This window comes from Gossypium hirsutum, chromosome A13 (assembly GCF_007990345.1).
Source record: "Gossypium hirsutum isolate 1008001.06 chromosome A13, Gossypium_hirsutum_v2.1, whole genome shotgun sequence".
Taxonomy (NCBI): Eukaryota; Viridiplantae; Streptophyta; class Magnoliopsida; order Malvales; family Malvaceae; genus Gossypium; species Gossypium hirsutum.
In genome coordinates this window covers 17,402,160-17,474,248 of record NC_053436.1, presented here as the reverse complement: position 1 = coordinate 17,474,248, position 72,089 = coordinate 17,402,160, and the positions used below count along the sequence as shown (strand labels likewise).

At 36.5% G+C, this 72,089-nt stretch overlaps 3 protein-coding genes and 1 non-coding gene across 10 annotated transcripts; 2 read left to right on the top strand and 2 right to left on the bottom strand.

Moving 5' to 3' along the window:
• The first annotated feature begins 10,199 nt into the window (after positions 1–10,199).
• Positions 10,200–15,342, top strand: LOC107894077 (uncharacterized). 2 transcript variants are annotated; one of them, XM_041084996.1, is made up of 14 exons: positions 10,221–10,576; positions 10,649–10,767; positions 10,861–10,922; positions 11,086–11,151; positions 11,224–11,299; positions 11,445–11,515; positions 11,874–11,975; positions 12,505–12,594; positions 12,981–13,055; positions 13,617–13,649; positions 13,780–13,857; positions 14,146–14,208; positions 14,450–14,562; positions 15,015–15,342. In XM_041084996.1, exons 2-14 carry the CDS (start codon positions 10,713–10,715, stop codon positions 15,034–15,036), a joined length of 906 nt encoding a protein of 301 aa, XP_040940930.1. In that variant the 5' UTR covers positions 10,221–10,576; positions 10,649–10,712; the 3' UTR covers positions 15,037–15,342. The 2 variants fall into 2 exon arrangements, with proteins under 2 accessions (XP_016674773.2, XP_040940930.1); XM_016819284.2 differs by lacking the exons at positions 14,450–14,562; positions 15,015–15,342 and adding an exon at positions 14,324–14,383 and having other exon boundaries at positions 10,200–10,767.
• A 42-nt stretch (positions 15,343–15,384) lies between these two features.
• Positions 15,385–19,874, bottom strand: LOC107894079 (single-stranded DNA-binding protein WHY1, chloroplastic). 4 transcript variants are annotated; one of them, XM_016819286.2, is made up of 7 exons: positions 19,479–19,874; positions 19,303–19,397; positions 19,100–19,192; positions 18,692–18,786; positions 16,689–16,762; positions 16,123–16,211; positions 15,385–15,797 (listed from the first exon to the last, which is right to left on the bottom strand). In XM_016819286.2, the coding sequence occupies exons 1-7, from the start codon at positions 19,720–19,722 to the stop codon at positions 15,678–15,680; spliced, it is 810 nt and encodes a 269-aa protein (XP_016674775.2). In that variant the 5' UTR covers positions 19,723–19,874; the 3' UTR covers positions 15,385–15,677. The 4 variants fall into 4 exon arrangements, with proteins under 4 accessions (XP_016674775.2, XP_016674774.2, XP_016674776.2 ...); XM_016819285.2 differs by having other exon boundaries at positions 19,303–19,400; positions 19,479–19,850; XM_016819287.2 differs by lacking the exon at positions 16,123–16,211 and having other exon boundaries at positions 19,303–19,400; positions 19,479–19,865.
• An 857-nt stretch (positions 19,875–20,731) lies between these two features.
• LOC107894080 (zinc finger CCHC domain-containing protein 9) lies at positions 20,732–23,392 on the top strand. Of its 3 annotated transcripts, none has more exons than XM_016819290.2 (8): positions 20,732–21,046; positions 21,141–21,202; positions 21,524–21,674; positions 21,807–21,895; positions 22,128–22,260; positions 22,509–22,601; positions 22,709–22,811; positions 22,922–23,392. In XM_016819290.2, the coding sequence occupies exons 1-8, from the start codon at positions 20,876–20,878 to the stop codon at positions 23,260–23,262; spliced, it is 1,143 nt and encodes a 380-aa protein (XP_016674779.2). In that variant the 5' UTR covers positions 20,732–20,875; the 3' UTR covers positions 23,263–23,392. The 3 variants fall into 3 exon arrangements, with proteins under 3 accessions (XP_016674779.2, XP_016674778.2, XP_040940929.1); XM_016819289.2 differs by having other exon boundaries at positions 21,521–21,674; XM_041084995.1 differs by having other exon boundaries at positions 20,739–21,046; positions 21,521–21,674; positions 21,828–21,895.
• Positions 23,393–51,624: 28,232 nt separating this feature from the next.
• Positions 51,625–51,731, bottom strand: LOC121213180 (small nucleolar RNA R71). Its single transcript, XR_005908550.1, has one exon. It is a non-coding gene; the product is annotated as a small nucleolar RNA R71 (small nucleolar RNA).
• Positions 51,732–72,089: the final 20,358 nt, after the last annotated feature.

Here is a 72,089-nt window from a genome sequence, read left to right as displayed (position 1 = left end):
CGTCAGTTGAATAAAGTGACAATAAAGAATAAATATCCGTTACCGCATATTGATGATTTGTTCGATCAACTGAAAGAAGCCTCTGTATTTTCGAAGATAGATTTGAGATCGGGTTATTATCAGTTGCGAGTTAGAGACTCAGATATACCCAAAACTGCTTTCAGAACGAGATACGGTCACTATGAGTTCTTAGTGATGCCGTTTGGGCTCACTAATGCCCCTGCGGTATTCATGGATTTGATGAATCGGATCTTCATACCATATTTGGATCGGTTTGTAGCTGTGTTTATCGATGACATTCTGGTCTATTCGAGAGATGAAACCGAACATGCTGAGCACCTGACATTAGTGTTACAGATTTTACGGGATAAGCAGTTGTATGCTAAATTCAGTAAATGTGAGTTCTGGTTGAAAGAAGTTAGCTTTTTGGGACACGTGGTATCTGCATCGGGTATTAGAGTTGATCCGGGAAAAATATCAGCCATACTTGATTGGAAGCCCCCAAGGAATATTACTGAAGTGCGGAGCTTTTTGGGACTTGCCGGTTACTACAGACGCTTTGTAAAGGGTTTCTCGATGATAGCCACCCCAATGACGAAACTACTCCAGAAAGATGTTAAGTTTGAATGGTCAGAAGAATGTCAGAAAAGTTTTGATCTATTAAAAACTTATTTGACTGAAGCTCCGGTACTGGTACAGCCCGAATCCGGTAAAGAGTTTGTCATTTACAGTGATGCATCCTTACTTGGGTTGGGTTGTGTGTTAATGCAAGAAGGTCGAGTTGTAGCTTACGCGTCGAAGCAACTGAAGCCACATGAAAAAAATTATCCAACCCATGATCTTGAATTAGCTGCCATCGTATTCGCTTTGAAAATATGGCGACACTACTTATTTGGTGAGAAGTGCCATGTATTTTCGGATCACAAAAGTCTCAAATATTTGATGACTCAAAGAGATTTGAATTTGCGACAAAGACGTTGGCTTGAGTTGTTAAAAGATTATGAGCTTGTCATTGAATATCACCCGGGAAATGCTAATGTGGTTGCGGATGCTTTAAGTCGTAAATCACTGTTTGCTTTACGAGCGATGAATGTACACTTGTCTATTCTATCCGATAATGTGTTAGTAGCAGAATTAAGGGCTAAACCATTGTTGATTCATCAAATTCGTGAAGCTCAGAAAGTCGATGATGAATTGGTTGCAAAACGGGCTGAATGTGTTTCGAATATGGAGTCAGAGTTTCAAATAGATGATGACGATTGTTTGAGGTTCAGAAGTCGATTGTGTGTTCCAAGAAATTCAGAACTTATTTCGATAATTCTGAACGAAGCACATTGTAGTCGTATGTCAATTCACCCGGGGAATACGAAAATGTACAACGACCTGAGACGTCAGTTTTGGTGGCATGGTATGAAACGAGACATTTCTGACTTTGTTTCGAAGTGTTTGATATGTCAACAAGTGAAAGCGGAACATCAAGTGCCTTCAAGATTACTTCAGTCGATCAAGATACCCGAATGGAAGTAGGATCGAGTCACAATGGACTTTGTGTCTGGATTGCCATTGTCATCAAGTAAGAAAGATGCGATCTGGTTTGTTGTTGATAGACTGACAAAGTCGGCTCATTTTATTCCTGTACGTACGGATTATTCCCTTGACAGGCTAGCTGAAATGTATGTATCTCAGATTTTAAGGTTACATGGAGTACCCATTTCTATTTTGTCCGATAGAGATCCGAGGTTCACATCGCGGTTTTGGAAGAAATTGCAAGAAGCTTTGGGTACCAAATTACATTTTAGCACTGCTTTTCATCCTCAGACTGATGGTCAATCCGAACGAATAATTCAGATACTCGAGGATATGTTGAGATGTTGCATTCTTGAGTTTGGTGGTTCGTGGGAACGGTATTTACCTTTGAATTCGCTTACAACAATAGTTTTCAATCAAGCATTAAGATGGCACCTTATGAGGCTTTGTACGGTCGTAAATGCCGTACACCATTGTTTTGGACCGAACTTAGTGAAAGTAAAATCTTCGGGGTTGATTTGATTAAAGATGCTGAACAGAAAGTAAAAGTAATCCGTGAAAGTCTGAAAGCAGCTTCAGATCGTCAGAAGTCGTATGTGGATTCAAAACGAAAAGACATTGAATATCAGGTCGGAGACAAAGTGTTTCTTAAAGTTTCACCTTGGAAAAAAGTGCTTAGATTTGGCCGTAAAGGTAAATTGAGTTCGAGGTTCATCGGGCCATATGAAATATCCGAACGAATTGGGCCAGTCGCATACAGATTGATTCTACCCCCTGAACTTGAAAAGATTCACAACGTTTTTCATGTCTCGATGCTTCGACGTTATAGATCTGATCCAATGTACATAATTAATCCATCGGAGGTTGAAATTCAATCTGATTTGAGTTATGAAGAAGAACCGATTCGTATCCTAGCTTGCGAGGTGAAAGAGTTGCGAAACAAAAGGGTTCCGTTAGTAAAGGTGTTATGGCTCAAACACGTGATCGAAGAAGCTACCTGGGAAACCGAGAACTCTATGAAAGATCAATACCCGAATTTATTCACTGGTAAGATTTTCGGGGACGAAAATTCTTTAAGTGGGCGAGAATTGTGACAGCCCTAATTTGACCTTAGTCGGAAAGTGGTTTCGAGACCACAAAACCGAGTCGTAAAAATAATTAACCATTAAATTTTGTGTTTATTGTATGTGAAAAAGGCATGTGTGAAAGTTTCATACTTCAATTTTTGTCATTTGTATGTGAAATTATTAAATAGGACTTATGTGAGAAAATTTAGAAATGTGTTAGGCAAATGTTGAAGTGACTTATTAATGCATGTTATAAAAATGATGGGTTTGCATGTCAAATTTCCATTTATGATAAGTAGTGGCCGGCCATGATGGGATTATATACATATAATATGTATTAATTATTAGTTAGTAGATTTATATTTTATAGCATAAATAAATAAAAAGGAAAAGTAATTAAAATAAGGAAATGAAGGGTGAAGAAAACAAAGTATCACCTTGTTCTTCTTAGCCGTACAAGAAGAAGAAAAAGAGGGGGGGACATTCGGCCTTTGGAATCAAGAGAAGGTTAGTAAATTATGTTAATTTTTTTTTTGAAATCTTAGTTTGTTTTAGGTTAATCATCATGCTTTTTACCTAGCCCATACTAAAATTTTGAATTTAGATGGTTGAATGGAACTTTCGGTTATGATATATAAGAGAAGAACTTGATTTTTTTTTACCCTTAAATTTTGATGGGAAAAGAAACAAAAAGATTGTTGATGAAAGAAATTAATCTTGTTAAAACTTTAAACTAATAATACCCATATGTGTGATAGTCGAACATAGACTTTGTTTAAAGTCTTGATCAAAGGCCGGTTAAGTGTTTTGAAATGGATAAGCTAGGTGTTTGATTTTTTTTTGGTTCGGCATAGTACATGATATTTTGCTAGTGAGGTTTTGAATAATTTAATTAATGTTAGATATATGAAAAATTCTTATGTTCGGTTTTGGATGATATATATATGTACAACTAACATATTTAGCTATTGATATCTAAGGTGTTAAATAATAAAACTCTTGATGACTTGGGTTAAATAGCATTCGACCAAAGACTGTATGGGCTTGCTAATTCGGTTTAAGTGAAGAAATTATGATAGATAAATATGACTAAATTGGACTTATTATCGAACTTTCTTTGTGGTTGTAAGGTTATTTTATAATGTGTCATAACATTTAATTAGTTAGTCGAATTGATGAGAAAAGAATTTGGAGTATTTTATGGTGTCTTAAGCATATTATCCAATTGGTAAAGTTGAGTAATGATTCATGTACGAATGCTTGCTTAGTCGTATGTTATGTTTTGTTAAACTTAGTAATAAATATATATATCTTATAAGGCTATAATAGTAGATTTAGTGGACTTTGACAATTTAAATGATGCATTTGACTTGTGTACCGACTTAGGATGATATGTGTTTCTATATGAAGTTAGATGGTGTTGATGAAATTCGATAATGCATGATGTTTAAATAGTATTGAACAAGGTCATTGTACTTAAATTATGATATACATGTATTGAATGGAATTGCCCAAGTGAAAAATAATTAAATAAATTTATTTGTTTAAATTTAAGCTCAAGAGCTAAGGGGATCAAAATCAGATAAAGGAAAGGAGAAAGCAGTCGAGTAGTCTATTCGTAACTGCCCAAATTATACTCGAGGTAAGTCTTTGAGTAATGAAATTTAGCTTATGATTTAATAAGGCAATTATTTATCTATGAGCATAATAATTAACTTGTGACCTAACGATTCTACTTGAATTACATGACAAAATAAATAAGTAAGGTATTTACTTGTAGCCGAATGGTTATGAAAATCTTGTGGATTAATGAAACGGGATCATGTTATTTGTTTAGGATTAATGAATCGAACGATGTATGGTTAGTAAACATGCTGTAATTGTATTCGAGTATCAGGAATGATATCCAGATGTGATATGATATATATATGCATATATGTGTGAATGCTAATCAGGGTTTAAATCCGAGCTTGGTTTCGAAGGGCCTTTGAGCCAGTGCTAATAACCGAACTTAGCTTCGAAGGGCTTTAGAGCCAGTGTCATAACCGGACTTAGTTCCGAAGGGCCTTCGAGCCAGTGGTCTAATCCGAGCTTGGTCTCGAAGGGCTTTTGAGCCAGTGCTAAGAATCGGGCTTGATTTCGAAGGATGTTTGTGCCAGCATAATATTTGAGGGTGAAAACCCATAAGTGTTCGTACGAGAAATCATATAATACATGTTGGAATAATTTTAATCACATGTGCTACTTACTGTAAGATAACCAGGTAAGTAACTCACTCTCGTTGAGAATACGATTGATTTTAAATTACGACTACGCAACTCGGTGGGTATGCTTAGGCCATTGTTAAAATCATTCAAATATTTACGATCTGATCATGATGTATGAGTTCCAAATTAGAGAATTCAATTTCACAAACATGAGATGTATGTGTATATGCATGAGATTGACATAGAAATTTGAGATGAATGGATTCGGCTATAGATTGAATTTTATTGGATATATTGATTTTACCTTGGTGCTATGAATAAAAAAAATGGTACCTTAATTATGTTACTATTCGGCCAAATGATGGTACAAGTAAACTTTGATATTATTATGCCACTCTTTTAAATGATTTCATTACTTAAACTTACTAAGCATCAAAGTGCTTAATCTTTTGCTTTAATTCTCTGTTTTATAGATTTTGTTCGTCAGCTATCGGACTCGGGAGTGTCAAAGTCGAAGTCGTCCACACTATCTAAGCCCTTTTGGTATATTTTTAGTTGAACTTTGATAATGGCATGTATAGGGTTGACTTTTGTTGTTAATTAAATACCTTGTGGTAATGTATGTGTATATAGCCATGCGAAAATGGCTCGTATAATTTTAGTATGACATTAAAATCATTTTTGTGTATATATGCATGGTCTTATGATTTGGTTATTGAGTGGTATGGAAATGTTAGGTAAATGATCAGCCATTGGAATGGCTAGTTATGATCATATTTGGTCCTATGTATGTCAAATTACTAGCTAATCCATGGAAACCATGAAATAGGTAAAATTTACCACAAAACATTTTTCAGACAGCAGTAGTGAAGTGAGTCTAAAAAGTCACTAAAAATGGCAGAAATGGAATTAAATAATGAATAAAATATGGAATCGAAGCTTGATGAGTCTATTTTCATATGGAAGAAGCAAAACAGGTATATGAGCTATATTTTGTGAGATGTTTTAATTTTTGTGAAACAGGGCCAGAACGATTTCTGGATCCCCTGTTATAACTTTGGAAATTCACCATAAATTTTACAAAGATAATTAAAAGTCATAAATTATATGTACAGATTCTTTATTGAGTCTAGTTTTATTAGAGACAAACAACATAGTCATTGAAGCTCTGTACAGGGAGATATCTGATTCGTAATACACAGAGGTCAGAGTAGTCAAACCCCGAAACAGGGGAGACTTTAACTAATAAACTGTACTAATTGGCCCGACCAAAAATTCTAGAAAAAAATTTGTAGATGGATATATGAGTCTAGTTTCAGGAAAATTTTACGGAATCGGTTTTTGAGTTTTGGAACTCGAGATATGATTTTTAAAGTGACTGTGATACAGTTAGCCAGCTTGTCTGGAAATTTTAAAATAAACTGTGTAAGTAAATGAATTAAGTCCGTTAACACCTCGTGTTCGACTCCGGCAACGGTCTCGGGTACGGGGCATTACACTTCTCGTTATATGGTTCTTGCGAGCATCCTGATCGGAAGTGATCCTGCATGTGTTGCGAACTACTGCAGCTCTTTGTGAGTGCCCTGCTATATGATCGATTGTAATCTTGCATATATTGTAGACACAAACGCTGCTCTTTATGAGCATCTTGTTATAGGCTCTTCTTAAGCTTCCTAATATGGCTCACCTAAACATTCTTTTATATGGCTATCTGCAGCTCTCTGATAATAGCTCTTCAGAGTTTCTTGTTAAGCTCAATGAGCTTCCTGTTCTAAACTCTTATGAGTTTCTTGTTATAGCCCGGATAAGCTTCCTGTTACATGACTCACATGAGCATCTTGTTATATGACTCGAGAGAGTGCTTCCTGATTATGTGCCCTAATTGGGTACCCCTGAATATGAGTTGACAGTTTACAGTGTTGTACACTTCACATGTACTACATGTGTATCCATTAATATTTCAAATAAATTCAACGGGAAAAGTTCTGTCATGGCTAATCTAAAATTGAGATGATTTATCACAGAAATGTATATGTTATATGGAAATATGATAAGAAAAGTATATGTGTATGGAAGTTATTACATGATGAGCTCATCTTTATTACTTGAAAAGTATTTAGAAATTCATGACTAACTTGCTTGATTGAGTGTATGTGATTAGGCAATTGGTCAATTTGCTGGGATGCATGTTATTTACATGGTTACTTAAATTGAATATAAACGGTAAGTTAAATTCCTATTAAGCATTAAATGCTTACCTTGTTTTATTTTCCTCTAATTTATAGTGCTCAGAAGATCGTGAAGGTTGGAATCGGTCAGAGCATCATCACACTATCCTTCAGCTCGTTTTGGTATAAATAGCAAACTTATTTTGATATAATGGCATGTATAGGCTAACTTGGCCAGTGTTGCCATTTAAATGGTTGATTGTAAACTAGACATTGGAATGGCTAGTGATGATATGTTTAGTGAATAAATATATATGAGGTTATAATATGGTTAATATATGTGTGCTTGATATGGTTAAATTGAATTATGGCAAACATATGTGTCTTACAAAAAGTGAGTTTGAATACATGTGATGATATATCATGTATAATGTTAATGTTGGCTTGGTTTTAATGTCTTGAATTGGTTTTTATATGTATGCAAGTATTAATATAGGTACAAGGAAAAATTTGGGTGAGAAATAAGGCTTAAAAATGGCCTTATTTTATCCACACAGGTAGACACACGGTCGTGTGTCTCAACTGTGTGTGACATACGGCCATATGCACGGACGTGTGTCTCAACTGTCTGTGACACACGACCATACGTGCAAGCGTGTGGTATGGCCATGTGTCCCCTGCATCTTAAAAATTGAGAAACAGAATGCTCAGAATTGGTCACACACGGGCAGAGACACAGGCGTGTGTTTCAATCGTGTAAAACACACGGCTCAACACACGGGCGTGTGTCTTGGCAGTGTGAATCCTACACCTATTTTTGAAAATTAAATTGTTTAAACAACCTAGCACATGGGCGTGTAGCTAGCCGTGTGACCCAAGTCAGTAGCTACCCTAATTTGAACACGGCTGAGTGCCTCACATTGAATACCCACATGGCCTAAGACACGGGCGTGTCACTTGGCCGTGTAGCTCACACAGCCTGACCACATGGGTGTGTGTCTCTTACACCTAAGAAAAATTTTGAAATTTTGCAAAAAAAAAATTTGAGTTTTCAGTTTAGTCCCGATTTGATTCTAACATGTATTTTGGGCCTTGAGGACCCAATTAAGGGACAATATGATTAATTTCGAATATGCATAGTAAATGATATGAAATTTTCTGTAATTGATATGTAAACTCCGGTAATACTCTGTGATCCTGTTCTGGCAACAGATAGGGGTTAAGGGTGTTATAGTCCAAACTAACTTGTCAATGTGCAACGGGGCAAAATCAAATCACTCGAGTAAGTATACTCTCCTATTTCTTTAGCTTCTTTGTTCTTCATGTCATTGCATTTTGTCAATAAGGTCTGGTTAATAAACTCTTTTTCGTACCTCCGACAATTGCATATCGTTTTTCATAGCTCCAACAATTCATCTAAGATGACTTCATGCCATCAAAGAAATTTGGCGTTGAAGATACTAATTTCCCAATCCAAAAGAGGATGTCCCAACTGTATGAATAAGGGGAAAAAGAAAAAGAAATGTTGGACATTGGCATAAAAGTTGAGAAACAATTTTTAAGTAATGAGAGATTAACTGCAAAAGCTTTGAGCCTAATTGGACTGCCATTAGAATTAACTGCAAGAGCTTTGAGCCTAATTGGACTGCCATTGGAATGTTTATTGTAGTCCAGCACAAAAGCTGCAAGTTGTGGTGCATAATGACCTGCAAATTAAAAGTTAATAAGCAAAACATAGATTTAAAAAAGATTGCAAGTAATGAATTTTTTTTCCTACATAGCTTTCCTTGATGAGAAACAAATTAGAGTTTCTGTATTATGGGATTTGTTTGAACCAGTTAACAAGGAAGTTTAGATTCTTCTCAGCTGAAGAAAAGGCTCTAAATCAGTGCTTTAAGTTCAACACTTAACCAATGTGGGGCTCATTTCATGGTAAATTATTTTTTACTTGTAAAACTGTCATTGACACTTGTATAATTCGAACTAGTATTTGAGTACGAAAATCCAACTCCAATTGGACTGACAACATACAAGATGTTTGATTTTGTTCGTTATGAAAATGAAAACAAGTGCATTGATGGTAACTTAATTTAAGTATGGGTTAACTCCTCTGAACATCCCTAAATTATGGTCCGTATTCTAAATTGATTCCTAAACTTAAAACATTTTAATTAAGCTAATTTAACCGTTAGCTTAAGCGTTAAATGACTGCTCAAAATTGGCATGAAGCATATTTAAAACATGTGTGTACCTATTGTTTGAACAATTTGGATCCATAAAATAGTTATACTCATGTTTATAATTTGATCCACGTGTTAAATTTGAGTTAGCATTTAATCTCTAAGCTAGCAGAAGGATTAGGGGCGAAGGCAAAAATAATAATAATAATAAATAGAGGAAATTAATAGAATTTTAAATTTTAGAGGAGTCAAAATATAATTTTTACCATTATATTAACTTATAATGGATAATTTTTAAAGGGACTTAAACACAATTTCACCTTTCTTTGGGGTAGGGGCAAGGCCCTACTTGGTCCCTTGTATTTGCTCCTAAGAGAGACCTAATTGATTAGACACTAATACTTTTGTGGAAGTGGATGCTACAGCACATCCACTGTTGCATCCCTTAACTTTATGGTTTCATGGAGGTACATGCTGGAGGGAAGTCAAAAAAAATTATTAGTAGAGCGAAATTAAATTGTAATTTTTATAATAGTAAAAATATAATTTTATCAATTCATTCAATTATAGAAAATAAATTAGTAAAAGTAAATTGTTCAAGTTTACAAATTACTAATTTTTTTTTCAAAAACTAACAACGAGATTAACTTAGTAAAATCAATAGTAATATAAAATTCTCATTTCTTATAAAGTATAAACTTATAATTAAACCTAATATAAAAGTATGTTTGAATATTTCAATAAAACAGAATTTTCGAATCAAACGGATCAAATCAAGTCAGGCATAAATAATTTTTTCTTTTTTACTATATGAACTTGGCCGGACCCATTTTACTCCTTGAACCACTCTAATAAATAGTATGCAACTTATAATATCCACAAAATTGATGTTCATAAGGAATGTATTTAGGCTTCAATTTTTGTGGACGGTCTGATGACTTGGTCTTCCTTCAAGTATATATATACACATACATATGCATATAAGAAGAAAGTAACTCTGAAACTTCTACTGAACAGATTTTGCCCATTTTTGGGTCTAAAGAAATTTCGAATAAACAATTATTTTGTGTCAAGTGAATTGATTTTTTCATTTATTTCTTTTTAATTCATTATCTAATTCGAAATACTTGAAATATATTACTAACACTAATAAAAAAAATCTACAAAAAAGTTAACCCGTAATGTTTAAATTTTTATATCTTGGATTTAAACTTTGGACAACGGATTGAAAGAACTCTTAATATGAATATTTATTAAAGGAGTCTCGTGGATTTGATTTAGACTAAAAGCTCAGCCCAAAACAAGACCCAACACTGTATTATTTAATCTAGACGACGCAGTTTTACTTCCTCCTCAATCCTCATATAAAGGCAGTAGCGACCGGAAACAACGGCATTTCAAATATTCGGAACAAGACGAAACTTTATGTATGTATGAATGTATGTTTTATATCCGCTGTCAGCTAAGCAATCGTGAACTTTAAACTCAATCCCCCAAAGCTTTTCTCAGTTTCAGCCATAACCACAGCCAAATTCTCTTTGGCAAGCTATCGAAAACACTGTCATGGCTATGCAAACCGGAGTAGGTTTGTCGAAGATCTTGATCTTAGCCGGCGCCGGTACCTTTCCAACTGAATTTCTTACTTCAATTCTTCTTTTTTATTTTTCTTACTGTTTTAATTTTGACTTCAACTTGCTAATTTCGCTTTCAGGTTATACGGGTACTGTCCTCCTGAAAAACGGTAAATTATCGGACATATTAGGCGAATTGCAGGTTAGTTTTGATTGTTTTGTTTGTTTTGATTTGCTAGTTTCTCCCTGCCCTATGATTCAAATATTTTTCCTTTGGATTTTGTGTTGATTGACTAGGTTTCAACTTTTCATTCTTTTTCGTCTACTAATTTTAGCTTTGAACTCCTTTTTTCCTGATTTGGCAGTCGCTGGTGAAGGGACTCGAAAAATCGGGGGAGCAAGCTGATGATTCAGATGCACTTCTAGCTCAGGTAAATGAGGAAATAGAGCTCAAAGTTTAAATCTTTTGGTTGTAATATTGATCTTTTTTGATTAATTTGTAGGTGCGTCGTTTGTCAACGGAGATCAGGCAACTGGCATCAGCACGGCAGATAACTGTTCTGAATGGGGATTCTGGCGGTATTTTCTTGATTATATTTGCTTAAATAGTAGTTCTTTTAGGCGCATATATGTGAAACCAGTTTATAATTGCATTAACGGGATTAGATGAAGCATTTTCTAAGTGGATTTGCTTTGGTTGTTTGCTTTTTTCTTGATTTGACAGGTAAGTTAACCTCTCTTGTAGTACCAGCCGCAACATTGGGGGCATTGGGTTATGGTTACATGTGGTGGAAGGTATGCCATGATTTAATTGATTACTGATATGGTTTCTTTTTTACATAGTAGAATTAACTATCATTTTTATCCAAGATATATCCGCTGATGACTGCCCTGTTTGTCAATGTTTCTTTATTTATTAATATGGTTTCTATTCTGTGGCTACGTAGAATTAGTTATCTTGTCTTATACAAAATAAAATCCCCCAATGCTTGCCCTGTCACTTTTGATTATTTGCATCTGCATTATTCAACAAAATCGATACTTTTATATATTGATATTAACTTCTACAATTAGCTCTATTACTCTTCATTCATTCTGTCTGCTTTGTAATTTGACTAACATATTTTTTTTTCTTTCCTTTTCTAATTACTAGGGTATTTCGTTCTCTGATCTTTTCTGGGTCACAAAACACAATATGGCGATGGCTGTGGAGAACTTAACAAAACATCTGGATTCTGTCTCAGATGCTCTCTCTGTAAGTTTATGCTCTCTACGTTGCATTTTCTATCATGTTTTAGGGTTAAATGCTTCACTGAAGCATTTTTCTGTAAAAATGTATCATTTGCCATGGAATTTATTTATTTTACTAAAAGAGGATTTGGCCAGTCAAAGTAATGGTGATTCATGTTAATGGAAAATTGCCTTTTAATTAATTCCATATACAGTGAGATCGAGTAGAAACCAAAGAACTTTGGTTATAGTCTTTCCAAAAGCAGAAGATTCCTTTTGTACTTACTCCTCCAGTGTGTATTCTTCCTTTTTTGTTCAACTTCACTGAAGTTATTATTTGATGAAATATTTTGTTGGAAATCTTACCGCAGATTAATATAGTGAGGGTTTTTGTGCTTGTTTACACTTGTTTTAGTGTTCAAGTTTTCTTAATGAATATACATCTTCCGACATGTGTTTTCCTAATCAGTTTTGAAATCAGCTTTTATATTAAAATGGCATGCTATGAGATGTTCATAGAGCCTCTGATTAGTTCATAAATCCTACATTGGCAGGCTGCGAAGAAGCATTTGACTCAACGCATTCAGAACCTGGATGATAAAATGGAAACACAGAAGGAAATCTCGAAGAGCATTCAAACAAGTGTATGTGCGCATGTTTATCCATCTTTGAAGTCAGAATAAGGCCCACTTCCCCATCATCTATCTTCATTTCCTCTTCTTGCATTTTTATGTTTTTAGCTTTAAGTGTGGAGTTAAAAGAGTGCAACTGGTTACAACTTACACATTATTGTTTCAAATGCTTCTAACTTCGGAGATAATCTGGCTATGATGTCAAAGATAATATGTAGGTCCAAAATTTTTTGAAACATTTGAACTTTGATGTTAGAATATCAAGGTTATGATGCTTTTTGTTGCGCTTTGATTCTAAGCTTTGCACTAATGAACTTGGTTTTGGGGTTGTAATGCACCAATATATCAAGTGAATTATTGTTTTACCATCACTAATGGTGCTCATATTTGTGGAGCAGGTAGAAGAGGCTCATATGAATCTGTCTAACATTGAATATGATTTGGATGCACTGCAGAGAATGATATCTGGTTTGGTGAGAATTCTTTCCTTTTTTCCCTCTAATAATTGTTGCACTTGTTGAGAAGTGGTTGTTAATTGGTGGTGTAGTGGTGGTTCTCTTCTTTCCCTCTTTCAGTTTCTCCCCCACTTCTGTAGATGTTAAACTTGTTAATGAAGTCAACTGGTTCCTCTAGTAAGACAGAAGAGGAGAATCTCTGGTTCTTTCTTTTCATGTCTCTATTCTCCTCTTCTTTGGAAGTTCAAATTAAAATCTCATACAGGAATTGCATATTGATAAGACTTGATGAAATTAGATATAAATACTCTCATGTATTGAGGAAAAACTCTCTCAAAAGTCTGTATTTCTTAGAAATATGTACAACTATATATACATGAAGCATTGAATCAATTAAGGAAGGAAAATCTCTAATTAGTATATCTAAAAATCAGCTGTCATATCTTAAGATATGCTATTCAATGCAATCAAATCAAAAATTCTCAACAAGACTTGAAAGTCTATATGTTCATATACTTTTAGTTGAATTGTTTTGCTTCTGTACTAATTTTTTTTTTTTTCAAATTTTCACCCTTGCAGGATGGCAAAATTGGTTCATTGGAATACAAGCAGGTAGTTAGTTTTTACCTTTTTTTGTACTTTGCAACACTGAAGTTAAATGTGTAATTCCGGTAGGAAAATACACCAAGTGTAGTTGTAATTCTTAATACTATTTTTTAATATTGGATCTTTTTTGTGGCAGGATCTTGCTAATGCTGGTGTGTGGTACCTTTGTAATATGGTTGGTGGAAAGAAAGCAAACATGCCTGAAGCTCTGCAGGTTTGTATCAGTGGAAAGAAAGAAAATATGATATTATTCGTTCTGTCGTACTTGACCATATTTAACAGGGAAAAATGAAAAATAATGAGTGGGTTGGAATTTGTCATTATAATTTCCATTAGTCTATGTATTTTGGATCTTTTCTTCTTTTTAACCTGTGGTAATCCCTACTAGTTTCTGAAAGATAATATGATACGTGTTTCTGCACTCGAGTATGACTTCAATAATTCCATCTGTAAATCATTTTACGACTATAATCTAATTGTCTGATTTGCCATTTGCTTGCAGGAGCAACTTAAACTTTCTGGGAAATCTCGTGCTTTACTTGCATCAGGAACTCCAGCTCTGAAGGTATCTTTCTGAATGTGTAGAAAAAGTTCAAAAATCGCTCTCTGTAGGAAAATACTCATGCACATTTGCCATTACATAAATTTGTTGTGCTCAAATGAAGTGTGCTTTGACACAGGTATCGATATTAGTTGAATGTGGTAGCCCAAAGTTTTATGGATGATACACAAGTTAATTGAATGAGCTGTAAATTTTCATTTGTTGATTTAATGTCTAAATAGTAATGTTGACATGTTTATTTCAGGGTCTGAAAGATGTTGCAGATATTTCATCTGGAAATATGAATGATTCAGGAAGAGATGGTTTTGTGAAAGATGGCTTTGATAATTTGGATGAAGAGCCAAGAAGCCTGCAAAGGTTTGATTCTTTTTAAAACCCTAATGCTCAGTTCACGTAAGTTAAACTTTAGTGTGCCCAGTAGAAAAATTTTTTGGAGGACAATGTTTTTATCATATTGGGTTATGTCATTGTGGCACTTCAAGGCTTCTTTGATATTATCTTTGGTAGAAAAGATAGAAAAATTGAAAGAAATAATAATTTGTTTCATCGTTCAGTAGAGTTGATAAATGAAAAGAAAATAAAATTATTGAAAAATGCATAATTTTGAACAAACTTAGTATCTCATTCTCTCTTATCATTTTAAGTTGTTTTATCTATCAAGATAGAAAATGACGATGTCTCGTCTTTTTTTCTCACATTTCTTTTCTACCATGTACTGAATTTATGTTCGTTTTTGGGGTATTAAGTACGAAAAGTAAAGTAATATTTTGCGGCTGTCAAGCAATGATGGAGATTATGATATTTTGCAGGAGCGTTTCAGCTAGGTGTTGATAGCATTGTGTTAAATTCATTGCTATCATTTCGCAGTGTGGCAGTTGATAGAAGTTACCTATGCCTATAAATAACAGAATCCACCTCATAAATTACGAGAGTGAAAACTTGGCGTTATGCTGTGGACAAAAAGTGGTGGAGGCCTTCAATGAGAACATAAATCTTCGGAGGCAAATATATTTACACATTTCAGTTTGCAGATACCCTTTTGTATTTTGATACCTATAGGTAGTTGATCACGTTACCCTTATCGTGTATTCATGGTTTTAAAACATGTAGTTTGCAGCATATATTTCCCTTTTTTTATTTGCCGTCTATTAAAAAAGAAAGAATAAGGGGCGTGCAATATATGACCATTACATCGGCTTAAACCATTCACTAGAGAGCCTCGTACATGATCAATGAATGGTGTGTCTAAATTGTAAAACCTAATTGATACAGCTGACATCACAATATCCGATATTTACTCTCTGAGTCCGGACAGATTATAATACCATATGATGCGATAGCCAAGAGAGCAATCTACATCGCTTCAAAACACGAGGCAGAGATAATTTTATCTAATCTAAGCTAAAATTCAGAATATTTTGGAAAGCATAACGAAAATTAGAAACCTCCTCATACTATGACAAAATTTTGAACTACCTACTCCATTCGTAGTCTCCTCCATATCTCGGATTGGCATTATTCGCACGACTTGTATCATCCGGTTTGGTTGAATTGGCAAAGGCGTGCCAACCTAAAAGATATGGCAAAATGAACTGCAGAGATGGGCAAACCAAAAATTCCAAGTGAATTAGGATATGGTTAATGTTATGCTAACATCTATAGACCATACACAAAAAATATTCTCAAAGCATATAAGAAATTAACATTTTCAATCGTCACCCTATGTATGCTGTTGTGCAAATAGTATTTGTTGAACAATTTGCAGAAGATAAAAGAAAAGACAATTCAATCCCCCACCCCTCAACTATACGTCTTAGTACTTGTTACGACAGCAATTTTTGGATACATCCTAAAACCATAGTCCATAGACAGGAAGTCCAAAATGAAAATCAGAACAAAAGGAGAGGATTATCATACGCTGAATGCAGATTTGAGGACAGTGAACTCTCCCCGTGTAATGGGGATATAAACATTTTCGTCCACATTTAGAAGTTTGTTTTGAACACCTTCAACAAAAAGTCATTAGAAATGTTAGGTCTCAATCTGTCACACGTCGATTATGATCACACATAGCTTGACAAGAAATGAGAGAAAAAATGGGGGTCGGAGGTGCATAAATATGTGCCCATCATTCCCATTCGAACTTTGATTAAAGGAGTTTTGGTTAGAAGATATCACATCAACGTGAGTTTGATCCACCGACAACGGCATCCTCTAACACATAATTAGCATTATAGGACAATGAATCATCTCTATACCAAAAAAAAAAAATTAAATATGCACATTTTACGAGGGCTACAGTGATAAATGCATCAAATCGAAAATGATTTACAAGTGATGTGTAAATGAACTTGAAAAATTATCATTAGACATGGAACTAGGAAAATTATTAATGGTGCTGCATTAAAATTAGATGTTATGGCATCACCAAAGCAAATAATATTCTTAGTTCCTGGAAAGGATTCAACAGAGTTGAGCATTACCAAGATTAAAAAAGTGACCAGACCCATCCGGGAGTGGCTCTACCTTCAACACCTTCCTAACCTTTCCTTCATCACTGGAAAATACTACAATGTCATTAGAATTCATCTCAATTAAAAACAATAGTCACAACTTTGCCTTCTTTTTTTTTTTTTTTTTCCTTTTTTCAACATTTACATATGACAGTCAACTGCAAAATATACTTCATTATAAAAATTTAAACTAATTGTACTGTCGAGAAGTACATGAAGTAAAAAGCTTTATAAGCATGTCACTAGCAGTTACGAATAAATGTGTGGTTCTTGCTTGCTCCATCCAAATGTTAAGCATTTTCATGATTAACAGAAATAACAAGTTATAAGCATTTCTAGGCTTCTAGTCCATTCAGAAAGAAAATCTGATTTTACTCAAGGCGTTGCTTCATAAAACCAACATAACATCCTGCACATGGAAAGATTCCTCCTCTATTGAAGAAAAATCTTCTTATCATAAATATTTATATTTCTTGCCTTAGACCCTCAATAAACATCTACTTTCGTATCGCATATGAACATATGAGAAACCACAAAACTGAAATGGGAGGGGAGATATGTGTTTATATATACGGGTGAGTATTTGATCGAGTCGAGTCGAATCGAGTCAAAAAATTTCGACTTAATCGAGTTGACGAATCCTATTTTAGCAAACAAACTCAATTATAATTTTTTTTTTAATCGAGTCGAATTGAGCCAAAAAATTTCGAGTCGAGTCAAGTTGAGTTAATGAATCTTATTATTTATACTTAATGTTGTATTTACATGGACCAATTATTTAACTAGTAGACAAAGTACAAGCTTTTAAATTAATTTTGAGTAAAGGAAAAAGGGAAAGTCGGGCGATTCGGGAAGGAAAATAAGACTACTAGGTAAACATTTATCAAAACAACGTAATTTTACCTTTTAACTTGATAATTTTGACTTTTTAACTTTAGATAAGGTAAACATCTATCAAAACAATGTAGTTTTGTCTTTTCTTATTTGGATTTTCGAATAACTTGAATAAAGTGTGAGCATTTGGTCAAATCGAGTGAAATTGTTCTAGTTAAAATAGAAAAATTAATAATGTAAAATTAAAATCTTGTTACAATATAACTATTTCCATATTAGAACACATAAATTTGAAACCATATATATTTGAAAACTTTTTAAAAGCATAATAATAATAATAATAATAATAATAATAAGATATTTTAGTATGATAAACTTGAATCATTAATCACTTATTTAGATTCTAAAATTATTATTTTATAAAATTTTCAAAATTTTCAACTTTTTTATATATTTTTTAGATTTTTTTTAAAAATTATAATTTTTTTAAAAATACAAATTTTAGAATTTTTATAAATATTTTGAATTTTAAAAATTATTTTCAATTTTTGAAAATTATTTTGATTTTTTTTGTAATTTTTGTTAAAAGAGACTAATTTGCTCATTTTCAAAATTGATAGGGACACAAAAAAGTATTTATACTAATCTGTTATTTGAATTATTCGAGTTATTCAAATTGTAAAAATTCAACTCGACTCGAACTCGAAATCCGAAATTTCTTATTCAAGTTGACTCGAATAACTCGATTCGATTAACTCGAAATTTGAATTTTTTTCGATTTTTTTGAATCGAATTTTGCTCACCCCTATTTATATATACACATGAAATTACAACTATATCAACAGATCCAATCATAATCAAACATTATAAGCACTGAACTGACTAACTAGGTAACCAATTAACCGAAATAAATCAGGAAGAGAACCCACCCATTTACGCAAGTTGGGACTCGAACCTATAATCTCAAAGTTTCTAAAGCCTCAATCTTGCCATTAAGCCAAGGCCTCATTGCAGGGATAAAATATTTAAGCAATTGCCAGCACAAACATAATGCAAGAGGGAGAGTTCAATTAGCAACTCTAGTATTCAATACACAAAGGGGTGTTTGAGGGTGAGTGGAAGAAAGGGAAGGATAGTACCTTTTTCCTTTAAAAGGATCATGGAAAAATTCACACGATTCCCTCATGCCAAGGCTAATCAGAGTTCCAATTTCAGTAACTGATAATGAGAACACCTGGAGAGAAGCAAGCCAGCAATGGATGTATATCATGTCTCTAGAACGTATTCATCCTTCACAACAAAGATTTTACATTTGATCTACAGTAAACACAGAATGCGGAGACCAAAATTATGAATGTCCACATACATGCAAATCAATGAAGTCTTTTTAACAAGATTTCGGAACAAAGATTTCTTTGTTCTATCTTAATATTCGAACCATGCATTTCTCCAAATATTAGAAACACCATTATCTAAAATGTTAAATGCTTAGTTAGTTTCTTTTTTAAAAAAGCATTAAACCAAAAGCTTAGTTAGCATAAGATCACCTGCTTCCTACTCCAATCATATTGTCTAACACCAGCTGCAGGTGCAAACTGTAGCAGCACAAAACCTTCCCTGGATATTTTAAATGCCCCAGACTGTAGATAAAACACATCCAAAGAAAATGAGCGTACAAAACAAAGAAAGACCATCAAATTTGCAAAATGAACTTAAAAAAAAAGAAGAGGAAACTATGAATGAAACGTACATCTAAAGGCACAAACTCAGGTGCCCTTGGCTCCACAGTCAGAGCAGCCTTCCCTTTGTAAATGGAATGACCTACATAAAACCTAGCCGGCAACCCTGCTGTCAAATAAAACACTTTCAACACTTGAAAAGAAAACACTGATAAAAAAAGCTACAAACACAAGGCTTTAGCTTTACCTAAGGATGATGGCGAAGAAGAAGAAGAAGAGTCATTAAACCTCTGTTTCTGATCGAAGTATTCAGATTGGCGGCATTTGAGAGAAAACTTGGAGGGTTTAGAGAGGGGATTAAATTTAAAGGAACGGGTTTGGGAGGAGTTGAGTGAAGAGAAAGATGGGAAAAGCTTGGGGTTAGAGATGGAGTTGAGGTTTACGGTTTGGGGAGTGAGTGGGGGAGAAGATAAGAGTTGAAGTTGCAGCATTCTTTTCTTTTGGGTATTTTCTTTCTTTGGTTCTCTCTCTTCCCACCTATATTTGATTTAATATTTTCTGTTAAGGTTTGGGGGTGAGTGGGGGAGAAGATAAGAGTTGAAGTTTTATTTTGCGTATTTTATCAAAAGAATTCTTTTCAAATGATAAAAAATTTGATTTGTTTTGAGATTTTAAATTTAAGTTTTGTGAGAATTTAGGTTTAAATCTTAAAAGATAAATATATGGAATTAATTTTAATCAATTCTAAAACTTAGTTTTCTTTTGCGGATTTTATCAAAAGAATTTTTTTAAATGATAAAAAATTTGATTTGTTTTGAGATTTTAAATTTAAGTTTTGTGAGAATTTAAGTTTAAATCTTAAAAGATAAACATATGGGATTAATTTTAATCAATTCTAAAACTTACTTGAAAATAACTTAATTGAAATGTCCTAGGATGTGAGGTTCTTACAAGTTCTTGCTTTAGAAAAAAAATTTTCTCCTTATTTTTTTTCGAAAAAGTAAATTACTCTATTAATCACTAAATTATATTTAAATTTTTATTTTGGTTACTTAATTAAAAATAGTTATAATTTAATCATTAAATTATTGAAAATTTTCATTTAAGTAACTGGAATGTTAAAATCGATCTTACATGACTTTTTTTATTTCATGAAACAGTTTTGGAAATTATGAATTAGCAAATTAAAATTTATTGAACTTTTTTTTTTATTTTCTATACTGACCATTAAATTAACTTAAACTTAATATATATTTTTTATTCGTTGATGAAGTACTAATAGTTGAATCATCTCTTAAAATTTACTGATATAATTTTTTTCAAAAAAAAATTAACAATTCAATAACCTATTTAAAATTTATTAAATAATTCAGTTATTTAAATATTTTTAAATAATTATAATATTTTTATAAAACCAAAATAAAAACTTAACCTGACTAAGTGTCTAAATTTGTTTTAAAACATACATATAAAGTGTTGTCGGGTCGGGAGTAGAGGCTTATCCTGCGCCACACATCGTCTCATTTAGCCAACCACATGGTCTCCATCAACATCACTTCTAAGTTGGGAAGCCCATTTTAACTTGATAACTTTATTTCATCATCTTTTTGGTATTCATACTCTCTCTCGAATCAACTTTTACATATGGAAATGTCTTCACTTTCTCCCTTCTTTCGACCTCTCCTTCCTCAATGGAGTTTCTTGGTTATTCTCAACTCCAACCCAAAGATTAGCCTCAAACCTTGTGTCTTTTCATCATCTTCATCTTCATCTTCCTACAATAATGATTCAGTTCCTCTGCCTAAACAAAGCCAAGTACTCTCTTCTTCTTTTTTCTACGGGGTTGCTCTTTTTGGTTTTTTTTCCTTCTTCTTTTTTTAATGTTATGTTTTTCCTCTGTGGGTGGCAGACACAGTTGGGTTATGATCCTTCAGAGGAGCTATTTGGACTCTCGCCTGTTCCAAAACCAAGGTTTTTAGCACTCCTGCCTGCTCTAATGCTTTCAGTCTACATGCATTGCTTCTTTTGATTTTCTTTGAGAATCTTGATTTAGTATGTTGTCAATTGTAGCTTTTACATGCTCATTATTCTGCTTTACAATGGTGAGTAGGTTGAGTATGTTTTTTTGGAACTATTGCTCAAATGGCAGCTCCCTCCTGAATTCCCAATATATGTTGTTAAAAAAAAAAAACTTTTAACATTTTGCTGCTTTCACATTTCAGCTGACCTGTGCATGTTAGATTGAACTGACATCTCTAGTAATTTACTACTGAATTGATTTCACTTCAGCAGTGCCCTTCCAAAACCAAGATCCTGGTTCGGTCCCAATGGACAATACATCAGAGAGCTTCCTTGTCCAAGTTGCAGGGGGAGAGGTTATACTCCATGTTCCGAGTGCGGTATCGAAAGATCAAGATCAGATTGTTCCCAATGTAATGGAAAGGTACATGTTTGCATTCTTCAATGGACATAGGAACATGACATGTTATCATTATCATTATTATTATTAATATTATTATTATTATTAAGTACTTGATGGCACCCATCCTAGCCATTCACTAACTCATAATGGCAGGGTATAATGACTTGCCGTCAGTGCTTGGGAGATCGTGTGATATGGGAAGAGTCAATAGATGAGCAGCCATGGGAGAAAGCTCGTTCAATGTAATCTCCTTATTCTACTTTCTCTTTTATTCAACATTTAAGTCATTTTTCTCTACTTGATCCACATTTCTGCATTTTCTCATGTGTATTCTCTTTGGTTTCCTTTTAGGGTGAATCTTATATAATGTCAAGTTGTTAAGTTAATTGCAGTATAGATGAAACCTGTATGAGGCTTTTTGTATTAAAGATCATGAGAGTGCTTATCTAAAAATGTTCCTCTAATCTTGTCCAGTTCTCCACTCCGAGTAAAAGAGGATGATGAGGTAGACAATCTAGATTTGAAACTGGATGTGAAGAAAAAATCAAAGCGCGTTTACCAATCACCATCTCCTGAAGTTGGATTGAAGATCAGCCGATCACTAAAAGTTAGTTGGAGGCTTGCATCTTGGCTTCATCTTATTGTGACAATTTTAGGCCTTCGTTTTAGTCATTCATTTGTTTTAAAGAGATTTCCTCTTCAAGCTGCCATTAGTGGGGCTTGATGGCAATATAGGTGCCTTGGTGAACTTATCTGAAAGCAGCTTATTGCTTTCTTCTGAATATATATTTGAAGTTGGAGAAAGATGTACATTTTCATGAATTTAATCTTCTTTGTTTAGTTGGATGATTGCAGAGTCTAAATGCCAAAACAGGACTATTTAGTAAAAGAATGAAGATCATTCATCGTGATCCTATGCTTCAAGCTCAAAGGGTGGCTGCCATCAAGGTATATTTGAAATTGTAGAAGAAGCATATACCAGTTTTTGAACTTGTGCTTTTCTTTTCTTAGAAGCAAAGTGATGTTTTTTGGTAGTAATATTATATGAAATGCAGAAAGCAAAAGGAACAGCTGCAGCAAGGAAGCGCGTTTCTGAAGCTTTGAAAGACTTTTTTAGTGATCCAGAGAACCGACATAAGCGGAGCATTTCTATGAAAGGTTGCTTACATTTTCCATTAAAAGTTTTCTGTTTATATATATCATACTTACAATCAACTGGGGCAGTATAGGCAGTCCCTTTTAAGGTTGGCTTTCTTCTTGTGATGCAGGAGTCAAATTTTACTGCAGAAATTGTGGCCGTGAAGGGCATAGAAGACACTACTGCCCCGAAATTAGAGATAGTTCAATAGACAAGCGGTTCAAGTGTCGAGTATGCGGAGAAAAAGGCCATAACAGAAGAACTTGTCCAAGGTCAATGTTGAGCAATGAAGGAAGGTCAAGTAGAAGGCGTCACCGTTGCAAAGTTTGTCGCAAAAGTGGTCATAATCGTCGCACATGCCCTCAAGTGATAGGGGTGAGAGACATTTTGACCGCTGGAAGTAGAATATACACCTGCAAGTTATGCCGAAAGGAGGGGCACAATGCAAGGACATGCCCTAGTAGCAGTTAATAACAAAACAGTTTGATTTTGGGAGGTTATGTGAAGTCACAAACTTAGTGTTTATGTTGTATGATGGACGGATGGTAAATATTGAGAATGTAGAACAAGTTATATATATATATTTCGCTATAACAATTTAGCCCTTCTCTATAACAGCCATATGCCATAACAATATTTCACTATAATAATAAAGTTTTTAGTAGAATCTATTTTTTAGGTTTTATTTTAATCTTCTATAAAATCTTTTCACTTAAGTAGTGTTTGGTGTTTTCTCATTTGGAATCCGATTGCCAGGAATGTAATTTAGAGGTGCTAATGGCAGGGTTCAATCAAAATTTTAGGCCCGATTTAAAAAATGGGTTAAACATTTTGTCCAAGCCGAGTTCAGCCTATATCAATTTTTTTTATTTTTTATATAAAATTTTTATAAAAAAATATAATACATAAAAAATACAATTAAAATAAATGTTTCGCAACAAATTAAAAATAAATTTTAAAAAAGTATGTGTACTTAAATAATACTAAGATAGGTGCAACTTAACAAGCAAATGTCTCTAAAATAGTAACAAAACAACAAAACAATAGTTATATAATAACAATATAATAGTAGCAACATAATAGTGAAATGACAGCAAAATAGTGAAAAAATAAGAAAATAGCAAAAAAAAGTAGAAAAAAAGCAAAAAAAAACTCATTCGAGTCGAGCTGGGCCAGGCCCGGACCAAAAAGGCCTTACCTGAGGTGTGACCTGTTTTTTAAATAGGCCTTATTTTTTTTTTGCCTAAGCCTATTTTTTGGGCCTATATTTTTACCCATATACTCCCACTTTTCAAGTAGGCCTGGCCCATGAACAGGTCTAATGTAATTGTCAATAAAGTTATTTTACAATGTTTAATATAGATGAGAATATATTGATTAAAATACATTAAAGTTAAATTATCACCTTTGAATCACTAAATACTTTCCTAGAAATCTAAAGATAATTTATGAATCTGCCCTTATTAAATAAAATATAATATTCATGTATTTATTTTTTATAATAAATTTTATTCTTAACAAATACTTAGATTAAATGTTTAATATTACATTTCAATTAATAATTTGTACTTTTTTTTCAAAGTCTCAATGTAACATAATTTACACGTAATTTACTTGAATGTAATATATAGCTGCTCTGAAATTTGACACATTTGTTTTATCTATTCTACTTCTAAATGGACTTACAATCATTTGCTCATTTTTACTTCAATGTAATACATAGCTGCTTTGAAATTTGACACACTTGTCTTATCTATTCTACTTCTAAATGAGCTTCCAACCATTTTCTCATTCTAGAAAATCATTCCTATAAAATTTTGAATCACATACAACAAACCGTAATTCAAAAGTAAATCAAGCAAAAAGGTTATGATGAAATCAATCTTAGAGCTAAACCTAAACCTTAATTTTTTTTTCCTTTTGCTCATAAAGAGTCATAAATACTATAATTGAATTTTCAATTAATATACTGAAAAGAAAAGAAAAGAAAAACTATTGCTATTTTAAGTTTCTTGATTGCTTGCAATAGAAGTGTTGGCCACGATAGCTTGGCACTACCAAAACTGTGCAAATAAATACTTAAAGAACACCAAGGTTTGTTTTTGCAGTTCAGTTTCCCTATGTATACGAATCATAGATCAGTAAGTAATTTCACTACCTTTGATCCACAATATAACAAGTGATTCACACTCTATCACTCTTTGAGTATAGAGATCTCACCTTTGAACCTAAAGACTAGAACACTCACCTCTAGATCCTTCCCCTTAGAACTTGGGCAATAACACTTAAACAATGTTTACAATAACAGTTTGCACTCTCTCACAAAACAATTTCTCAAATGGACATATTAGAATGCATTCAGTAATCTCTCATTACATAACCTAGACAAGCCTAAATTCATATATCAATTTCAGCTTGCTAACATATAATCTAAGTGAATACAAAGTAACTCATTAAAACTAGTTACTATAATATCAATAATCGAAATACAGTAAATCGAAGATATGCTCTTCAAAATCAACAATAGTATCTCGATGAAATCTCTACATTCCAAGGACTTAATTGATTCAAGAGAATCTAATCCAATATTCAAATGTCAAGGATTGGTTTATATAGACAGACCAAAGTATCTTCAATAACACAACACATTAACAGGTCCAAAGATTTTCTTCATTAAATTGCCAAACCAAATTAGGCAAGTATTTAACCACCTAAGTGGTAGCCTATAGTTGGCACTACCTAGGCCTTTGAAACCTATAACATATCGGAAGGCAACATGGGGAAAAATTCGGGCTTGTTCGATTGCCCTTGGGCTTCTCAGAACATTTTCCTTAACAAAAGGGGCATACGCCCTTGTAGGTGGGCCGTGTGGACTTACATGCCCGTGGACTCACCCCGTGTTCAAAACTTGAGCATTCTGTTAAATTAACACGGCCAAGACACACGTCCGTGTGTCCTACCCGTGTGCTAATTTAGCTTAAAGTTTTAGGTGCAGGGGACACACGGTCATACCACACGCCCATGAGGATGGACCGTGTGTCTCACACGGCCTAGACACACGCCCGTGTGTCTAACCATGTGGACCTTAATAGGCTATTTTCCAAGCCTTTAGTCACCCCTTTTCTACTGCTTCTTCTTAATAGATACCAAATTCAAAGTAAAACATGATTATACACTTGTAAATGATATTGATAAAGTTAGTTGCATGGAAACTTCATATCATTGGTTTCATGTAAAAGGTTATTTTCCATCTAGCATTTATGGATTCCCATGCTGCATTAATCCATCCAAAATTGGCTCGTTCAAGAGACTCATTGCCAATTGATAGCAACCCATCGTTTGTAAATAAAACCATGCATAAAAATCGTAGGTCATAGCCTACTTAAATTAAGCCAACTTTCATGGCTATATACAAAGAGATAAATATATTTCTACATGCCTCCATTTGGCAAATCAAATGACACATATAACAAAATACTCAAAATCCTATACATGCCATTAACAAAGTAGAAGTGTCCTTATACCAAAGCTTGGCTAGTTGATAGTGTGTTGCTTCTCCAACTGTCTTCCAATCCTTTCGAGTCCTCGAGCTCTATGAAACAGGAAAAAATAGAGGGGTAAGCATTTACATGCTTAGTAAGCTCAAATAACTAGAAAGTCAACTTACCGAGTAATTAGCATACATCCATACTTAAATCATGGAATCATCTATTATAAAATGATTTCCTATCACATGCACTCAATCAATGAGTTAGTCACTTAACAAAACATCATGTAATTTATATAGATGAGTTCATCATTCATCATCTTGTTAGCATACATCATATTAACCCTGTTGAGTTTCTAGGAAATCTTGATGGAATACCCAGTATCCGTCAATTCTCACAAATGATCATTTTACATATATGCAGTCCCGTGAACCTCACATTTCATGACGGAATTACCAGTCCAGGCTAAATTCCCCATATCATGAACTCGTAAGGTGAGATCGGGATTACCAGTCCAGGCTAAATCCCTTATAGTGACAAACACCCTTAATGAGCTCAGATCTGAATTACCAGTCCAGGCTAAATTCAAACCTTAATCGGATTACCCGTACAGGCTAAATCCATAGTGCACACATATTCTTCGAGAGGCTTGATCATTCAAGGAACACCCGTCCGAGCTAGATTCCTTTTCATACTTGAGATCACGGATTACCCGTCTGGGCTAAATCCTTACTACAACACATGCAGGATCTCATTCCATATGTAAAAAATGGTTTATCCATTGAATTCCCTTTTTAACCTCAACCGAGACGGTTATCAACAATTCATTACCAAAGATGCATTTCATACATTTTCATGCCATATATAAATGAAAATATCATGCATACATAAATCATGCAATTATACATATTAGGGGTTTACTTTAAGTTATCCGAACTTACCTAGTATTTCTTTTCGGGATTATATTTCGGTTATTCCGAAATCTTGTGTTTACCTCGATCGACCTCCAGAATTCGTTCCTCGGGGTCTAGAGCAACAAAATTAACTCATTATACACTACATTATGCATTTTGAGTTTAATATCTACCCCCGATCCAAATGACCATTTTGCCCCTAACCTATCACATTTTTACGATTTAGTCCCTAGGCTCGGATAATGAAACACATACACTTTCTATCTTACCCAAGCCTAGCCAAACACTTTTCCTTCTTATGGTAGCCCATATTATCCATTAATTTCTCATTTCTACCACACATTTACATCTTTTGAAAAATGGTCCCTATAAGGGTTTCTTATGAAAATCAACTAGAAAAAGATGTTTAACACACATTAATCTTTCATATTCCTCCATAATCTATCAAAATACAAGCAACTAATGCATGGGTAAATTTTTAAACATGAACTCTTGCATGAAATTTGGGTAGAAATGGAGAGATCAAGCTACCGGGATTTCAAAAATACAAAGAACGTTAAAAACGGGGTTAGGGGCACATACTATTAAGCTTGAAAATGTTGAAAACCCTAGCTATGGTGTCTCTTCAATTTTCGACAGCCATGGAGAAGAAAATGGCTAATTTTGGCTTGATTTTTCCCATTTTAATTCTTTAAAATGACAAATGACCAAAATGCCCTTATGCCATTTCTTTAAAATTTCATCCATACAAGCCTATTTCTGTCCAAAAATTTAGAATTTGGCAAAATTGCTCTCCAAGACCTTCTAATTCATAATCTATAGCAATTTCATACGAATTGCTTCTAGAAACCTAGTTTTTCAATTTATTCAATTTAGTCCCTAATTTCCAATTGGACATCTTATGCTCAGAATTTCTTCATGAAACTTTAACACATGCATATACTCACATTCTAGGCCTCATAATAATAAAATAAATATCTTGATGTCGGATTTGTGGTCTCAAAACCATTATTCCGACTAGGCCTTATTTCGGGATGTTACATTTCTCCCCCCTTAGGGACTTTCGTCCTCGAAAGTCTTACCAGAAAATAGATTCGAATATTGGTTTCTCATGGTTTCTTCTGGCTCCCATGTAGCTTCTTCAACACCATGTCGATGCCATAAAAATTTTACAAGAGCCACATCTTTATTTCTCAACCGTTTAACTTCGCTAGCCAATATCTTAACCGGTTACTCTCCATAGGTCATGCCCGGTCGAATTTCAATCTTAGTCGGTGAAATTACATGAGAGGGATCTGATTGGTATCTCCTTAACATGGAAACATGGAACACGTCATGAATCTTTTCCAGTTCGGGAGGCAACGCCAAAAGATAGGCTAATGGTCCGATTCTTTCAGTAATCTCGTACGGTCCGATAAATCGTGGACTCAGCTTACCTTTCCGACCAAATCTCAATACCTTTTTCCATGGAGATACTTTTAAGAATACTCTATCCCCAACTTGAAACTCAATCTCCTTTTTTTTCAGATAGCATAAGACTTTTGCCTATCTGATGCCGCTTTCAAATAATCCCGTATCACTTTAACTTTTTCTTCGGTTTCTTTGATCAGATCAACTCCATGAATTTGATGTTCCTTGAATTCTGTCCAGTACAATAGAGTCCGACATTTCCTACCATACAAGGCCTCATAAGGTGCCATCTTCAAACTTGTTTGGAAACTGTTATTATAGGCAAATTCTACCAATGGCAGGTATTTTTCCCAATTACCCTAAAAATCATGTAACAACGCAACATATCCTCAAGAATCTGAATCATCCGTTTAGACTGGCCATCGGTCTGAGGGTGAAAAGCTGTGCTAAAGCTCAACTTTGTACCCAAGGCTTCTTGTAACTTCTTCCAGAATCTCGAAGTGAACCTCGGATCTCTGTCTGAAATAATTGACAGGGGTACTCCATGTAATTTTACTATCTCAGAAATGTACAAATCGGCCAATCTATCAAGAGAATAATCCGTCCTTATCGAAATAAAATGAGTCGACTTTGTCAATTTGTCCACTATAACCCAAATGACATCTTTCTTTTTTGGAGTCATAGGTAGTCTTGTCACAAAATCCATAGTAACTCTGTCCCACTTCCATTCGGAGACCATTACAGGCTGTAACAAACCTGAAGGCACTTCATGTTCAGCTTTAACTTGCTGACACACCAGGCATTTCGATACAAATTCGAATACATCTCTTTTCATACCGTTCCACCAGTACATCTTCTTTAAATCGTTGTACATCTTGGTACTTCCCGGGTGAACAGACCAACGACTATTATGTGCTTCTTGCAAAATCTTCCGAATAAGTTCATTGTCTTTGGGTACACAAACCCTATCTCTAAACATTAAACATCCAATAGGACTAATTCAGAAATCTGACTTAACACCAGACTCACATTAAGCTCTTTTTGCTTGCATGTCATCATTATTAAGCTGAGCATCAAGAATTTCCTGCAGAAATGTTGGCCTAGCTTCCAATTCGGCTAGAACTGAACCATCATTAAGCAATGTCAAACGAGTATCCATGGTTTTCAATGCATACAGAGATTTTCTACTCAAAGCATCGGCGACCACATTCGCCTTTCTCGGGTGATAGTCGATAACCAGATCATAATCCTTAATTAATTCTAACCATCTCCGCTGTCTCAAATTTAATTCTTTCTGAGTCATCAAGTATTTCAAACTCTTGTGGTCTATGAATATACGGCAAGTCTCGCCATACAAATAATGCCTCTAAATTTTCAAGGCAAAAACAATAGCAGTAAGCTCTAGGTCATGGGTTGGATAATTCTTCTCGTGAGGCTTCAATTGTCATGAAGCATAGGCTATCACCTTGCCATCTTGCATAAGTACACAACCCAATCCATTTAAGGATGCATCACTGTAGACCACAAACTCTTTTCCCGGTTCAAATAGCACTAAAACAGGAGCTTCGGTTAGCAATGTCTTTAACTTCTCAAAACTTTGCTGACACTTCTCTGTCCATTCAAACTTAACGTCCTTCTATAGCAGCTTTGTCATCCGAGTCGCTATTATGGAAAATCCTATTACAAACCTTTGATAGTAACCAATTAAGCCCAAAAAGCTTCTAACCTTGGTTACATTCTTAGGCGATTTCCATTCAACAATTGCAGAAATCTTACTTAGATCACTTGGATGCCTTTACCCAAAACTATATGACCTAAAAATCCAACTTCTTGAAGCCAAAACTCACTCTTGCTAAATATAGCATACAGTTGTTTTTCCCACAAGGTTTGCAACACAATTCTCAGGTGTTTTGCATGCTCTGTCTCATCTTTATAGTAGATCAAAATATCGTCAATAAACACAACGATAAACTTATCCAAATATGGCCGAAAGATCCTATTCATTAGATCCATAAACACAGCCGGTGCATTCGTCAGCCCAAACGGCATAATAAGAAATTCAAAATGGCCATACCTCATTCTGAAATCTATTTTGAGTACATCCGAGTCTTTAACTCGCAGTTGATAATAGCCAAACCTTAAGTCTATTTTAGATAATATGGTGGCTCCTCTCAACTGGTCAAACAAATCATCGATCCTTGGCAAAGGATACTTATTCTTAATAGTCACCTTGTTCAGTTGCCTATAATCAATACATAACCTTATTGAACCATCTTTTTTCTTTACAAACAACATGGGGGCACCCCAGGGTAAAAAACTTAGCCTAGCAAATCCTTTATCCGTCAGCTCTTGCAACTATGCTTTTAACTCCTTCAGCTCAGTAGGTGTCATTCTGTACGGGGCAATGGAAATGGGAGTCGTCTCTGGCACCAACTCAATACCAAAATATATCTCTCTTTCAGGAGGTAATCCAGGTAAGTCCTTCGGAAACACATCTGGGTACTCACATACTATCGGCACAGACTCAATCTTCAATTCAATTTCCTTGGTGTTCATCACAAACGCAAGGTAAGCTTCGTATCCTTTCCTCATATATCTCTGGGCAACCATTGCAATAATTACAGCCGGTGGCGAACCCAATTCTCTTGATTCGACCCGTAGAATCTTACCATTCGGACATTTCAGCTTAATATACTTACTACCAAAATTCACAATTACATCATGAAGGGCTAACCAATCCATACCAAGTATTACTTCAAATTCATCAAATGGTAACAACATAAGGTTAGCCGAAAAACAATGACCTTGAATCATCAAAGGACAATTTTTACAGACTTTATCAACCAGGACTGATCTGCCTAGTGGGTTTGACACTCTAATGATGAATTCTGTAGGTTCAATAGATATGTTCATACTAGACGCCAATCTCATGCAGATATATGAATGTGTCGACCCCGGGTCAATTAAAGCAACAACACTGGTATCAAAAAGGGAGAAAGTACACGTAATAACATCAGAAGCAGAGGCTTCCTCTCGAGCACGTATCGCATACGTTCTTTTCGGGGCTCGAACCTCTGGTTTTGCAGCGCCTTTTGTCTCGACTCGACTGCCACTAGCACTCTCAGGATATCTCAGAGGCCTACCTCGTGAAATGGGAGCATTCGTCTTCTGAGCTAATTCCTCATCCTTTTTAGCTCGTTCCTGGCAGTCTCTAAGAAAATGATCAAGAGAACCACGTCTGAAACATGCACCGCTTTTCATTTGGCATTCTCCGAAGTGAAATTTGTTGCAGCTCTTACACTTCGGTTTTTGATCGTCTACACTCCCCACACTAGTTACCATCGGGAAGGAGGACTTTTGACCTCGTCGTTTAGAGCTTCTTGATCTACTCAAATATCCCACTGACGAAGTGGAGCGTTCATGCAGGCTCTTGGCTTTCTTCGTGGAGAACGAGAGTGTCTTACCACTAGACCTCTTACCCATAACTCGAGCCTCTCGCTTAGCTTGTTTTCTTTTATTATTGAGTTCCTCGGCCTTTTTGGCTCGATCGGCCAATGCGGAAAACTCCCGTATTTCCAAGATCCCAATCAACAACTTGATATCCTCATTCAAACCTTCCTCGAAGCGTTTACACATTTCCGATTCCGTTTGGACCCATTCAGTTGCGTACTGACTTAGTGTACGAACTCTCTCTCGTATTCCGCTACAGTCCTGTTCCTTTGTTTGAGTTCCAGAAACTCCTTTCGCTTCGAGTCCAAAAACCGTTGGCTAATGTATTTTTTCCTAAACTCTGCTTTTAAGAAATCCTAAGTAATATTTTCTTTTGGCACTACCGAGGATATGGTTTTCCACCAATTGTATGCAGTATCCTTCAAAAAGGACACAACACACTTCAAACACTCTTCGGGTGTGCATGACAAAGGCACCCGCGTAGTGTTCTCAAGCCAAAACTCAGCTCTTTCAGTGTTATCATCAACTTTCGCTCTGAATTCCTCAGCCCTATACTTTCTAAGCTTATCTACCGGGGCTTTACCGATTCTCACTGGTGCCATACCTCGTGGTACACCCTCATCAGTTTGGTTAGGGGGTGGGGGAGGTCTTGGTATATTGGGGTGATTTCTTAGATAATCCCCAAACCATACTTCCATCATATCAAAGAAGGCAGATCGGGCCTCTTCTCGGCCTTCTGACATCAGCCTTCTACTACTACTAGTTATAGCTCGTTGTACGGAAGCTGGAGCATGGCTCTTGGCTCCCTCAAACTCATCTTGTGCTTGATTAGAAGGCATTTACTATATTCAAAACAATTTAAACAATTAGGAGACATCACACTGTCAACACTCAAACAATGGCATGTATTGCAAACTTTAACAATCCTCTACTGTGTAACACCTCGTACTCGAGACCGTTGCCGGAGTCGAACACGAGGGGTTCACAGACTAAATTCGCTTACTATCGCAGTCCATTTTAAAATTTTCCAGGCAGTTGGCTAACTGCGACACTGTCACCTTAAAAAATCATATCTTGAGTTTCACAACTCGAAAATCAGTTTCGTAATTTTTCCCTGAAACTAGACTCATATGCCCATCTACATATTTTTTTCTAGAATTTTTTGTTGGGCCAATTAGTACAGTTTATTAGTCAAAGTCTCCCATGTTACAGGGATCGACTACACTGACCTTTGCGCATTACGACTTCGATATCTCCCTGCACAGAGCTTCAATACTGATGCCGTTTGTTTCTATAGAAACTAGACTCAGAGAGGAATCTATACATATATTGCATGACTCCTAATTATCTCTGCTTAATTTATAATTAATTTCCAAAGTCGGAACAGGGAATCCAGAAACCGTTCTGGCCCTGTCTCACGAGAACCTGAATATCTCTTAACATACTGTCCATATGATCATTTCATTACTTTCCTATGAAAATAGATTCATCAAGGTTCATTTACATAATTTATTCATTATTTAATTCCAATCCTACTATTTTTAGTGATTTTCCAAATCTACATCACTGCTGCTGCCAGCATCTGCCTTTAAGGTAGACTTTACCTATTTCATAGTTTCCATGATTCAACTAGCCCTTTTAGCATAAATAGCACAAATTATGATAGTGATTAACCATTCCATACCAAATGATTATAACAGTATGCTCAAACATATATAAGCCATTTTCGCATGGCTATATACATTAACCAAAATATTCTTCCGCCACTAGTCTATTTTATACATGCCATAAGATAATCCAAAACATAGCAGTACCAAACAGTGGATAGTGATAGTGTGACTAGTTGCTGACGATCCCCGAGCCTGTAGCTTCGCAATGAGATCTATAAAACAGAGGAAACAGAGTAAACGGAGTAAGCATTACAATGCTTAGTAAGTTTTAAGCAGTGTCAACAGATAACAATCAAATTATAACATAGTTGTTCGTATTTTTATTTCACTCTTCCTTCGGGCATACCATCCCTTTACCGAATATGCACATCTCATCACATACAATAGGCAGATAAACTTTCACATAAAAGTGAGCTCATGTGACATAGATATATTGTATGATTTCACATCGCCTCTCACACTGATCCGATGTCACATAATCGTAGGAATAGTCTCATAGATTGCTCTCATATGCATCACATAACTACCTTATGATTTAGTGCAAATCAAGCTCACATATAAACTTGGAGTACATACCTGTTTAACATTTCGCATTGAATATATTTATAAGCAATTCTTATTACGAAGTCTTACCCGGACATAATCTCCACACGAAGTTATCGGGTCTTACCCGGACAAAATTCCCACACGTAGTCATCGGGTCTTTAGAGCTCGGATATAGTACGAGCACAAAGCTTACGGACATTAATCAGTGATAATATTCTCGCATAAAGCCTGCGGGGTTTTAACCCGGATATAGTACTGACACAAATGCCCTTCGGGACTTATCACATTTATGCACTTTCACATCCATCACGTTGGCCACTCGGCCCTGTCACATATATACACTTTCACATTCATCACATCGGCTATTAGGCCTTATCACATATATACACTTTCACATTCATCACATCGGCCATTAGGCCTTATCACATATATACACTTTCACATTCATCACATCGGCCATTAGGCCTTATCACATATATACACTGTCTTGGCTGAATCTACATCTATCATTTTCCAATATCACAATTTAGAATTCACGTATGGGTTTAATCAATAGCTTATGAGCAACTAGAACAAGTTTATCAAGGTTTACAACACAATCTCAAATTCAGCACAAGCTGTTTTTCCTGAGCAATAGTCACTAAATCATTTATAACTGGAGCTACAAAACTCCAAATCACTTTCCGTTAATTTTTCCTGAATATAGACTCGTATATCTTCCATCCATAAAATTTCCAGAATTTTAGGTTTGGCCAATCAATACCAGATTTTTCTTAAAGTTTTCCCTGTTTCACTGTTTGACTAATCTGACCACTCTTCACTACGAATCAGATTTCTCATTTTACAGAATTCAAAATGTGTTGTATTTGATTTCATTTGAAACTAGACTCATTAAGCTTTAATTTCATAATTTATTCAGCCTCCCATTCAACTCCAACAATTTATGGTGATTTTCTAAATTCATGTTACTGCTGCTGTCCTGAGCAGGTTTATCACAATTTTACTCTTCTGACATATCCTTTTAGCACTTCATAATATCATATCCATTTGGCAACATATCATATCAATAACTTACCTATACTTCATAATAGCCATTAGGCTATATGCATAAAAATTTACAATAGAGTTATGATTCTTTTAATATGTGCTTAACATATCATACTCAATCACATTATAGGCTTCAATACTTAAAACTTACCTCGATCGCTAATGTACGTCAATTTCGACTATTCGACCAATTTCCCTTTTTCCACGATCCGACTTTGTTTCCATAAGCTCTTGATGCTCAATCAACAAATTTTAACTTCAAATTTGCAAACAGCAATGTCATCACTTTACATAACAGAAATTAAATTTCATTACTTAAACTATCCACGACAATCACCTTCCGAGCACCTTAATTTTCTTTAAGCTAAACCACCTCATAGTATACATATACACATTCGGCTAATTATAAAACAAATCAGCACTCATAACCGAATCATTGACTAAAATCACATTCGGTAATATGCTTTTAAATAATTTCAATATTTATTAACATCTAAAACTAATTTGCTTGGGGTGCCATGAATTATTCAAATCGGTCGAATATCATTGAATCTCTAAAATCATGCTTATAACCACTTGGCCGAGTTTCACTTTTCAAAGCCACATATATATATTATTCAAAGTATTTAACAACACTTAAAAATCCAAAACCATAAAACTCAATTCATATAACACCAAACTCAATGCTAAATCACCCTAGGCACATTCGGCACTAGCACAAGCACACACACATTTAACTTTTCTAAAATTCAACTTTAACAAGCTTCCTATGCTTCCATGATAAAAACCGAATGCTCATCTTACCACCAACATGCATATTTAATTATCTCAAGCCTCTCTTAATCAATTTTATTCATAATATCATGAACTCAACAATCCATTACTCATACAAAACAACATAACCGAAAGCCTTACTCATTCCAAAAATTCAAATCTCAACTTGGTCACAAAAATAACTTGATATCTCACCAACACAACATCAACACCAAGCAAGAATGATGCATCCATGGCCGAGTGTCATTTCCATCACATAGCAAGATTTAGACCATGGGCTAGGTAGAACTCAAGCTAACAACTAAAACATGCATGCATCTCATGGAACATCATCAAACATACCTTAGCCTAGTTACATGCATGGCCGAACCTCTTCAATCTTTCTTCTTCTTTCCTCCTTAAAATTTTTAGCCAAGGATGAACCAAAGGATGAACACTTTTTTTTTGTTTTTCTTTCCTTCAACTCACGGCAAGGGGGGGACAATCACACATATCCTTTCTTTTTTTTTTGTTTCTCATCCTACTAACACTAATATTTTATTGCCCATGCTCTTTATTTTATTGTTTCCTCCCATGATGCACCAACACAACATGTCTATGACATGTTTTGCCCATCACCCTTTGTCCATCCTAATGTCATGGCCGGCCACTACTAGATGGGGGGGGGAATTGACATGCAAGTCCCCCTTTTTCAACATGCACTAATAGGTCCTTATGTTTTGATCTATCACATTTCAAAAATGTCACACATAAGTCCTATTGACTAAATTCACATGAAATTTACTAAATCGAAGCTTAAAATTTTCACACATTTATTTTAGACAATAAATACCATGTTCAAATAATTTGGTTACTCGGTTTAGCGGTCCTGAAACCGCTTTCCGACTAGGGTCAAATTAGGGGTGTCACACTACTGTAGTCCTAGAATCAACTAAATCATAGCCTGATACCAATAAATGTAACACCCCTAACCCGTATCCAACTCAGGACAAGGCTCGAGGCATTACCGGGACTTTACACTTTTGGTACATGAACTCAGGTCACAAAATTTCATTTAAATTTAAAACCTTTCAATCACAAACATCTCGTCCCTTATATAGGCCTTCGAAACCTATAACATATTGGAAGGCAACGTGAGACAAATTCGGGCTTGTTCGATGTCCCTTGGGCTCCTCAGAATATTTTTCTTAACAAAAAGGGGCACACGCCCGTGCAGGTGGGCCGTGTGGACTCACACGCCCGTGGACTCACTCCGTGTTTAAAACTTGAGCATTCTGTTAAATTAACACGGCCAAGACACACGCCCGTATGTCCTACGCTTGTGCTAATTTAGCTTAAATTTTTAGGTGCAAGGGACACACGGTCATATCACACACCCATGGGGATGGACCGTGTGTCTCACACTGCCTAGACACACACCCGTGTGTGTAACCATGTGGACCTTAATAGGCTACTTTCCAAGCCTTTAGTCACCCCTTTTCTACTGTTTCTTCTTAATAGATACCAAATTCAAAGTAAAACATGATTATACACTTGTAAATGATCTTGATGAAGTTAGTTACATGGAAATCTCATATCATTGGTTTCATACAAAAGGTTATTTCCCATCTAGCATTTATGGGTTCCCATGCTGTATTAATCCATTCGAAATTGGCTCGTTCAAGAGACTCATTGCCAATTGATGGCAACCCATCGTTTGTAAATAAAACCATGCATAAAAATCGTAGGTCATAGCCTACTTAAATTAAGCCAACTTTCATGGCTATATACAAAGAGATAAATATATTTCTACATGCCTCCATTTAGAAAATCAAATGACACATATAACAAAATACTCGAAATCCTATACATGCCATTAACAAAGTAGAAATGTCCTTATACCAAAGCTTGGCTAGTTGATAGTGTGTTGCTTCTCCAATTGTCTTCAAATTCTTTTGAGTCCTCGAGCTTTATGAAATAGGGAAAAAGAGAGGGGTTAGCATTTACATGCTTAGTAAGCTCGAATAACTATAAAGTAAACTTACGAGTTAGCATACATCCATACTTAAATCATGGAATCATCTATTATAAAATGATTTCCTATCACATGCACTCAATCAATGAGTTAGTCACTTAACAAAACATCATGTAATTTATATAGATGAGTTCATCATTCATCATCTTGTTAGCATATATCATATTAACCCCTTTGAGTTTCTAGGAAATCTCGGTGGAATACCCAGTATCCGTCAATTCTCACGAATGATCATTTTACATATATACACTCCCGTGAACCTCACATTTCATTGCGGAATTACCAATCCAGGCTAAATTCCCCATATCATGAACTCGTAAGGTGATGTCGGGATTACCAGTCCAGGCTAAATCCCTTATAGTGACAAACACCCTTAATGAGCTCGGATCTGAATTACCAATCCAGGCTAAATTCAGACCCTAATCGGATTACCCGTCCGGGCTAAATCCATAGTGCACACATATTCTTCGGGAGGCTTGATCATTCAAGGAACACCCATCCGGGCTAGATTCTTTTTCATACTTGAGATCATGGATTACCCGTCCAGGCTAAATCCTTACTACAACACATGCAGGATCTCATTCCACATGTAAAACATGGTTTATCCATCGAATTCCCTTTTTAACCTCAACCGAGACAGTTATCAACAATTCATTATCAAAGATGCATTTCAAACATTTTCATGCCATATATAAATGCAAATATCATGCATACAAAAATCAGGCAATTATACATATTAGGGATTTACTTTAAGTTATCCGAACTTACCTGGTATTCTTTTCGGGATTATGTTTCGATTATTTCGAAACCTTGCATTTACCTCGATCGACCTCCGGAATTTGTTCCTCGGGGTCTATAACAACAAAATTAACTCATTATACACTACATTATGCATTTTGAGTTTAATATCTACCCCCGATCCAAATGACCATTTTGCCCTTAACTTATCACATTTTTACGATTTAGTCCCTAGGCTCGAATAATGAAACACATACACTTTCTATCTTACCCAAGCCTAGCCAAACACTTTTCCTTCTTATGGTAGCCCACATTATCCATTAATTTCTCATTTCTACCATACATTTACATCTTTTGCAAAATGGTCCCTATAAAGGTTTTTTATGAAAATCAACTACGAAAAAGATGTTTAACACACATTAATCTTTCATATTCCTCCATAATCTATCAAAATACAAGCAACTCATGCTTGGGTAAATTTTTAAACATGAACCCTGGCATGAAATTTGGGTAGAAATGGAGAGATCAAGCTACCGAGATTTCAAAAATACAAAGAATGTTAAAAATGGGGTTGGGGGAACTTACTATTAAGCTTGAAAATGTTGAAAACCCTCGCTATTGTGTCTCTTCAATTTTCGGCAGCCATGGAGAAGAAAATGGCTGATTTTGCCTTGATTTTTCCCATTTTAATTCTTTAAAATGACAAATGACCAAAATGCCCTCATGCCATTTCTTTAAAATTTCATCTATGCAAGCCCATTTTTGTCCAAAAATTTAGAATTTGGGCAAATTACTCTCCAAGACCTTCTAATTCATAATATATAGCAATTTCTTACGAATTTCTTCTAGAAACCAAGTTTTGCAATTTATTCAATTTAGTCCCTAATTTCCAATTAGACATCTTATGCTCAGAATTTCTTCATGAAACTTTAACACATGCATATACTCATATTCTAGGCCTCATAATAATAATAAAATAAATATTTTGATGTCAGATTTGTGGTCCCAAAACCACTATTCTGACTAGGCCCTATTTCAGGATGTTACACTAGTGCCATTCAACAAATCTCTACTCATTTTGCCTCAACAATCTCCCCCTTTGGAAATTTATTGAACACAACCAAGCAATGTAGGAAACTGAACATCACAATCATTAATAGCTGCCCTTCAACACAAATCTCACTCTACTTAGCTCAACATAGTACATAATATAGTAGCTTTAAGTACCATTGCTATGTTTAGAATTCACACCAATAATGAAAATACTAAATTATAACTAAGTAGATAGTAGATAACGTAAAATGTAACATAGTAAACATACACTATAACATAATATCATAGTTCCATATTAGTACCACAATGCCATGACATCATCAATATAAGAATAAGTATCATCATCTCAATTATGCAGACCAAATCGAATAAAAATTCAAAAGAAAAAGAAATCATCACCACATCAAGGTTATTCATCTTCAATATCAACATCTTTTGAAAATGTAAGCAGCTTTATCAAACAACAACAAGACATATACTTCCCATAGAGCAACTAAAACATACTCAACACCAGTAACTTCCTTAACTATCTACACTCTACTCGCCTTTTTTGTTCAACAAACTTGCAAATTAGAATGCTAAAGATCCTTGCTCCCTTGATTGGACCAAGGTAGAATGAATGTTGAAGAATATCAATATTAGAACAATATAATCTAATCAAGAGTACAAGATCACTGGATAAGCAAATAATTGTGCAATGATCACCTGCTGTAACAGCCCGATTTAGGGCTTAGTCAAAATAGTGGTCTCGAGACAACAATACAAAGTTATAAAATTTATTTTATTACAATTATGAGGTTGTAACATGATTATAATAGTGCATGAAAAATTTGTTGTGAGCCCGATTGTGAAAAAGGACTAAATCGCATAAAAGGTAAAAGTTGTTTTTTAGTACCCAAATGTGTTAAATAGCTAGAGAACTAAATTATGGGATTTTAAAGAGTAATTTGACCCATATAAGTAAGGTGGCCGACCGTAGGAAGCAAAATTGGTCAAATAGTCAAAGTTTAGGTGAATGATGTCATGAGTTGGTGATAAAATGATGCCTAAAAGCCTAGCTATTATTTTCTTCTTCTCCATGTCTTCTCCCCACCAAAAATATCAGAAAAAGAGGGGTTTTTGAAGCTTTGAAATTTCAGCAACTTATTACCTCAACAAGTAAGTGATTTCCATGTCCCTAGTTAATAATTTTTGCACTTTTGAGACCCTTGAAGCATAAGCTTTCAAATGAGGGGTCTATTTTGCAAAACGATTGAGAGTTTAGGGTTTTTCCATGAAAGGATTTGTGATGTTTTCTAAGTTTTTATGGAAGAATATGAGTCCTAGTTGTGACATAAACAACTTTTGTGAAAGGTATTAGCATGAAAACACCTAAAGGGACTTTTGTGTAAGTTGCAAAATAGGTGATAAAAGTGTGAAATAGAGAGATTTTGGGATTCCTATAGCAGTAAAAAGAGTTTAAATAGACATGAAATAAGAATAAATTCAATAAAAATTAATTTTCGAGCATAGGGGTAAAATTGTCATTTTGCCAAAGTTTAGGGGCAAAATGGTCATTTTTCCAAAGATGTGAATTTATGATTTCTTAATTGTAATTAGTGACTAAATGAGTGCATTTTTTTATTATAGATCAAGAATTTTCAAAACCGAACCTAGACAAGGGCAAAGCCAAGCAATCCGACTAAACAGACGAGTCAAGTATATTTTGTAAATCGAGGTAAGTTGTATGTAAATAATACGACTACATTGTTAATGTATGTATTCAAATTGTCATTGAATTGATATAGTATGAATTGCTACATTGTGAACTAAGATTGTGTATTAATGATTGAGATAGTGGAATGGTCTAGTTGAGACCCTAGGAAACAAACCGGATATTCATGCCATAACGTTCAGATTTCTTGCATGCTAGTGTAAGACATGTCTGGGACATGCATCGGCCACATTATGAGTGCCAGTATAAGACCATGTCTAGGACATGGCATCGGCACAGAGACGAGTGCCAGTGTAAGACATGTCTGGGACATGCATCGGCCTCGATGATGATAGCCAGTGTAAGACGTGTCTGGGACACGTATCGGCTAAGAGTTGTGCTAGTGTAAGACATGTCTGAGACATGCATCAGCATGTATATACGAGAGCTAGTATAAGACCATGTCTGGGACATGGCATCAGCCTCGATGATGATAGCTAGTGTAAGACCATGTCTAGGACATGGCATTGGCAACTTATCCCATGTTTGAGGCTTATAGAATATCCGGTAGTTTTTTGAAAGGTTTAACTTTAAAGTTTATGAAAGTGACTTAATAAGAAAAGTATAATAATATTCTGAGTGATACAGGTACCTATTTGGTATGCATGAGTAATGAGTTCAAATTAGAAAATGTGATTTGAGTAGACGGTAATGAGTAAGTCAAGTTTATGCTTACCTTTGAGCTATGAGTATGATGACTAATGGTAAAATTGTTGTTGTATATTTATTTATATGCAATTTACTAAGCTTTATGCTTACTCTCTTTTCTTTCCCCTTTGCTTTTAGTGCTGCTTAATTAGTCCAAGGATTCTTTGAAGTCAGAGATATCGATCACACTATCAATCAAGCACTTGGCATAGTACAAATCTTCTTTTGAGTATGGCATGTATAGGGCTAGACTAGGATGTTTATTTAAATGAGAAATTGGTTATGTATTTTGGCTTAAGTTAAAGCCCTTCATTTTGTATTAAGCCTAGAATAATGGCTATTTTTCATTTTGATAAATGTATATAATGTTCTTTCTATGGATGAATTGGACTCTATTGTGGAGAAATTTGTGTATTGAAATGATCTTGTGTAGGTTGTGTAAATTAGGTGACAAAATGCCTTGGAAATGGCCTACTTTTTGTCCACACGGGCATGACACACGGGCGTGTGTCTAGGCTGTCTGTGATACACGGCTCACTCCCATGGGTGTGTGTTTTGGCCATACGTCCCTTGCACTTAAACTTTCTAGTCAGTGTTGTACACGGGTAGGTCACACAAGCGTGTGCCATGGCCGTGTTCATAAGTCAGATTTGCACATGGGCTGAGAGCAGGGGTGTGTCCCAAGCCACATGGGCGTGTGTGGCCACATGGTCTTTATCGACACGAGCGTGTGGAGCCTTAAAGTGCAAAATCTTTCACGTTCTTCTTAAGTTCGCAGTTTGGTCCCGAACCATCTTGAATGTACATTTTGGGCCTCGTAAGCCCATTTAAGGGACATATTGCTTATGAAACAAAAAGTTTTAACTTGATCAAGATTTTTATGACCTAATTTCCTAAGATTGATTGAGTTTAAGTTAGGTAGCACCTCGAACCCTATTCCAGCATTGGATACGAGTGAGGAGTGTTACATTTAGTGGTATCAGAGCATGGTTTAGTCGGTTCTAGGACTAACCTAGCTAAAGTACGAGTCTAGCTATACATGCCACATATATATTGATAGTGTGACGACTATTGACAATTATAAATTGTGTTTTTACCTAGTAATAGATCCTGATAGAACCACAGCGGATGACGTAAAAAGTAATGCGCTGGCTCCCGCATAAGGGACCGCACCAGTAGAGAGTGAGCCCGTGAGTATGGGCCATGGCGGAAGGGCTAGGAAAGCTTACCTCCGAATGATGGACGCTTGGTATATGGAGTTCGTTCGTGCGAACCTGAACACTCCACCTCCCCCACGTCCTCCGATTCCTCAGTATGCCCCGGTGGCTCCGCAAGGTGCGGACATGTTCAGGAGAGAGAAGTCTCCGGTAGACAAGATATAAAAGGAAGGGGCCTTGGAATTTCGAGCTAGTGTAGATGATAACCTGGAAAGAGTGGAGTTCTGGCTAGAAAATACCATGAGGGTATTCGACGAGCTGTTATGCACACCTGAAGAGTGCGTGAAGTGTGCTGTGTCGCTTCTACAAGACTCGGCTTATCAGTGGTGGAATACTCTCGTGTCTGTGGTACCGAGAGAAAGAGTAACTTGGGAATTTTTCCAAGAAGAGTTCAGAAAGAAGTATATTAGCCAGAGGTTCATAGACCAAAAAAGGAAAGAATTTTTAGAGTTGAAGCAAGGTAATATGACTGTTACGGAGTATGAACGTGAGTTTGTAAAACTCAGCAAGTATGCACTAGAATGCGTATCTACAGAAGCCATCATGTGTAAGAGATTTGAAGATGGCCTCAATGAAGATATTTGAGTCTTTTTTGGCATTCTTGAACTACGAGAATTTGTAACCCTTATTGATAGAGTGTGTAAGGCAGAGGAGCTAGTAAAAGAGAGGAGAAAGGCGGCCATTGAGTCGCGAGTTATGAGAAGGTGGCAGATAGGGAAATCACAACAGTCCTCATCCAAGAGGTCGAAGGAATTCACTACCTGATTGAATACTTTGGTGGGATTCTCAAATATAAATAAGAACTGACAAAACATAACTTCGAGAGCCCAGACCACTTCAGTCGCAAGTGTCGATAGCCCTAGACCCAATAGGCCAGAATGCTCATAGTGTGGTAGGTGTCATTTTGGCGAGTGCCGAGGGAACGAGAGGGGCTGCTATAGGTGTGGATCACTAGACCACTTTATTCGCGATTTCCCTGAGACGAAAGAGAGAGAGAGGAAGCAAGAAATGAAGGCAAGTAACGCTTCGTTAAGGGGCAGGTCACAAATGAACCCTGAGAGTGGGGCTAGTAGTAGGGGTGCGGCAAAAGATGTTGTAGTGAGGTCCGAGGGTAGAGCGCCTGCAAGGACTTATGCTATTTGTGCTCACGATAAAGCAGAGTCTCCTGATGTGATCAGGGGTGCTTTTTCTATCCATGATATATCTGTTGTTGCATTAATTGATCCGGGGTGTACCTACTCCTATATTTGTATGAAATTGATTCCTAGTATGAACGTGATAGTGGAGTTTACTAAATTTGTAATAAGAGTGTCCAATCCCTTGGGTAGATATGTGCTAGTTGACCAAGTATGTAGGAGTTGTCCTTTGACAATTAGAGGCCATTGTTTTCTAGCTAATTTAATGTTATTACCATTCAATAAGTTTGATGTAATCCTCGGGATGGATTGGTTGACTTCTCATAGTGTTGTAGTGGACTGTGGGAGGAAAATTATTGAGTCAAAGGGTGAAGATGGGAATATTCTTCTGGTTGGACTAGGTGACTTGTATAAATCGCCTATGGTAATATCGTCTTTGGTAGCTGAAAAATATTTGAAAAAAGGGTATGAGGCTTATCTAGCTTTTATGCTGAATGCTCAAGTGTCCGAGTCGAAGATTGAATTAGTATCAGTGATTTGTGAGTTTATAGATGTTTGGTGTCGAGTTACCTCCAGAGAGATAAATTGAGTTTGGTGTCGAGTTAGTTCCTGGAATGACGCCAATATCAATTGCACCGTATAGAATGACCCCTACTGAGTTGAAAGAGTTGAAAGCACAGTTGCAAGAATTAACAGATAAGGGTTTTGCTGGACCGAGTTATTCAAAATGGGGTGCTCCGGTACTTTTTGTGGAAAAGAAAGACGGGTCGATGAGGTTATGTATCGACTATAGACAGCTTAACAAAGTAATAGTGAAGAACAAGTATCCCTTGCTGAGGATTGATGATCTCTTCGATCAACTGAGAGGAGCCACTGTATTTTCTAAAATAGATTTGAGGTCGGGTTACTACCAGTTAAGAGTCAAGGAACAAGATATACCAAAGACTGCTTTTCAGATGAGATATGGACATTATGAGTTTCTTGTTATGCCTTTTGGATTGACAAATGCCCCAGTGGTATTTATGGATTTTATGAACCGCATCTTCCGACCGTACTTGGATAGGTCCGTCGTCGTTTTTATAGATGACATATTGATTTACTCGTGTAATGAGAACGACCATGCGAAGCATTTGAGAATTGTGTTGTAGACCTTGAGGGATAAACAACTTTATGCCAAGTTTAATAAGAGCAAGTTTTGGCTCAATGAAGTCAGATTTCTAGGACACATTGTGTCAGGTGACAGAATCAGAGTCGACCCAAGAAAGGTCTCAGCTATTGTGGAATGGAAATTGTCGAGGAATGTAACAGAGGTTCGTAGTTTTCTGGGGCTAGTAGGGTACTATAGACGATTTGTAAATGGATTCTCTATGATAGCTACACCGGTAACGAGGCTACTTTAGAAAGAGGTCAAGTTTGAGTGGATAGAAGAGTGTTAGCAAAGTTTTGAGAGATTAATGGCTTTGTTAACGGAAGCCCTAGTATTAGTGCAACCAGAATCGGGCAAGGAGTTTATAATTTATAGCGACCCCTCCTTAAATGGTTTAGGGTTTGTGTTCATGAAAGAAGGCAAGGTTGTAGCCTACGCTTTGAGACAGCTAAAACCGCATGAGAGAAATTATCCAACCCATGATTTGGAGCTGGCGGCTGTAGTGTTCACGCTGAAGATTTGGAGACACCATTTGTATGGAGAGAAATGTCGAGTATTCACCGACCATAAGAGCTTAAAGTATTTGATGACTCAAAAGGAGTTGAATTTGAGGAAACGTCGATGGTTAAAGTTGTTAAAGGATTATGACTATCATCCAGGAAAGGCGAATGTAGTTGCAAACGCCTTGAGCAGAAAGTCGTCATTTGCCTTGAGAGGATTGAACACTCAGTTGACTATATCTAATGACCGATTGATCCTAGCGGAGTTGAGGGCTAGACTGACTTTCCTTCATGAAATCCGTGAAGCTCAAAAAGATGACAAGAAATTGCAAGCCAAGAGAACTCAGTATGAATCAGAGGTTGAGTCAGATTTTCGTATTAGTATCGATGGTTGTATAATGTTCAAAGATAGAATTTGTGTACCCAAGAACGATGAGCTACTACAGAAGATTTTGAATGAGGCACACGGTGGTTGTTTATCTGTTCACCCGGGTAGTGCTAAAATGTACAACGACCTTAAGAAAATGTATTGGTGACCCGGGTATGAAAAGAGACATCTCAGAGTTCGTTTCCAAGTGTCTAGTATGTCAACAAGTAAAGGTTGAACACCAAGTACCTTCAGGTTTACTTCAGCCTATTGTGATTCCCGAGTGGAAATGGGATCATATCACTATGGACTTCGTGACCAATTTGCCACTAACCCCAAAAAAGAAAGATGCAGTATAGGTTCTTGTCGACAGACTAACTAAGTCAGCACACTTCGTACCAGTAAAAATTGGCTGACTTGTATGTTTCCGAGATTGTGAGGCTTCATGGTATGCCGTTATCGATTGTTTCAGATCAAGACCCGAGATTCACCTCGAGGTTTTGGAAAAAGTTGCAAGAGGATCTAGGAATCAAGTTGAGTTTCAGCACGGCTTTTCATCCACAAACTGATGGACAGTCAAAAAGAGTGATACAGATCTTGGAAGACATGTTGAGATGTTGTGTTCTCGAGTTTCAAGGAAGTTGGGAAAAATACTTGCTATTGGTTGAATTTGCCTACAACAACAGCTATCAGTCGAGTCTAAAAATGGTGCCTTATAAGGCCTTGTACGGGCGAAAGTGTCAAACGCCCTTATATTGGACTGAGTTGAGAGATAATCAGATTCAAGGAGTTGATTTAGTTAAAGAGGCGGAGGAGAAAGTTAAGTGATTCGTGAATGTCTGAAAGTCGCCTCGGATAGACAAAAATCCTACGTAGATTTGATGTGAAAGGAAATTAAGTTTGTAAGTCGGTGATAAGGTATTTTTAAAAGTTTCCCCATGGAGGAAAGTCCTCAAGTTTGGAAAAAGGGGCAAGTTGAGTCCTCGTTTCATAGGACCTTATGAAGTTATCGAGAGAGTACGGCCTGTTGCCTACCATTTGGATTTACCGCCAAAATTAGAAAATATTCATGATGTGTTCCATGTTTCCATGTTACGCCGGTATAGATCAAACCCTTCGCATGTAATTGCGCCAACTGAAGTTGAGATTCTTCCGGATATGACTTATAGTGAGGAACCGGTCAAGATTTTATCTCGAGAAGTCAAACAGTTAAGAAATAAGAATATACCACTTGTGAAGGTTTTGTGGCATAGACATGGAGTCAAGGAAGCCACATGGGAACCCAAGGCGTCTCTGAGATAGCAGTATCCGAACTTATTCACCAGTCAGATTTTTGGGGACGAAAATCCTTAAGAGGAGAGAAATGTAACAGCTGGATTTAGGGTCTAGTTGGAATAGTGGTCTTGGGACCACAAATACGAAGTTATAAAATTTATTTTATTACAATTATGAGGTTGTAACATGATTATAATAGTGCATGAAAAATTTGGTGAGTCAATTTTAATGTTTGTGAACCCGATTGCGAAAAAAGACTAAATCGCATAAAAGGTAAAAGTTGCTTTTTAGTACCCACATGTGTTAAATAGCCAGAGAACTAAAATTAGGGAATTTTAAAGAGTAATTTGACCCCTAGAAGCAAGGTGGCCGGCCATAGGAAGCAAAATTGGTCAAATAGTCAAAGTTTAGGTGAATAATGTCATGAGTTGGTGATAAAATAATGCCTAAAAAGCCTAGCTATTATTTTCTTCTTCTCAATGTCTTCTCCCCATCAAAAATATCAGAAAAAGAGGGGTTTTTGAAGCTTTGAAATTTCAGCAACTTATTACCTCAACAAGTAAGTGATTCCCATGTCCCTAGTTAATAATTTTTGCACTTTTGAGACCCTTGAAGCATAAGCTTTCAAATGAGGGGTCTATTTTGCAAAATGATTGAGAGTTTAGGGTTTTGCCATGAAATTATTTGTGATGTTTTCTAAGTTTTTATGGAAGAATATGAGTCCTAATCGTGACATAAACAACTTTTGTGAAAGGTATTAGCATGAAAACACCTAAAGGGACTATTTTGTGTAAGTTGCAAAATAGGTGATATGAGTGTGAAATAGCAAGATTTCGGGATTGCTATAGCAGTAAAAAGAGTTTAACTAGACTTGAAATACAAAGAAATTCGATAAAAAATGATTTTTTGAGCATAGGGGTAAAATGGTCATTTTGCCAAAGTTTAGGGGGAAAATGGTCATTTTACCAAAGATGTGAATTTATGATTGCCTAATTGTTATTAGTGACTAAATGAGTGCATTTTGTTATTATAGATCAAGATTTTCCAAAACCGAACCTGAGTAATCCGACTAAACAAACTAGTCAAGTATATTTTGTAAATTGAGGTAAGTTGTATGTAAATAATACGACTACATTGTTAATGTATGTATTCGAATTGTCATTGAATTGATAGTATGAATTGCTAGATTGTGAATAAAGATTGTATATTAATGACTGAGATAGTGGAATGGTCTAGTTGAGACCCTAGGAAACAAACTGGATATTCATGCCATAACGTTCAGATTTCTTGTGTGCCAGCGTAAGAAATGTCTGGGACATGCATCGGCCACATTATGAGTGCCAGTATAAGACCATGTCTGGAACATGGTATCGGCACAGAGACAAGTGCCAGTGTAAGACATGTCTGGGACATGCATCGGCCTCAACGATGATAGCCAATGTAGGACGTGTCTGGGACACGCATCGGCTAAGAGTAGTGCTAGTGTAAGACATTTCTAGGACATGCATAAGCACGTATATACGAGAGCTAGTATAAGACCATCTCTGGGTGATAAACGCCAAATTATACATAGTTTTACCCCAAATACTTAGCATATTTATGGATGTTTACTACTAGATTTATGGATTTTGGTGCTCTTAATCCGGTTATTTCATGTTTTGTACTCAGGAGAGCACCAAGAGTCAAAAGGAGCCAAAAATGAGCTAAAAAGGGACAAAATAGACCAAATCGAGAAGATCACACGACCTAAGCCTTGCCACACAGGTATCTCACACGCCCGTGGCTTTCGGGGGTGTCGACTAAGGTTTACACGATTCACACGGCCTGGCCATTGAGCCTACATGGCCATAGCAATTTAATGGATCGAACACAGCCTAGCAATCACGTCACACGGCCGTGGCACACGGGCGTGTCCCTTTTTTAAAGAGTTGTATTTTACATGGAAAATGGTATTTAGGGAGGAAGAAAGCCAATCCAAAGCCCATATAAACACCCTAAGTATGACCTAGAGAGGGGGGCCTTTTCCAGAATTTTTCTAGAATATGAAATCTCACATCGAGAATTACTTGAAGAAAGCCAGACGATCCATCCCAAAAGTCGGGGCTACTCCAAGAATGAAGATATCTCTTAGAATTCCTTCAGGGGTTTTAGAGTTTTCTTTATGTTTTGTTATTTTTATACTTTTGAGATGTACACTTATTTTATTATGAACTAAACCCCTTAGATACCTAAGGGGAATGAAACCTAAGACGAATCTTGTTATTATTTTCTGAATCGTATGATAAATATTTAACTTGTTCTTAATTATGTGTTCTTAATTCTTGTTTTGATATCCCAGGATACTGATTCAAGACACACTCTTATTCAGAGGAGGAATAGACCCTGTCTAAGAGTACATTTACCATAATTAAGCGGAGTTGATTGCGTGCCTAGAAATAGGGTAACAAGATTTTGCCAGATTAGGGTGAAACCTAATAAGGGGATCCATAGATCGAGTTAATGCAACCCTAGAGTGTTAATTAGAGAAAAGTCTCAGTTATTCAATCTAGGGATTAGACGTTATTAGTCTTGAATAGGGATAATAATATAACTTAGGGATCTCTACGGAACAAGTTGAATGAATAAATCGTCTGATTTGGAGCCAGAATAACAAGTAAAGTCTAGGTGGATTTTTCCTTAGGTATTGTCTCAAGTCAATCAATTTTCCCAAAAGCAATTCCCCAATTCTTTTCTCTGTGTGTTCTTAGTTTAAATAATTAGTTAATTAAAACAAACCCTTTTATTCTTAGGCTAGATAATAAAAAGATAGTTATTACTATTACTTTTGGTTCCCTTGGGTACGATATCCCGGTCTTGCCATTACTATACTATTGTTCGATAGGTGCGCTTGCCTTTTCTTTGTGATAATAGTTAGTCTAGGTTTGATCTTCATTACAAATATTTATTACTTGTTACGAATCACGCGATCAAGTTTTTGGCGCCGTTGTCGGGGAACTGAAATATTAGGAATACTAAATTTTTATTACTTTAGCCATTTATTTTTCTTGCAATTTTATTTTATTTTATTATTTATTAATTTACTTTTTTTTCTCTTGGCAGGTTTTTATAGTTTATGACTAGAAGAAACCCGTCAGGACTATTACTTTTTGACAAAGAAATCGATCGCACAGTTCGTAGAAATCAAAGAGAAATAAGGCGTAGTTTACGATACATGAAGAATGAGCGAGAAGACGATACTCAACCCCTAACCGAAGAGATGCCTGAAAACCCAGGTGATCAGTTGCCTCCTGCAATTGCAGCTAATCAAAATCCTGCTCCACGTACTATGTATGACTATGCTAAACCTTCGTTAACAGGAACTGAGTCTAGTATAGTTAGACCTGCTATTGCTGCGAATAATTTTGAACTAAAACCTAACACAATTCAGATGATACAACAGTTTGTTCAGTTTGATGGTTTGCAGGATGAGGATCCCAACACGCACTTGGCGAATTTTCTTGAATTTTGTGATACATTCAAAATCAATGGCGTTTTTGATGAAGCCATTCGTCTTCAGCTATTTCCCTTTTTCACTGAGAAACAAAGCTAAACAATGGTTGAACTCGTTACCACGAGGGTCTATCACTACTTGGGAACAAATGACCGAGAAATTTTTACTAAAATATTTTCCGCTGGGTAAAACGGCTAAATTACGTAATGATATCTCTTCTTTTGTGCAGATGGATCTAGAAACACTTTACGATGCATGGGAGAGATACAAGGACATACTGAGAAGGTGCCCTCACCATTGGTTACCGCTTTGGCTGCAAGTTCAAATGTTCTACAATGGTGTGAATCCCTCGACAAGAAAAATGATTGACGCAACTGCTGGTGGAACCATCAACAATAAAACACCGGAAGATGCCTATGAATTTATAGAGGAGATGTCACTAAATAACTATCAGTTGCAAGTTATGAGGAAAAAGCCAACAAAAACAACCGGCGTTTATAACATCGATTCAGTTACTATGCTGTCAAATCAGGTAGAACTTCTTAATAAAAAGATTGATAGTTTTCTTGGTTCTACGCAGGTACATCCAGTAATGAAGTGTGACACAAGTAGCGGAGGTATACATACAGAATACCAACCCTTCAATCCTACAACTGAAGAAGAACAAGTCAACTATATGGGTAATAATAACTTTAGATCTCAAAGTAATCCATACAGTAATAATTATAATGCAGGTTGGAGGAACCACCCAAATTTCTCCTGGGGTGATCAAGGGAATCAAAAGCCACAAAATCCTCAGGGTTTTCAACAGCCACCTTATCAACAGGAGAAGAAATCAAACCTTGAAGAGATGCTTTCTAAATTCATCTCAGTGTCGGAAACCCGTATCCAAAATACTGAGACAACACTTAAGAATCAACAAGCATCAATCCAAGACTCGAAACTCAGATAGGCTAGCTATCCAAACTAATCTCCGAACGACCAGAAGGTAGCTTACCAAGTAATACTGAACCTAATTCGAGGGAACACCTCAATGCAATTAGTGCCCAAGATAAGGAAGGATTCATTGCACCTGAGCCAGAATTACAGCAAGACAACGCGATGAACTAAGGACGAGAAGAGGTAAACAATAATGATCCTAAACAGGTAAGTACGGATTATGAACCTCGTGTGCCATATCCTAAAGTGATGACGAAAGACAGAACAGAAGAACAATTCGGTAAGTTTGTCAAACTCTTAAAGAAATTACATATCAACTTACCCTTTATTGAAGTTCTTTCGCAGATGCCCAACTCAGCAAAATTCTTAAAGGAACTTCTGGCTAATAAAAGAAAATTAGACGCTACATTGCATGTGGAACTCAATGCAGTCTGCTCAGCTATTCTGAAAAATAAGCTACCTAATAAATTGAAAGATCCAGGGAGTTTTACAATTCCTTGCTTAATTGGTAGTTTATCTGTGAATAATGCTTTAGCTGATCTAGGGGCAAGTATAAATGTTATGCCATATAAAATGTTTAAACGACTAGGTCTCGGTAAACCCAAACAGACTAGGATGAGCATACAATTGGCTGACAACACAGTTAGATTTCCTAAGGGTATTATTGAAGATGTTCTCGTTAAAATTGATAAATTTATTTACCCAGTAGACTTTGTCGTCTTAGATATGGATGAGGATAACGAGGTACCTTTAATTTTAGGACGACCCTTTTTAGCAACTGCTAGAACCATTATTAATGTAGGCACAGGAGAGCTAACACTTCGTGTAGGTGACGATGCAGTAACACTCCAAGCACGCGACTCAGTCAAAACCTCTACGACTCAAGATACTGCTATGAAACTTGTCGATGATAAAACTAATATTTAATCGTCCTTGAAGGAACCTCCTCGAACCAAGACAAAGGAGACAGCGCACTATTATCAAGTAGTGAACAAAGGCACCCATGAGGAACGAAGGCTTCAAATAGAGGAGCTAGATGAATGGCGAGCACACAAACTGAGAACATATGATAAACTGAACCTACGCCAAAACAAGTCTGATACCTCTCCCAATCAACTGAAGGTTGGCGATAAAGTCTTCCTAGATGCCGTAGATCCCCACATTGTCACTACCACACCAAATGAGGAAATCCCTCTTACGGTACTCAGTATTTTTCCATTAGGTACGGTGCAGGTGAGTCATCCCAAGTTCGGCACTTTTAAGGTAAACAACACCCGATTAATACCTTATTTTAAAATTGACAGCAGGAATGAGGAGTATGAACTCCTCAAACAACCATGATCATTAAACGGAGAGGTAAGTCGAGCTTAGACTATAAATAAGCGCTTCTCGGGAGGCAACCTGAGCACTAACATATTTTGATTTATTTATTTTTATTTTCTAACACTTTGGATCCTTAACTTAATCTTTGAATTGCAAAGTTTTCAAGCACACACGGCCAGGCACACGGGCGTGCCTACAGCTATGGCCAAACAAGGGAAGAGACACGGCCGTGCAATATAACCGTGTTGAAGCAAGACATGATTTCCCTAAAACACGGGGTGCGATAAATCCCCACGGTTGTGCGACATGGCTGTGGGTGAACTTGATAGGAAAAACACGGGCGTGGGGATAGAAAACTATGGGCATGCAAGGGACAAAGCTCGATTCTGTTTCTTCGACACTGGCGTGAGACACGCCCGTGCTGTTAAGCCGTGGATAACAATACACGAGCGTGCTACCTTAACATGGGCAGGAGAGAAGCCAACAACGCTAGGCACAGCTGTGCAATATGGCCGTGTACCACACACGCCCAAGACACACGAGCATGGGACTGTATCCGGGCACGACCTAAATTGAAAAATTCAAAAAACACGGGGCTCACCTTCAGAGTACACGGGCGTGGCCCTAGGCCATGTACACCTTCCCCTATATAAACAAACTACTATTCATCTTCTTCCCCCATTCAAAACCCTAGCCGAAAACACCTTTTCCCCACTCCCTAATCCTTATTCCGGCCACTATTTCCAAGATTCTCACTTCCCCAACCCTCAAACCACCCTGAAATCCATTTCCCTTGCATTAATCCCCACTTTTGAGTATAGTACAAATCTTCTTTTGAGTATGGCATGTATAGGGCTAGACTAGGATGTTGATTTAAATGAGAAATTGGTTATGTATTTTGGCTTAAGTCAAAGCCCTTCATTTTTTATTAAGCCTAGAATAATCGCTATTTTTAATTTTGATAAATGTATATAATGTTCTTTCTATAGATGAATTGGTGTCTATTGTAGAGAAATTTGTGTATTGAAATGATATTGTGTAGGTTGTGTAAATTGGGTGACAAAATGGCTTGGAAATGGCCTCCTTTTTGTCCACACGGGCATGACACACGGGCATGTGTCTAGGCCGTGTGTGACACATGGCTCACTCCCATGGGTGTGTGTTTTGGCCGTGCGTCCCCTGCACTTAAACTTTTTAGTCAGTGTTGTACACGGGTAGGTCACACGAGCTTGTGCCATGGCCATGTTCATAAGTCAGATTTGCACACGGGCGTATGTGGCCACATGGTTTTTACCCACATGGACTTAAAGCACAAAATTTTCCATGTTCTTCTGAAGTTATCGGTTTGGTTCCGAACCATCTTGAATGTATGTTTTGGGCCTCGTAAGCCCATTTAAGGTACAAATTGCTTATGAAATGAAAAGTTTTAAATTGGTCAAGATTTTTATGACCTAATTTCCTAAGATTGATTGAGTTTAAGTTAGGTAGCACCTCGAACCCTATTCCGGCGTTGGATACGGGCGAGGGGTGTTACACTTGCTCTATAGATCCTTCTTTAGTGTAACCTCTTTGTTCCTAATCTACTATATGGTCTTGATCTCAGCGCGCATCTTGCCACTCAAAATTATGAGATCCAATATAGGATTTCAGATGATCAATCATCCTTTTTTGAATCCTTCATTATTGTCTGAAGGGCCAACGTGAGTGGGCACTTCATCCTCCCCTATAGTAGCTCTTGCTTCATGGTTTGCTTGTTTTATTAGCTCAACATCTTCTTCACCTACATGCTCTGCACTAACATGTTTACCCTTCAACCACTTAAGAGAGAACTTCAACTCGGGAACTGTCTTTTTACATCTTTCAGTGGTCTTCACAATCTTTAAATTTTGCAGTGTTAGTACTTGGAAAATAAAAAATGGAAAAGGTAAGAGGTTTCTAGCATAGCTACAAATTTTGTCACGTTCGTTTCAATCCAGGCCACAAGTACATTTCCTTTACATGTTGATATATCTTATTTCCTCTAGAATGCATGGCATAAGGGCTAGCATGTACTTCCTGAAATATGGTTTGTTTTAGACCTTTGTTGTTTGGCACACAATACCTCCATCGGAAACACAAAATAACCTCATCATTAAGCCCAAAATCTTCAGTTTTATCGTCCCCCACCTATTTAATCCATGGGAATATAGACACATTTAGGGGTTGTTTGGCCTTGATCTCATTGGCTGAGGTGGGTTTCACTTGTGACTCAGCTACAAGCCTCCATCATCCACTAGACTTAACCTAAAAAACATTACTCTTAGACCAATCATTTGTTTTTTTACTTAGAGCATCTGCTATGACATTAGCTTTTCTAGAGTGATATTCAGTTACACAATCATAATCCTGTAACAATTCTATCCACCTCTTAACCTAAAAAACATTGCTCTTAGATCGACCATTTGTTTTTTTACTTAGAGCATCTGCCATGACATTGGCTTTTCCGGAGTGATATTCAGTTACACAATCATAATCCTTTAACAATTCTATCCACATCTTTTGCCCTAGGTTCAATTCTTTTTGGGTGAGAAGGTACTTGAGACTATTATGATCGGTATAGATGTAGCACTTCTCACAATACAAGTAGTGCTTCCAAATTTTCAGTGCAAAAATCATTCTTGCCAACTTTAGGTCATAAGTCAGAAAGTTGTACTTATGTTGTTTCAACTGTCTTGACGCATAGGAAACAAATTATCCGCCTTACATCAATATTCATTGAAGGCCAGTGTAAGACTCATCGTTGTACACCACATACTCTTTTCCCAATTCGGGTTGAATTAACATGAGAGCTTGGGTTAACACATCTTTTAGCTTTTCAAAGCTCCCCTATTGATCCTCCATCCATATAAAAGGAACATTCTTCCTCAACAACTTAGTGGTGCAACTATCAAGGGGAGCCCTTTGACGAATCTATGACAGTACTCAGCTAAATAAAGGAAACTTTAGATTACGAAAACATTTTTAGGTTTTTTCTATTCTAGGATGGCCTCTATCTTTTTCGAATCTACCCGAATACCCTTTACAGATACCACATGTCCTAGAAACATAACCTTCAACTAGAATTTGCATTTGCTTAGTTTGGCGTACAATTTCTTTCCTTAGAGAATTTGTGATACCTTTCTAAGGTGTTCATCATGTTCGATTTCAGTTCTTGAATAGTCTAAGATGTCAATGATGAATACAACGAGAAATTGATCAAGGAAAGGTTGAAATACTTAGTTCATTAAGTCTATGAAGGTGACAAGAGTGTTGGTTAAACCGAAAGGCATTACAAGGAATTCATAGTGGCTATATCTAGTTCTAAATATGGTTTTAGGCACATCCGCCTCCTTTACCTTTAGTTGATAGTACCCCTAACCTAAGATCTATCTTAGAAAATATCGTTGCACCTCGAAATTAATCGAACAAGTCATCAATTCTAAGCAGAGGATAGTTATTCTTAACGGTCAGTTTATTCAATTGTTGATAGTCTATGAAAAGCCTTAGCGAGCCATCTTTCTTTTTTAGAAATAGGACCATAGCTCACCATGGAGAATGTAACACCCCGAACCCGAAACCGACACCGGAGTCGAACACGAGGTGTTAACTGACTTTAACCCCTTATAAAATTTATTTTCCAGACACTGCCCAATCTGTGTACTAGTCGTTTTAAAAATCATATCTTGAGTTTCGTAACTCGAAAATCAGTTTCGTAATTTTTCCCAGAAACTAGACTCATGTGCCCATCTATGTATTTTTTTCTAGAATTTTTGGTCGGGCCAATTAGTACAGTTTATTAGTCAAAGTCTCCCATGTTGCAGGGGTCGACTACACTGACCTTTTCCCATTACGACTTGGATATCTCCATGAACGAGGCTTCAATACTGATGCCGTTTGTTTCTATGAAAACTAGACTCAGAGAGGAATCTATACATATATGGTACGACCCCTAATTATCTCTGGTTAATTTATAATGAATTTCCAAAGTCGGAGCAGGGAATCCAGAAACCGTTCTGGCCCTGTCCCACAAAAATCTGATTATCTCTTAATATACTGCCCATATGATCTTTTCGTTACTTTCTCATGAAAACAGACTCATCGAGCTTCGATTACATAATTTATTCATCAATTAATTCCACTCCTACTATTTTTAGTGATTTTTCAATCTCATGACACTGCTGCTGCCAGCATCTGTTACGAAAGTAACTAGGTCCATTTCATGCCTACCCTTGATCCAACTCAATCGAACATTCGTGCCATTTTCGCATGGCTTAAAGTTTACATGCCAAAGTTCAAACACAACGTAATAGCTTATACATGCCAAAATGTTCTTCTAAGCCAACTAAGAAGAAAGTACCAAAACTTGCTATCCGGTGTGATGACTTCGATGACGGCCCGATCACGCAAAAAGAGATGTGTCCAAGAAACCTAGAATAGGTGACAAGGAAACACCGAGTGAGTTTATAACTCAGCAAGTCATAAGCTATGCACTACCATCCATCAAGAACATTATCACAAGAGAAAACAAAATGGAACGAGGCTAATTACTCCATCCATTCCGAACCATACCATAGTTCCTCCAACCTATCGATTCAATTTCATATCAATTCATGCATTCACATTCCATATACTCATCAATAGGACATTGAAGCATTTTCATAAATCAATTTATTTTCGTTACAATCAAACGACTAAACGGCCTTTCACCCATCCTACGATAAATTTTATGTACGTGACTTCAAGTATAGTTGTCACATAGGTTCAAACTTACCGAGCTCAACACCAAGTATAAGCATAGCACCTATTAGCCATGTACTCAAGACACTTACCCGATCCGCTGTCCGCGATCGACTCAATAGTGTCGCACACATAGTGTCCATAATGATTCACGAATGCATATTGAGTCCGCACACTCAGTGCTATATAATCAACTCGCACACTTAGTGCTACGTAATCAAATCGCACACTTAGTGCTACATAGTCAAACTCGCACACTTAGTGCCGCATGGTCAATTCGCACACTTAGTGCATCATATTCATTTCGCACACTTAGTGCAACATAGTCAAATCGCACACTTAGTGCTGTACAATTTAATCCCGCGCACTTAGCGCCAATCTCATGGTCATAAATGGTTATACCCGCACGTTTAGTGCCGAGATCAACAACTCAGTACATCTTACCTCTTTTCTTTTCATTCAACAATTTCATCATCACATACGTACATGCATATATATATATATGTATATTTATTCATTCCATTCAGCATCAATACATAAACATTATGACCATTTGAAATAATACCAACTACATGCTTAATGACTTACCTTGTGTTGGGTAAGACGGTTCCAACTCGACTACTCAGTGATCTTTTCTTTGCCTTTATCGGATCTAGTTCCCTTTTGCTCTTGATCTTAAGTTCAACAAAATTTAAAATAGTCATTAATCGACTATTCAAGTATTACTTTCAGAATAATATATATATTAATTTGACCTTCACACACATAGATTATAGTAAGCTTTATAATAGTCAATAAATAACTCATTGGCAAATTTTCATTAATGTTTACAACAAAATCACATATTCACTACGAGCTGTTTTCCCGAGCAGTAGTCGCTAAATTGTTTATAACTGGAGCTACAAAACTACAAATCACTAGCCGTTAATTTTCCCTGAATATAGACTCGTATATCTTCCATCCATAAAATTTTCAGAATTTTTGGCTTGGCCAATCAATACCAGATTTTTCTTAAAGTTTCCCCTGTTTCACTGTTTGACTATTCTGACCACTCTTCACTACGAATCAAATTTCTCATTTTACAGAATTCAAAATGTGTTGTATTTGATCTCATTTGAAACTAGACTCATTAAGGAGTCTAAGCATATAAATTTTATCTTATAATCATTTTTGTACAATTTATAATGATTTCCTAAAAACAGAACAGGGAATCTAGTAGTCATTTTGACTCAGCCCCACAATACTTCAAATATCTCAAGATCGGTAACTCTTTTGTTTTTATAGTTTCTTTTGTAAGAAAATAGACTCTTCAAGATTTAATGGCATAATTCACTCAGCTTCTAATTCAACTCCTACAAATTATGGTGATTTTCCAAAATCACCTTACTGCTGCTGTCCCTAAACAGATTATTACCAAATCAAATACTAACATTAGCATTTCACCTTAATAGCTAGCTTACCAAGCCTTAATTTAACATATTAATCTTTAACATATCTTTCACTTTTCATCAACAACTATCAAAAAGCTCAAGCACTCATCAATGGCAAAACACAAAATCATCATCAATCCACAAAATTGAACCATGGGTTTTTAGAACTCAAGTCAACTACTAAAACATGCATGCATCTCAAGAACAACATCAAACATACCTTAGTCTAGCAAACCACCATAGCCGATTTTCTCAAGCTCTTCCCCTTCCTTTCTTTCCTCTATTCGGCCAAAGGTGTTCAAGAATGAACACATTTCTTTTTTGTTTTCTTTCCTCAACTCACGGCAACAAGGGGGGGTATGGATGAGACCATTTTTTTTTCATCACCCTTCCTTTTCATTGTTTAATTACCATGCTCTTTATTTTATTTTTCTTAGCATACATCACTAGCATAACATGTTGGTGACATGTTTCCACCCATAGCATGGCCAGCCACTATGCTTTAATTTGGCTAATTTGACATGCAAGGACAAACACTTTCCCACATATATTAATGGGCCACTTGAACACTTGCCTAGCATATTTCTAAATTGTCTCACATAAGTCCCTACTAATAAATTCCACATACACTGACCAAATTAAAGTATGGAACTATCACACAAGCATTTACGCACATCATAAACACAGAATATAATCTTTAATTATTTATAAGACTCGGTTTTGTGGTCCCGAAACCACTTCCCGACTAGGGTCAATTTTGGGCTGTCACAACTCTCCCCCACTTAAGAAATTTTCGTCCCCGAAAATCTTACCGGTAAATAGGTTTGGATATCGTTCTTTCATCGAGCTCTCGGTTTCCCAAGTAGCTTCCTCGATCTCGTGTTTGAGCCATAACACCTTTACTAGCGGAACTCTTTTGTTTCGTAACTCCTTCACTTCACGAGCTAGGATACGCATCGGTTCTTCTTCATAACTCATATCGGCTTGAATTTCAACCTCTGATGGGATAATTATGTGCGATGGATCAGATCTATAGCGTCGAAGCATCGAAACATGAAAGACGTCATGGATCTTTTCAAGCTCAGGGGGCAAAATCAATCTATACGCAACTGGCCCCACTCGTTCGGAGATTTCGTACGGCCCAATGAATCTCGGGCTCAACTTGCCCTTACGGCCAAACCTAAGTACATTTTTCCAAGGCGAAACTTTAAGAAACACTTTATCTCCCACCTGATATTCAATGTCTTTTCGTTTCAAATCCGCATACGATTTCTGACGATCTGTGGCTGCTTTCAGACTTTTACGGATTACCTTTACTTTCTGTTCGGCATCTTTAATCAAATCAACTCCGAAAATTTTACTTTCACCGAGCTCGGTCCAAAACAATGGTGTACGGCATTTACGACCGTACAAAGCCTCGTAAGGTGCCATCTTAATACTTGATTGAAAACTATTGTTGTAAGCGAATTCAATCAAAGGTACATACCGTTCCCATGAACCACTAAACTCAAGGATGCAGCATCTCAGCATATCCTCGAGTATCTGAATTATCCGCTCGGATTGACCATCGGTTTGGGGATGAAAAGCGGTGCTAAAATGCAGCTTGGTACCCAAAGCTTCTTGCAATTTCTTCCAAAATCGCGAGGTGAATCTTGGATCTCTATCCGACACGATAGAAATAGGTACTCCATGTAATCTCACAATCTGAGAAACATACAATTCGGCTAGTTTATCCAATGAAAAATCCGTACGCACGGGGATAAAGTGAGCCGACTTAGTCAGCCTATCAACAACAACCCAAATCGCATCCTTCTTACTTGCGGATAATGGCAGTCCGGACACAAAGTCCATTGTGACTCGGTCCCATTTCCACTCGGGTATCATGATCGGCTGAAGTAACCCTGAAGGCACTTGATGTTCCGCTTTCACTTGTTGACATATTAAACATCTCGAAACAAAGTCGGAGATGTCTCGTTTCATACCATGCCACCAAAACCGACGTTTCAAGTCGTTGTACATTTTCGTGCTCCCCGGGTGAATTGACATTCGGCTACAATGGGCTTCGTTCAGAATCATCAGAATGAGTTCCGAATTCCTTGGAACACACAAACGACTTCTAAACCTCAAACAACCATCATCATCAATCTGAAACTCCGATTCCTTGTTCGGAACACACTCAGCTCGTTTTGCAACCAATTCATCATCGACTTCCTGAGCTTCAAGAATTTGATGAGTCAATAATGGTTTGGCTTTTAATTCAGCTACTAACACATTGTCAGGTAGAACAGACAAGTGTACATTCATCGCTCGCAAAGCAAACAGTGATTTCCGGCTTAAGGCGTCCGCAACCACATTAGCCTTTCCCGGGTGGTAATCAATGACAAGCTCGTAATCTTTCAACAACTCAAGCCAACGTCTTTGTCGCAGATTCAAGTCTCGTTGAGTCATCAAATATTTGAGACTTTTGTGATCCGAAAACACATGGCACTTCTCACCAAACAAATAATGTCGCCATATTTTCAATGCAAACACAATGGCGGCTAGTTCGAGATCATGGGTCGGATAATTTCTCTCGTGTGGCTTCAATTGTCTTGACGCATAGGCCACAACTCGACCTTCTTGCATCAATACGCAACCCAACCCAAGTAGGGATGCGTCACTATAAATGACAAACTCTTTACCCAATTCGGGTTGCACCAAAATTGGAGCTTCAGTCAAATGAGTTTTCAGTTGATCGAAGCTTTTCTGACATTTCTCCGTCCATTCGAACTTAACATCCTTTTGAAGTAGCTTTGTCATTGGTGTGGCTATCATCGAGAAACCTTTGACAAATCGTCGGTAATAACCGGCGAGCCCTAGAAAGCTCCGGACTTTGGTAACATTTCTCGCAGGCTTCCAGTTAAGTATGGCTGAAATTTTGCTCGGGTCAACTCAAATACCCGATGCGGATACCACATGACCCAAGAAGCTAACCTCTCTTAACCAGAACTCACACTTACTGAACTTAGCATATAACTGCTTATCCCGCAAAATTTGCAACACTTGTCTCAGATGCTCAGCATGTTCGGTCTCATCTCTTGAATAGACCAAGATGTCATCAATAAACACAACTACGAACCGATCCAAATACGGCCTGAAGATCTGATTCATCAAATCCATAAACACCGCAGGGGCATTAGTGAGCCCGAACGGCATCACTAAGAACTCGTAGTGACCGTACCTCGTTCTGGAAGCAGTTTTGGGTACGTCCGAATCTCGAATCCGCAACTGATAATAACCCGATCTCAAATCTATCTTTGAAAACACCGATGCTCCCTTTAATTGATCGAACAGATCATCAATACGCGGTAACGGATACTTATTCTTTATCGTCACTTTATTCAGTTGACGATAGTCAATGCACAACCGCATGGTTCCGTCCTTCTTTTTCACGAACAATACTGGTGCACCCCAAGGTGAGAAACTCGGTCGAGCGAAACCTCTATCCGTCAATTCTTGCAACTGAGCTTTCAACTCTTTTAACTCGGTTAGTGCCATACGATACAGAGCGATCGAAATTGGCGTAGTTCCAGGTACAAGCTCAATACCAAACTCTACCTCCCGAACAGGTGGCAAACCCAGTAACTCTTCAGGAAAAACATCCGGGTATTCACAAACCACCGGCACCGATTCGGGTTTCTTTTCTAACTCCTTGTCATCAAGTACATATGCGAGGTATGCTTCGCACCCTTTCCTTACATATTTCTGGGCCAACATTGCTGATATTACAGCTGGCAACCCCCTTAAGTCCGCAGACTCAACTCGGATTATTTCGTTATTTGCGCACCTCAAATCGATAGTCTTGCTTTTGCAATTCACAACCGCATCATGCGCGGTTAACCAATCCAAACCAAGAATAACATCAAACTCGTCGAACGGCAAAAGCATCAAATCAGCCGGAAAACAGGATTCTCGGATTATTAGAGGGCATCTCTTACACACTTTATCAACAAGTACGCATTGACCCAAAGGGTTTGATACTCGAATTACGAGCTCAGTAGACTCAACAGGTAGAGTCTTACTGGTTGCTAAGGTTTCGCATACATATGAATGAGTAGAACCAGGGTCAATCAATGCAATCACATTAGTATCAAAGAGAGTGAAGGTACCAGTGATGACGTCGGGGGAGGATGCCTCCTCTCGTGCGCGAATGGCATATGCTCTAGCAGGAGTACGGTTCTCGGCTCGATCGGCCGTATCAGAGGCCCCCCTCTGACTACCACCCCTGCCTCCTAAAATTCTCGGTGGTCTACCTCTAGATGTCACTCCACTAGGTCTTGCACCTTGAATCTTATTCTTCTCATCCAGCTCCGTGCAATCTCTAATGAAGTGGTCCTTCGAACCGCATCCGTAACAGGCCCTGCTAGTAGACTTTCCCCAACATTCACCTAGGTGTCGTCTTCCACATTGGGGACATTCAGGTTTCTCGTGACGATTATTGCCCACACTAGCTACCGAAGTAGCTCGGGAGCCCATCGATGGTCTTGCCCTGATGGAAATTCCCGCAGTCGCCCTCGACTTATTAATGTCCTCCTTGAACTTCTTTACAGCTGAGAACGGAGCTTTACCCGTCGATCTTTTACGATAATCTCTAGCTTCAAATTCAGCCTTCCTCTTCTCCTTTCCAAGTTCTTCCGCCTTGCAAGCTCGTTCGACTAGTGTTACGAATTCTTTTATTTCCAAAATACCCATTAGTAGCTTTAAATCTTCATTCAATCCTTCCTCGAATCTTTTGCACATAGCAACCTCATCAGCTACACACTCCCGGGCATACCTACTGAGTCTTACGAATTCATGTTCGTATTCAGATACAGTCATACGGCCTTGCTTGAGTTCCAAGAACTCCTTACGCTTCTGATCAATGAACCGTTGGCTAATAAATTTCTTTCGGAATTCCGTTTGAAAGAAGTCCCAAGTTACTCGCTCATTCGGGACTATGGAAATCAAGGTCCTCCACCAATAGTAGGCTGAGTCTCGCAACAAAGATACAGCACATTTTAGACATTCGTCAGGTGTGCATGACAATTCATCGAACACCCGAATGGTGTTATCAAGCCAGAACTCGGCCCTTTTGGCATCATCAGTTACTATGGCCTTGAACTCCTCGGCCCCACGCTTCCTAATCAAGTCTACAGGTGGCTTACTCAGCCTCACAGGATCAGCGACTGATGGCATTACAGGCTCTTGGGGTGGATTATTCAAATTTGGGAATTGTTGGACAGCCGGGTTGGTTCGGGCATATTGCGCGACCCACTCATTCATCATGGTAAAGAAGGCTTGTTTAGCCCCCTCACCTTGATTATTCGCAGATGACTGAGGTTCAACAGGCGGCGTCCCTTGTGCAGGAGCAGCCGCTACGCTCTCAACGTCATCCGCTAGGGTTCTTTCTACACCGGGATCCATTTACTAATCAAAACAAAAACATTTCAACCGTCAGAAGTCATCACCCTTTTAAACATTAACATTAAGGCATGTATAGCTAGACTCATACGTGCTATGGTAGTCCTAGAACCGACTAAACCATAGCTCTGATACCAATCAAATGTAACACCCCGAACCCGAAACCGACACCGGAGTCGAACACGAGGTGTTAACTGACTTTAACCCCTTATAAAATTTATTTTCCAGACACTGCCCAATCTGTGTACTAGTCGTTTTAAAAATCATATCTTGAGTTTCGTAACTCGAAAATCAGTTTCGTAATTTTTCCCAGAAACTAGACTCATGTGCCCATCTATGTATTTTTTTCTAGAATTTTTGGTCGGGCCAATTAGTACAGTTTATTAGTCAAAGTCTCCCATGTTGCAGGGGTCGACTACACTGACCTTTGCCAATTACGACTTGGATATCTCCCTGCACGGGGCTTCAATACTGATGCCGTTTGTTTCTATGAAAACTAGACTCAGAGAGGAATCTATACATATATGGTACGACCCCTAATTATCTCTGGTTAATTTATAATGAATTTCCAAAGTCGGAGCAGGGAATCCAGAAACCGTTCTGGCCCTGTCCCACAAAAATCTGATTATCTCTTAATATACTGCCCATATGATCTTTTCGTTACTTCCTCATGAAAACAGACTCATCGAGCTTCGATTACATAATTTATTCATCAATTAATTCCACTCCTACTATTTTTAGTGATTTTTCAATCTCATGACACTGCTGCTGCCAGCATCTGTTACGAAAGTAACTAGGTCCATTTCATGCCTACCCTTGATCCAACTCAATCGAACATTCGTGCCATTTTCGCATGGCTTAAAGTTTACATGCCAAAGTTCAAACACAACGTAATAGCTTATACATGCCAAAATGTTCTTCTAAGCCAACTAAGAAGAAAGTACCAAAACTTGCTATCCGGTGTGATGACTTCGATGACGGCCCGATCACGCAAAAAGAGATGTGTCCAAGAAACCTAGAATAGGTGACAAGGAAACACCGAGTGAGTTTATAACTCAGTAAGTCATAAGCTATGCACTACCATCCATCAATAACATTATCACAAGAGAAAACAAAATGGAACGAGGCTAATTACTCCATCCATTCCGAACCATACCATAGTTCCTCCAACCTATCGATTCAATTTCATATCAATTCATGCATTCACATTCCATATACTCATCAATAGGACATTGAAGCATTTTCATAAATCAATTTATTTTCGTTACAATCAAACGACTAAACGGCCTTTCACCCATCCTACGATAAATTTTATGTACGTGACTTCAAGTATAGTTGTCACATAGGTTCAAACTTACCGAGCTCAACACCAAGTATAAGCATAGCACCTATTAGCCATGTACTCAAGACACTTACCCGATCCGCTGTCCGCGATCGACTCAATAGTGTCGCACACATAGTGTCCATAATGATTCACGAATGCATATTGAGTCCGCACACTCAGTGCTATATAATCAACTCGCACACTTAGTGCTATGTAATCAAATCGCACACTTAGTGCTACATAGTCAAACTAGCACACTTAGTGCCGCATGGTCAATTCGCACACTTAGTGCATCATATTCATTTCGCACACTTAGTGCAACATAGTCAAATCGCACACTTAGTGCTGTACAATTTAATCCCGCGCACTTAGCGCCAATCTCATGGTCATAAATGGTTATACCCGCACGTTTAGTGCCGAGATCAACAACTCAGTACATCTTACCTCTTTTCTTTTCATTCAACAATTTCATCATCACATACGTACATGCATATATATATATGTATATTTATTCATTCCATTCAGCATCAATACATAAACATTATGACCATTTGAAATAATACCAACTACATGCTTAATGACTTACCTTGTGTTGGGTAAGACGGTTCCAACTCGACTACTCAGTGATCTTTTCTTTGCCTTTATCGGATCTAGTTCCCTTTTGCTCTTGAGCTTAAGTTCAACAAAATTTAAAATAGTCATTAATCGACTATTCAAGTATTACTTTCAGAATAATATATATATTGATTTGACCTTCACACACATAGATTATAGTAAGCTTTATAATAGTCAATAAATAACTCATTGGCAAATTTTCATTAATGTTTACAACAAAATCACATATTCACTACGAGCTGTTTTCCCGAGCAGTAGTCGCTAAATTGTTTATAACTAGAGCTACAAAACTACAAATCACTAGCCGTTAATTTTCCCTGAATATAGACTCGTATATCTTCCATCCATAAAATTTTCAGAATTTTTGGCTTGGCCAATCAATACCAGATTTTTCTTAAAGTTTCCCCTGTTTCACTGTTTGACTATTCTGACCACTCTTCACTACGAATCAAATTTCTCATTTTACAGAATTCAAAATGTGTTGTATTTGATCTCATTTGAAACTAGACTCATTAAGGAGTCTAAGCATATAAATTTTATCTTATAATCATTTTTGTACAATTTATAATGATTTCCTAAAAACAGAACAGGGAATCTAGTAGTCATTTTGACTCAGCCCCACAATACTTCAAATATCTCAAGATCGGTAACTCTTTTGTTTTTATAGTTTCTTTTGTAAGAAAATAGACTCTTCAAGCTTTAATGGCATAATTCACTCAGCTTCTAATTCAACTCCTACAAATTATGGCGATTTTCCAAATTCACCTTACTGCTGCTGTCCCCAAACAGATTATTACCAAATCAAATACTAACATTAGCATTTCACCTTAATAGCTAGCTTACCAAGCCTTAATTTAACATATTAATCTTTAACATATCTTTCACTTTTCATCAACAACTATCAAAAAGCTCAAGCACTCATCAATGGCAAAACACAAAATCATCATCAATCCACAAAATTGAACCATGGGTTTTTAGAACTCAAGTCAACTACTAAAACATGCATGCATCTCAAGAACAACATCAAACATACCTTAGTCTAGCAAACCACCATAGCCGATTTTCTCAAGCTCTTCCCCTTCCTTTCTTTCCTCTATTCGGCCAAAGGTGTTCAAGAATGAACACATTTCTTTTTTGTTTTCTTTCCTCAACTCACGGCAACAAGGGGGGGTATGGATGAGACCATTTTTTTTTCATCACCCTTCCTTTTCATTGTTTAATTACCATGCTCTTTATTTTATTTTTCTTAGCATACATCACTAGCATAACATGTTGGTGACATGTTTCCACCCATAGCATGGCCAGCCACTATGCTTTAATTTGGCTAATTTGACATGCAAGGACAAACACTTTCCCACATATATTAATGGGCCACTTGAACACTTGCCTAGCATATTTCTAAATTGTCTCACATAAGTCCCTACTAATAAATTCCACATACACTGACCAAATTAAAGTATGGAACTATCACACAAGCATTTACGCACATCATAAACACAGAATATAATCTTTAATTATTTATAAGACTCGGTTTTGTGGTCCCGAAACCACTTCCCGACTAGGGTCAATTTTGGGCTGTCATAGAGAAACACTAGGTCTAATAAACCTATGGTCTAAAATTTCTTGAAGTTGGGTTTTCAATTCTTGTAACTTTTTATGTTCCACTCAGTAGGGAGCAATGGACATCGGAATGGTTCTTGGCAATAATTTGATTCCAAATTCTGCCTTACTATCTGATGGTAACCTTGGAAACTCATCGGGAAACACATCTGTAAATTCCATAATGGTTTGGATGTTATCTAAGAAAAAGTTATTGGCATTCTCATCCATTAAATAAGCTAGATAAGCCTAGCACCCTTTTTGAACTAACTTCTCGACAACCAAACAGAGATTACATTGGATAAATAGTTCTATCGCTCTCCAACCTTAACAATCTCACTACCCTCAACCGTTTTCAAGGTTACTCTCTTAGAGGTGTAGTCTAGGCTAACTTGGTGTTCCACTAACCAGTCCATACCTAGAATCAAATCAAACTCCCCAAAAGGTAACTCTATAAGATATGCTAGAAACATTTCCCTTTGAACCTCCAATGGACTTCTCATATAGACCTTATTTATAGTAACCAATTGTCCTAAGGGGCTTACTATAGTAACATCAATAGTGGTTTCCTCTACTCCAACATCCAATTTATCAGACATATTACATGCAACATATAAATGGGTGGATCCTATATCAATTAGGGAAAAGTTGTAACGATCCAAAAGTCAGTGGAGTTAGAAATGGTGGTTTCGGAATACTGTTATTGATGATAAGATCAGTGAATATTATTTATTAATATTTATGAGGATATTACAATATTATATTGAAGTTTGGTCTAATAATTTTGGTTATATGGAAGTTAGATAAGGTACAAGTGTATCAGTCCTAAAGTTAGTGGTTTCAAAGATTGAGGTATCAAAACCTCATTTTCGTATACTAGACTTGTATTAAATATTTACAAGAGTTATTTTAGAAATGAATTGAATTTTGGTTATATAATTTCATTGAATTAGTATGTAATTTGAGTACAGGGACTAAATCGTGAAAGGATTAAAAGTTGGATTATAGATTAAAATAAATTAAAGGGGCTAAAATAGTAAATATGGATTTAATTAATAGTAGTGGATAACATTAATGATATGTGTTATATATATATGATAACTTAATATATATATATGTTATAATAAATAAATAACATGAAATGTATATATATTATATAATAATAAATAAATAAAATGAAACATAAATGAAAGAAATAAAAATGAAAGTGGAAAGTGAGAGAAGAATGCATGCAAATTAAAAAGGAAAGAAAAGAAAGAAGAGAAGAGAAGAGAAAGAACACATGGCTAAGGGACCTAAGGGTTTAAATCCAATTTGATTAGTACAATTTAGTCCCCTTTTCTTGTAAATTTTACATTTTTGAAATCCTGGTACTTAGAGTTACCCGACTCGTTTCATAAACTTTAGCATTTTGTAATAATTTAGATGTTGTCATTATTAAGTAGTTTAAGTATTAGGGGTTAATTTGATAGATTTTAAAGTTAGAAGTGAAAAAGGACTAAATAGTGAAGTTAATTATTGATTTTGAGCAGTAGGGACTAAATTGTGAAATTTTTAAAATTTAAGGGGTAGAATTAAAATAGTGAGCTAAATTTAATTTAGAGTGAAATTAGTATAAAAATTTGAGGTTAAATATAGGGACAAATATTAGTGTCGATTTAGGGACTAAAATTGAGGATTAAGCAAAATATGGTGTAACATTTGAAATTAAATGAAATTTTAGTTGTGTATTACTAATCTATTACAACTATGATACTCTGTAGCAAACATCGTCTGGAATCCTCAAGTAAGAAGGGGAAAGACAAGGTCGACGTCGAGTAGCTTGAGATATACAGTTTGTATGTCTATAATCTAAACTATTTAAAAACGTTGCTTTTATACATTGCATTATTTGATAAGTATATATATATGGTGAGTTATTCCTTTGAAACAATTTCATGAGATGTGAATTTGAATTGAATGATTATTAGTGACAAGGTATTAAATTGCATAGTTATAAAATAAAATTTGTATATTGTACATTGTATGAAATATTGGATTTGATATGAAAATGAGATAGTTGGAATCCACGTGTTCGAATCCGAGTCATGTTAATAAAGGAAGTGTGATTTGAAAATGGAAATGCTATTGAATAGCAAGTGTGATAGAATAAAGTGAAATATAGAATGAAATGTGAATTGGGAACTAAAGTGGTGAATGGATATGTATTTAAGGAATGATGTTTAATTAAGTATGAAATGAATTGAACTATGTTGAGATAATATTGTATAACATCATTTATTATAACTTGAGGATGTAATTCTATTGTATTTTAGTTTTATTTTTAGATTATAGAAATACCACTGAGTTATATTCAGCATGCGATTTTGTTTCCCGTGCGTAGGTTAGGAACTTTCAGCTTATTGTCAACACAGCATCCAACAACGAATCCCGAGCTCAAGTGTGGTGATGTTTAAATTGTAATGGCTTGTACCTAGGAAGTCTTTGTCTGAGGTTTTGTTATAATGTGATGAAATTTTGGTTTTCTAGTAAAATGATGATTATGTGTATATATGGTACTGGTTAAGGCTATGTTGCTATAATAGCTTATCTTTATGTTTTTGTATGTGTTACGTTAAAGTTTAGTAGTTTAAGTAGCTAAAAGTTAGTCCAATTATGGAAAAAATTTGTATGAATGAAAGCTTTGAATGGTTGATGCTTTGCTAGTATGTTTGATGATATAGAATGCGATACCAATGAGGGCACATTGGTTAGGCATATTAGATGATTGATTTGGCTTATTTTGAGCATGTTAATTGTGTTTTGAATAGGTCAAATGGTTGGTAATTGAGTTGCTTAATATCCAAGTAAGTATGAATTGGTAAACTTAAGTTTTAAGGTACATTTAAGTACACACAGCCTGGGACACGATCTATCACATGGTTGTGTGCCCTGAACGTGTTGTAAGATAGTATAAGTGTAGTTCCCACACGAGTTAGCACACATGCTGGGACACGACTGTGTATCTTAAGTCAGGGAGTTACACGAGCAAAGACAAGGGCTGGGACATGTGTCCCAACATCGAAAGTTACACAGTCTGGGGCGTTCCACATGGTTGCGTGACCACTGCTTTTAGGTATTTTTGAAATTTACCCTAAACTTCTAGAATTGTTTCAAATTAGCCCTTGTTTGTTTTTAAACTATTTTTAGAGTCCCGCAAACTTGTATTAAAGACTGTAAGAGTATTTTTACTCCGAT

Coding starts and splice junctions, on each gene's coding strand:
- LOC107894077 (XM_041084996.1), top strand. CDS start 10,713: ATGGCTATGCAAACCGGAGTAGGTTTGTCGAAGATCTTGATCTTAGCC. Junction 11,152..11,223: donor CAGATGCACTTCTAGCTCAG/GTAAATGAGGAA, acceptor ATTAATTTGTAG/GTGCGTCGTTTGTCAACGGA. Junction 13,056..13,616: donor AGAGAATGATATCTGGTTTG/GTGAGAATTCTT, acceptor TCACCCTTGCAG/GATGGCAAAATTGGTTCATT.
- LOC107894079 (XM_016819285.2), bottom strand. CDS start 19,722: ATGCTGCAACTTCAACTCTTATCTTCTCCCCCACTCACTCCCCAAACC. Junction 19,401..19,478: donor TTCTTCGCCATCATCCTTAG/GTAAAGCTAAAG, acceptor TTTATTTGACAG/CAGGGTTGCCGGCTAGGTTT. Junction 16,212..16,688: donor TGGTCACTTTTTTAATCTTG/GTAATGCTCAAC, acceptor TTTTTGTTGAAG/GTGTTCAAAACAAACTTCTA.
- LOC107894080 (XM_016819289.2), top strand. CDS start 20,876: ATGGAAATGTCTTCACTTTCTCCCTTCTTTCGACCTCTCCTTCCTCAA. Junction 21,203..21,520: donor TCGCCTGTTCCAAAACCAAG/GTTTTTAGCACT, acceptor ATTTCACTTCAG/CAGTGCCCTTCCAAAACCAA. Junction 22,261..22,508: donor AGATCAGCCGATCACTAAAA/GTTAGTTGGAGG, acceptor GGATGATTGCAG/AGTCTAAATGCCAAAACAGG.